General features: G+C 39.3%; 5 protein-coding genes, 1 long non-coding RNA gene, 1 other non-coding gene and 1 pseudogene across 8 annotated transcripts; 3 read left to right on the top strand and 5 right to left on the bottom strand.

Moving 5' to 3' along the window:
- Positions 1-22,591: 22,591 nt before the first annotated feature.
- On the bottom strand, positions 22,592-24,790 carry LOC113316988. 2 transcript variants are annotated; one of them, XR_003343167.1, is made up of 3 exons: positions 24,170-24,790; positions 23,070-23,404; positions 22,592-22,890 (listed from the first exon to the last, which is right to left on the bottom strand). It is a non-coding gene; the product is annotated as an uncharacterized LOC113316988 (long non-coding RNA). The 2 variants fall into 2 exon arrangements; XR_003343168.1 differs by lacking the exon at positions 24,170-24,790 and adding an exon at positions 23,820-23,858.
- A 2,915-nt stretch (positions 24,791-27,705) lies between these two features.
- Positions 27,706-30,781, top strand: LOC113316352 (oligopeptide transporter 3-like). The gene is made up of 6 exons (XM_026564551.1): positions 27,706-28,191; positions 28,425-28,522; positions 28,732-29,301; positions 29,497-29,758; positions 29,882-30,064; positions 30,167-30,781. The coding sequence occupies exons 1-6, from the start codon at positions 27,706-27,708 to the stop codon at positions 30,779-30,781; spliced, it is 2,214 nt and encodes a 737-aa protein (XP_026420336.1).
- TRNAC-GCA lies at positions 28,593-28,664 on the bottom strand. Its single transcript has one exon. It is a non-coding gene; the product is annotated as a tRNA-Cys (tRNA).
- Positions 30,782-32,123: 1,342 nt separating the features above from the next.
- On the bottom strand, positions 32,124-35,509 carry LOC113316351 (disease resistance protein SUMM2-like). The gene is made up of 3 exons (XM_026564550.1): positions 34,357-35,509; positions 32,835-34,205; positions 32,124-32,206 (listed from the first exon to the last, which is right to left on the bottom strand). Exons 1-3 carry the CDS (start codon positions 35,507-35,509, stop codon positions 32,124-32,126), a joined length of 2,607 nt encoding a protein of 868 aa, XP_026420335.1.
- A 7,291-nt stretch (positions 35,510-42,800) lies between these two features.
- LOC113316808 lies at positions 42,801-45,464 on the top strand. The gene is made up of 3 exons (XM_026564959.1): positions 42,801-42,915; positions 43,442-44,152; positions 44,259-45,464. Exon 3 carries the CDS (start codon positions 44,336-44,338, stop codon positions 45,326-45,328), a length of 993 nt encoding a protein of 330 aa, XP_026420744.1. The 5' UTR covers positions 42,801-42,915; positions 43,442-44,152; positions 44,259-44,335; the 3' UTR covers positions 45,329-45,464.
- Positions 45,465-58,180: 12,716 nt separating this feature from the next.
- On the top strand, positions 58,181-60,133 carry LOC113316350 (superoxide dismutase [Mn], mitochondrial-like). Its single transcript, XM_026564549.1, has 5 exons — positions 58,181-58,546; positions 58,625-58,750; positions 58,991-59,047; positions 59,698-59,775; positions 59,970-60,133. The coding sequence occupies exons 1-5, from the start codon at positions 58,181-58,183 to the stop codon at positions 60,060-60,062; spliced, it is 720 nt and encodes a 239-aa protein (XP_026420334.1). The 3' UTR covers positions 60,063-60,133.
- Positions 60,134-65,440: 5,307 nt separating this feature from the next.
- LOC113316349 lies at positions 65,441-65,890 on the bottom strand (annotated as a pseudogene).
- A 3,402-nt stretch (positions 65,891-69,292) lies between these two features.
- On the bottom strand, positions 69,293-70,239 carry LOC113316348 (cytochrome P450 76A1-like). Its single transcript, XM_026564548.1, has 2 exons — positions 69,964-70,239; positions 69,293-69,889 (listed from the first exon to the last, which is right to left on the bottom strand). The coding sequence occupies exons 1-2, from the start codon at positions 70,237-70,239 to the stop codon at positions 69,293-69,295; spliced, it is 873 nt and encodes a 290-aa protein (XP_026420333.1).
- Positions 70,240-72,089: the final 1,850 nt, after the last annotated feature.

Below are 72,089 nucleotides of genomic sequence, written 5' to 3'. Positions count from 1 at the left end.
ACTGGTGGCAGGAAAAACCAAAGCCTCATCAAAGGAGACACCGAGGACTACCCTGGTCATGACCCGAAGTAAGCATAAAGGAGAGAAAGCTAAGACAGCTAATCAGAGGCAGGATGCTGCGGAAATCACCTCACCTATGAACACTAACTCCATTGCAGCCGCGGCTCTCAAAGCAGCAGCTACGAAGAGCAATGCAACTGTTGCGGCCCTCCAGGCTGCAGAAGCTAACAAAAATTTGGTTACAAACCAATTCCATCAACAAAGAAAAGGGGTGGCAGAATCTATGACACATCAGCCCGCACACCCGCCAGCCTTCGGAATGCCGTCAACAAACGGTCAGAATCAAACTATACCAGTGGTTTTAGCACCGCGGGTGGAAACTCAACCCAGGGGACCAAACTTGGAGATACCAACAATCGAAGATGATCCTCTACCACCCTTAATACACACAGTAGATGAAGGGGGAACCATGGCGGTAGGGGTACAAGCAGGAACTCCCAATCAGGGGTCTAACCAGTCCCATCGACTGATGGTAGAGCTCGAAGAATTGATGCCATAGCTCTGCTGGCCAGAGAGAATCAAGACTTAAAAGATCGGATCTCCCAAAGCACGAAGACCAGCCAACAACTGGACGAAGCAAATTCTAAGGAACCAGAGCCTAATAGAGACCGAAGAATCATCCTAGCAAACGCCGCTAGGGGAATCAGTGCATCTGATCCTGATTATTCCGCCGAAGACTCATATTATTATGACAGTGAAGACCGGAGAAATAAACACTCAACTGAGCACGAGAACGTGGGACATTACCGCGCGATGGAAGAGCTGCATAATGAGATAATGGCTGAGATCAGGTAGTCAAAAGCCAGACAAGGCGGAGGAAGGCTTGAAGAAGTGATGAAAGAGGCTAACTCCACGCCCCTAACTCATCTCCTGGCAAATACCCCCATTCCTCTGAAGTGCCCTGTCCCAACTTTTGAATGTTATGACGGATCCAGTGATCCCGCGACACATATCCGGTATTATAATCGTATCTTAGCCCGTCGGAGTCAAAACGACGCCGTCCTCTGTAGGTATTTCCTATCAAGTCTGAAGGGGTCGGCTTTGTCTTGGTTTGACAACCTACCACCTGATTCCATCAACTCTTACGATCAACTCGCAGAGAAATTCATGGAAGCGTACCTAAGACAGAAGGAGATCTTCGAATAATTATTGAGAAGTATGCTCGTCTTGAAGAAATACAATGTGAGAACCCGAGGGCACAAACGCAAAGGTCTCACCGTACCAATTCCGCAGAACAAACCAGCGGGGCCAAAAGGAATAGGTCAGTGGAACGACCGCACGAAGATAGGAAGGAACGAAGAGATGATCGACAAAAAGACGATCGAAAATTCGAAGATCAGGTGTATACGAAGCTCAATGCTAGCTACGCACGGATCTTGCGAGAGACCAAAGGAAGGGAAAATTAGGAGTGGCCATGGTCTAAGGAAAAATATCCCCCAAGGACCGAGAAGTCAAAAGATAACTGTGAGTATCATTGCTTCAATGGTCACCAGACCGAGAAATGCAAAAACCTCAAAATAATGATCCAAAAGTTGATTGATGCTGGCGAACTCAAGCAATACATACGAAAGAAAGTCACCGAGGATAGATCCAAACGAACCAAGCAAGTCCAACTTCTAGAGGGAAACCGTACAATCAACACCATTCGTGTTCCAAAGCCGTAGGACCCTCACTTACAGCGCAGATAGGAAAGAGGCTAAGAAAGAAATTCGAAGATCACTGCGAGTTATATAAGATTGATGGAGTAGAGGTGGACGAGAACGAAGAGTGGATGGACGCACCTATCATCTTCGATACTGAAGATATCGAAGAATATATGAAAGACCATAACGATCCCTTGGTCCTCACACTAGCAGTGGCCGGATGTAACCTCAAAAAGATCCTCATCGACGGGGGAATCTCAGTTAACGTTCTATTCTAAGACACCTTCAAACGGATGAAGCTCAATGATGAGTAGCTGATGTCTTCTTATTACACCATCTACGGATTCAACGGAGCACCCACAAAGCCATTGGGAGACATCGTGTTACAGGTACACGCCGGTCCCATGAAAGTAGAAACACAGTTCAGCGTGGTAGACGCCCCATCCCCCTATAACGCCATTATTGGCCGAAAATGGGTATACAAACTCAAGGGAGGGGCAGCAACTTACTACCAGTATCTCAGATTCCCTATACCCAAGGGAGTGATGGAAATCAAGGGAGATCGAGTCTCTGCAAAGGAGTGCCAGGCCACTCAGGATCGTATCAACAACGAACAAGAAGAGCAGCGAAAAACCCGAAGGACCAAAAATAAAGAAGCTGCGAAAGAAAAGGCCATAGACCTGTTCCTCAATGAAACCGCAGGGAAGGGCTTGACAAAATGATAATGTCTTAACACAGAGGCAAGTACTTCAGCAGCCAGAAGGACAGAAACATACCAAATAGCAATTAAAGAACGTCCCAGTCCTTGGGGACCCGAAGCCGGTTCACACCAGTGGAGCCCGTTCAACATAGGAACGGAAGAAAACCGAAGATGATCAAAGTAGGGACCATAATGGACGAAAGAAAGAGAAGATTCCTTAACCAAATACTTAAAGAATACGCGGATGTATTCGCCTGGAAGTTAGGAGACATGCCGGGGATTGATCCAAAAATAATCCAACACGAGCTGCGCATCAAACCAGGCACGCCACCTTTCAGGCAGAAAATAAGAAAAGTTGCACCGAGTATATAAGGCAGTAGAGAAAGAATGGAAACTACTAGAAGCAGGCTTCATCAAGGAAGTCAAATACCCACATGGATCTCGAACATGGTCATCGTTCCTAAGAAAAAGGAGGGTTAGGATATGCATCGACTTTACTAACCTCAACAAGGCATGTCCAAAAGACAGCTATCCCTACCGAGCATAGATCAACTGGTTGAAGCAGTGGAAGGGTACGAAGAGCTGTCATTCATGGATGGATATTCTGGTTACAACCAAGTAGCCCTGGCAGAAGAAGATCAACACAACACACACACATTCTACACCCCGCATGGCCTTTATTGCTACACTAGAATGCCCTTTGGACTTCGAAACGCAGGGGCAACTTACCAGAGAATGGTCGATGCTATCTTCACCATGGATTGGTAGTACCTAGAAGTCTACGTTGATGACATGCTCGTCAAAAGTAGGCTGCGCAAAGATCACCACCAGGACCTGAGAGATATTTTTGAAGCAATGAGGAAACATCACATGAAAGTAAATCCAGAAAAATGCACCTTCGGTGTCACCTCAGGGAAATTCTCGGATATCTGGTAACAAAAAGGGGCATTGAGGTAGACCCCGCAAGATTCAGGCCATAGTGGAAATGCCATCTCCGAAGAATTTAAAAGAAGTGCAAAAGCTCAATGGGTCCTTAGCAGCCTTGGGCAGATTTATTGCCCGATCCTCGGACAAATGCAAACATTTTTTCAATATTCTCAAAAAAGGGAGTAAGTTTGAATGGACCGCAGAATGCGAAGAAGCCTTCCAAAAATCAAGGAATACCTGGCTTCAATTCCAATCCTACAGAAGCCTGATCCTGATGAGGTTTTGGCATTGTACATAGCAGCGACAGAAGACGCAGTTAGCGCAGTGTTCAAAACCAATACGAAGATAGAACAACCTATCTATTATGTCAGCAAGACCCTCAATTCTGCGGAAAGGAATTACACGAAGATCGAACAACTCATCCTGGCATTAGTATGGGCTACTCAAAAGCTGAGAACCTATTTCCTAACTCACTTCATCCGCGTCCCATGCAAAGCACCATGGAAGCAGTCCTCAAAAGCGCGGGAAAAGTAGGTAGAATAGCCAAGTGGAACACCCACCTGGACCAATTCAACATCATTCATGAAATTCAACATCCCAAAAATCCCAAGTATTGGCGGATTTCTTAGCAGACCTCCCCCTGGACAACGATGAAGAGATTAGGGGCATACCAGAAGCCGACGAGGAAAGCAAGGATCCAGTTGATGTCCTCGAACCCAGTCAAAGACGATGGGAAGTCTTCGTTGATGGTTCCAAAAATAAGGAAGGGGCAGGAATAGGCATTGTCATCACCACCCCAACTGGAGAAAGGATCGTACAGCACTCAGGTTAGAATTCAAAGAGCATACTAACAACATCGTCGAATACGAGGCAGTCGTACATGCCCTCCGCTTGATAATAGAGATGGGGGTAACTGATGTAAGACTGACAAGTGATTCGCAGCTTGTCATACGAAATAGGGTCGAATACAATGTGTACGACGACACCCTCTCAGCTTACATGGCCTTGGTCCAAACATTGGCATCACAAATTCCGAACATCAAGTTCCGGCACTTATGCAGAAGATCTCAGGCACGCGGATGCCCTAGCATATATATCATCCATGCTGAAGGACAAGAATCGAAGCTATCAAAATAACAAGGGTATACGAGCCTTCGATTGCATCAAAATTTTCCCTTGCTACAAATCAAGATACAGTGGAAGAAAATATCGAAGATCAGATGGGAGAAGACATCCATAACGATTTTGACGAAGAAGATATCCTGTCAAGAGCAAATCAAGACGAAGATTTCAACAACGAAAATGATTGGAGAATGATGATCCATGCGTTTCTCAAGGATGTAAACTTACCCGCGGATCATAAACAAACCAGGAAAATACTCTCCAAAGTAGGAAGATATGATCTTCGGGATGGGGTCCTGTACAAGAAATCTTTCCTCGGACCGTTACTACGTTTCTTATCCAGGAAAGAGGGGCATCGAATTCTAAATGACATCCATTATGGTGACGCAGGGAATCATAGCGGCATGAGATCACTAGCCGACAAAGAAAAAATGCAAGGATATTACTGGCCCACAATGATACAAGATGCTGCAAGAATGTCCCGACGATGTGAAGAATGTCAGCGTTTCGCCAAAAAGATACACGCACCAGCAACAACGTTGAATTCTGTGGATAGTCCGTGGCCATTTGCAAAATGGGGCATAGATATCGTTGGGCCTTTCATCGAAGGATCAGGGAAAAGACGATTTTTGATAGTAGCCACGGACTACTTCAGTAAATGGGTGGAAGCCAAAGCCTTAGCCAGGATCAGAGACGTGGACGTGTTTACTTTCATATTCCAAAACAATTTGCAGGTTCGGCATACCAGCGGAAATCGTGTCCGATAATGGTAAACAATTACAGGGGAAAATAGACATGCTCTTCGACACTTTCAAAATAAGGAAAACAAGTCCACCCCCATATACCCTCAAAGCAACGGACAAGCGGAAGCTACTAACAAGACCCTCCCTTATCCTCAAAAAGCAATTAGACGAACACAAGGGGCGATGGTGTGAACAGCTACACAATGTATTATGGGCATACAGGACAACACGAAGATCTGCCACTGGGGAGTCCCCATTTCTCCTCACTTATGGAGCTGAAGCAGTCATCCCAACAGAGATCCTCATGCCAACCACAAAGACCGAAGCATGGGAGAAAAATCTCACAACAGACATGATGTTAGAGAGACTGGACGACCTGGAAGAAAGGAGGGAAGCAGCATTGCAAAAGATGGAAAATTATCAACGGAGATTAGCGAGAGAGTACAACAAAAAGGTTAAGCTTCGAAATTTTGTAGAAGGGCAGTATGTGCTAAGAACAATCCCGCAGTATCAACGAGAGAAGAAATGGGGAAAGTTAGCACCTACATGGGGAGGACCTTTTATAATACACGACATTGCGGGAAACGGTTCCTACTATCTTCGCAATCTGAAAGGCGAGGTCCTCCGGCACCCTTGGAATGCTAAATGGCTCAAACCGTACTACCCATAGGAGCAGCGCAGCTTTGCATCTGCGTGAAGAATACCAGAAGAAAAGGCAGCGTAACCGCTTTACATGTTTCTATCTCTGGACGAGGAGTAGCAGGCCTCAACCTATCAATCAAACAAACTTTTTGGGAAATCTTCAAGCAAACGAAATGGTCAAAAGGCCCGCTGGGTGAACGCATGTACATTACATAATAAATTAACAATATTGGGGAAAGTAGTTAATCTACAATCTCTCAGGGCTCCCCTATCAGTGTCTATGAGTGTAAGACCAGGGGGAAGGCACCCAGCAAAAGAGATACCCAACCAATTTTAAGGCAGCGGGTCGACGGAATGGGTGCATGTAAATTTTCAAATATGCATCCCATATCCTAGAACGCTACCTCGGCCCCCACCGTTTGGGAATCCTCTGGCCCAGGATTCGCCAGCGGGGTGACAGGTCTCAAGACGATCACGAAGGTATTTACCTTCGATGTTGCACCCAAACACTCTCAACTTTTTATGAAGCAATTTATTTCTAGTTCAACGCTTCACATACTTAAAATAAAAATGAATTGATAACCCAGGTATGCCAAAAGGATGATCCATTTCATAAAGAGTTGATTACAAGTTCAGCAAATAAGATAAAGCAAGAAACAAAAAAAAATGATCCGAAATTATATAATCAACAAGGATCAACTTTCTATGACTAATAAAAGAAATCTACTTGGACGATACAACTCCATCAACAGGGTTGTCTTTGCGAGATGAAGGTACGCTACCACCTGAAGAAGGCCCAGAAGAACCAGGCAAGGGCGCGGGAAGGGGACGACGCGGATAATTCTTGACAAGACCATGTTCGACTTTAAGATCAAGTTCAATCTTGTCTAGGACTTTGTTGGTCTCTTCAGCCAACTGACATCGAGCTTTATAAGTGATAACAGCGGTCCGCTGGTTGGCCTGAGACAACAATGCAGATAGGCGTTCCGCCTCTTTGGAGGCAATCTCTGCTGCTTCCTCACGAGACGCGGCCAACCCTTTGAAATAGTTGGCTTGTCCTTCCTGCTGCACTAAGGCAGATTGAGCTTTTTTAAGCTCATCATTTGCTGCGTGAAGCTGTCCCTCGAGTGCTGAAAACAAGAAATACCAAGGGGTTAAAACGAAGAAATAACAGAATCACACTCGATAAAACGAGGTTATACCTTCGACATTAGCCGAAGCCTCTTCATACTCATTAACAACTGCGTCCCGAGCCTCATCAAGAAAGTCATATTCGTCGGATAGTTTCTTATAATCCGTTTGAAGGTTCGTAAGAGCAAATTGACTCGCGTCTAAGTCTACCTGCTTCATTGAATCCAAGTGACGAAGATGGTTGACTTCATCATTCATCTCCCCCATCCTTTTATGGAGTCGATACACATTCACTTCAAGATCTCTTTCAGACTCCACTTGGCGAGCAACATCAGCTCGAGACGCTGCTAGGGCTTTACTAAGAGCACCAACCTCAGCCCTAGCATTATCTCTTTCCTCGGAAGATGCAGCATACTATCCCTAACCCCGGGGCCTAAGAAAGAACGAGCCTGTTGTAACTCTCCTTCCAAAAAGCGCACTCTAGCCTCTAAGTCCGAAGCATGTCCTCGAGCTCACGCAGGTTGTCACGCGTCCATAGCAGCGTACCATTAAACAGACGACGGTCATGATTGTACTTATTTTGCATATCAACCATCAGTGTTCGCTTTTCACGCCACTCAGCTGCTAAGGCGTTGTGCTCATCAGCACGAGCATTCCACTTTACGGCTTCGCTTTTCAACTTACCCACCAACTCTGCAATGCGGGATTTCTGTCGTTCCCTTTCTTTCCGAAGCCATATCAGCTCGGGGACTCCACCCACTGAAGATAGGGTGGGGAGACTCAGACAGAACACCAAAGTACAAATAGGGAATCACGAGGAGTGAAAGATCGTAAAATACGAACCTGTGAGGGACGATACATTTCTACGAGTCTGCTCCAATTCGTTGCGGACTATAGCAAGTTCCGAACGAGACTCTCCTCAGCATTACCCAGCCCTCTTTTCCTTCAGGCGACCCCTCAGTTCATTATTTCCACTTCGCCGCATAGTTCTCTTCTCTATGACGAAGCTTAGCCTCCAACTTTAAAGACTTTGCTTTAAGAATTGGTATAGAACATGGTTACAATGTTCGCTCCTCATCATCTATGTCACAAACAACAAACATTATTATACCCAAGGGATCGGATATCACGAAGAATACAATGTTCGGATATCATGAGAAAGTACAAGGATTTACCTCTAAGACACGCTGCTGGGGAAAACCGTATTGGTACCCATCAGCTATGGCCATCATATCAGCAACAGAGGAGGGAGTCAACCACTAGGTTAGCTTCTGAAGCTCTCAGATTCTTCTCCCACATCTCAGCAACGCGGTTCAGAAGACAATTGCATCATCTGACGAGTATAAGCGTCGAATTCTTCTCACCAGACCACTGGGGCAGGGTTGGGACGAACATCAGATTTTTCTTCTTAAGCCAAGCCAAAATGGCATCTTCGCCTTCAGGCATTAGCGAGTAAGGGAAATCCTCTGAAGGAGATCAACCGCAGACTTCCCTTTGGCTGTTATCTCCTCACCCCGCAAGTCTCGACATCACCACCTCAGCATGACCACCTGCGTTTTCAGCCTGCTGACCAGTGGTACCTTCTTTACCAAGATCCCAAGCACATCCCAATCATCATTTGGGGAAAGCAATGAGAAGTCTTCGGCAAGACCCATGGAGCATTCACATCAAAGGATTCCCCCCGGAATATATCCTACCAAAAGAAAATTCAGGGGAAATAACGGGCAGAGTACCCACACCACAATATTATCGCCAACAGGGGCAGATCCACCCCCGCCAGTACCACCCGGTAATATTACCCTCAGACTCACCATCACCACCCGCGGCAATTCTTCTTCACCATCACCACCCGCGGAAACTTCTTCTTCACCATTACCACCTCGTCATCAGGGGAGAAGTATCGTACGCTCTTCTCCATCGGACATTTCTTCATCCTCACATACCCTTCGTTTACAGGACTCGTAACCTCCTCATAAACCTCAGCCTCACCGGTCACAGTAGAAGATTGTTTGGGTCCAAGTTTCTTCTTCTTCGACACCTACAAACCAGTACACACCCCACAAAGGCTCATTTTTCCCTCACTTAAAAATTTTTTCAACAAGGAAAAAGGGGCAAATAGAATAGAGAATATAAGAAGAAACTATACCTTGGCAGCAGCAGCACTCTTCGGTGGATGGGTAGCACCAGAACCCTCCTCCTCATCTCCATCAACGACATCAAGAGCGTAAGGAAAATTCATGCCCGAAATTCGGACGCCAAGGACAGAAATCTCCATAACGAGCAGGAGGAGTTTCACGAGGCTTGCTGTTTTAGAAGGACGCCAACCGCGCGGACCAGGAATCCAACCATAAGCCCAAGGACCAACTATCAATACAGTAGCATGCCATTCATAATCATGATCACGCTTAATCCTTTCACGAGCAGGAAAGAGTTTCCGTTTAGCAGATCCCTCAGTACCAGGAATACTTCAGCTTGGCATCACTCACCTCACTCAAAAGACGAATTTCACCCGAGGAAGCAATGTTACGAAGACTAACACTCCACGGCTTACGGTTTCTACTGTTGACATAATCCCCAAAGGAACTGTTAAAATTTGAGGAGTGTACCACTCTCTCTCAGCAGGATTTGGAACATAGCAGGTCATCATAGTCTCTCCCTTGCTCCGCAGGTAACATTCCTTCAGTGCACGAAGATAATTCCCAGACAGTTGTGACACGGAACGATTATGAGTGTTTGTGGAAGAACCTTCGCGACTAGCCAGCACATCATAATAAAAGGAGTCACCCGACTTATACAGGGGAACATGAGACCCGCCTCGAAGGCTCCAACCGTAGTCAACAGATGAAACTCATCAAACTGATACTTAGAGAGGAGTCGTAAGTGATATCATCGTCAGGGGCATAGAAGCGAACCTCAAAGCTTGAAGCATGTTTTTCCTTGAACATCTCAAGATCAATATGCTTGAAAGTGACCTTCTTCTTACCAACTGAAATGCTACGTATCACGGGGACAGCTTCTCGCTCGCGGAATCTGAATGGACTCAATTCCGAAGCTTTCCTTTTGAAGGAAGATTTTTAGACGGATCAGCTTCGACATAGTACCCTTGGAGTACTTCCCTTTGAAAGAAATCGTTGGAGGAGGCGGCAAAGAACTTTGCAGGGGCACTGAAGGAGGAGCCATTGAACGAAGGGGCGGAACATCCAATGTTTCATTACGAGGAGGAGGAGCCCGCGTACTCCTAGAATCATCACGAGGAGGAGCCTGTGTACTTCTAGAATCTTCACGAGGACGAGAAGGAGCGCGATTAACAACATACCTAGACCCCGAAGGACCCTTCGGCAGATCCCCCTTCTTAGTAGGCAAAGCCTTCGCACCAGAGGAATATGAAACCCTATGACCACGAGGATCCGATTGCGAAGATTTATAAGAGACTTCCCTTAGTGGAGATCTTTCATAATCTCTACGCGGAGGGGATCTTGGCGGACTAGACGGCAGGGTCTGGTAAGGAGCCCGCGGACGATCAGACATAGCTACAAGGAAACATAAAAACAGTTTAGAGGAGAATACGAGGAGATCACTACAGATCAAAAAACCCATAAACTGATTTTCATCCGGATTAACATCAAAAGCCCTAAAAACTGAAAATAACCAGAAATACCCCATCAGACTCCAGAGATGATACTTAGATACAGACTTACAGACTTTGTAACAAATAACAGGGGCAAACATACATGCTTCGACATATGCTTTCTTTATCACAAAGCCAAAAGTACAACAGCAGAAGACAAACGGGTAGATATAACAACAGAAAATAGATGAATCAATGATGAGCAGCTTATGAAAAACCCCATACCTGTATAAAAGAGGATGGCAATCACCAACACAGTCGAAGATAGAAAGATCAGATATATCAAAAGCAAGTTATCTTTGATACAGGGGCAGCAGCAGTCGAGAGCGAAAAAGTCAGAAAATTGAATGTTGTTATCTTCCTCACAAGGACGACGATAATAAATGACTAAAGAACAAGAATAGAAAACAAAAAACACATGAAGAGGATGAAAACTGACAAGAAAAGGATGAACACTGACAAGAAGATGATGAAAATTTTTTGGGCAAATTAATAAAGTGGCCAGCTTCCTACCATATAATTTATAAACCGGACAAAATTTCAAATTCTTCTATAAAGTGGCCTTTCTGTTAGATATAACACCTGGTCCCACCAAAACAGTCCACCAAGCTGACTTAGTCAATTCTCAGGCTTAAAATTACCACCATATCCCCGTCCTTATAACCTTGCGATTCAGACACTCCTTTTCATCTTCTTCTTCTTCTCGTTTACGTCTCTCCCTCCACGATCCTTCTCTTTGAAACTAGGGTTAAAAATTCAAGTTATTAATGAAAAATAAGTAATCAGTGATGAAGGTGACTATGCGTGATGTAAGTGATATTTGGAAATTTTGAAGTTTTAGGGTTTCGTTGGATGCAGGAAGGTGAAATACAAATCGGGGATGAAGAAATACGAATCCTGGTAAGATTTTTAGAACCCAAGCATTAATTAACTTAGTATTTGACGAAAACTCATGTTTAGATGGTGAAATCGATTGGTTTCAGTTGATTTGAATTCTAGGGTTTGGGGCTCTTTCCCCTTTTTTCTTTGTTTAATCAATTGGAAGGTTGGTTGAAGATCTGATGTTCAGTGTGAGATATGGGTGTGCCGGAATTGAGAATTACAGAGAGATGATATGACTTCAATGAGAAGAGCAATAGCAGAAATAAGAAATGGTGTTGTTAGTTTGATGGTTATATGAGCAACTGATATCAGATAGGTCTGTTGAACTCAACAAGGAAGAGATGAAGAGACTCAGTTATGTATGGGCTTGTGTTGAAGATATTTGTATTGCAGAGTAGCTATGATGTTGTTGTTCTAGTGGAGTTGCACCTAGAGTTGTAGTTGTAGGTGGTTTCTGGGTTGGAAGGAGTTGTAGAAATTGAGATGGTGGTTAAGTTACAGATGCAGTTGTATGGGTTCAGCTACAGATGAGCATTTGATGTCAACATGGGGTATGGTATCTACGGTTTATGAAGATATTGGAGGTGAGGACTTATTGCAGCTGCTATTGAAGAGGTGATGTTGCAGGTACACTAGTGTTGCTGAGTATGGAGAAGGTTGAATACTGAATGACCTATGAGTTTGTGTTTGTTGCTATCGATGCAGAGGAAGGAATTAGGCTTAAATGTCGTGAAAATGAGAAGAGGTAATAAGATGAGATGATATTGCAGCTGAAATATGCAGGTAAGGGTGTAATTGCTGCAGTGAATAGGCTGAATGGGTTGCAGAGCTGAGTACATTACGTCAATTAACAAAGGATTGTTTCAGTTTCTTAATGTGGTGGTTTCAGTGTTTGTGTATCATCAATTTTGTCGGTTGTCGATGAAATATGAAATTACAGCGATGAAGAAGATACCACAGAGCTTACCGAGCACAATAAACTAATTCCTACTTCAGCAGCGCGACACACACAAGGTGTTTGTGAAAAGGACTGACAGTGTAGTTCCTTAAAAAATCAAGTTTCGTTGTCACCATTTTTTGAACCAAGTCTATTTCGTTGGCTAACCATGGTTCTTGAGGTTATTTGAGAAGAATTAGGTACCATGAACACCAATAATTATACCATCACGATGATCATCATCAACATTATAAGGTCTTATCTAATAACTGGTTTAATTTTTTGATTTGTAATTTGGAGATCATGAATATATACTTGTTTTCATATAAATTTGTTAATGAATCACTGTAATCTTAGGAACTGAATCAGACGGGAAGAAGATGAACTTGATAACTCGACCAAGTGATACGATTTGAGGGACTTAAGTGTCTTTTGAATGGGCTGGATGACTGACACATAGGCAATAACTGCCGTTACCCGTTTTTTGAAAAAAAACAAATATCGGCCACTTTATATAAAGATTCAAAATAACGGCCACTTTCTTAAATATAGTTCAAAAAGGTGGTCACTTTATTAAAAAGCCCAAGTTTTTTTTCACATTCACTTTCCTATTTATAAAGCTAGAGAAGACAATAAATGTCCCTCGTACCAAGGAGAAATTATGGGGGAAGTTAATGCAAAAGTGGGAAACGTGCCCGTATTTATGGGGGAAGTTATTTCAGGAGAGATAAAACGTATATGACGATCTTTCTTCTTCTAAACTGCAAAATACGCCCAGGTCAGAAGAAAAAGGGCAAATTGTATGTACACATTTCATCATCCACCAAGTGTACAGGAAGAGATGCGTGGAAAGCATGCAAAGTGAGACATCAAAACATGATAACAAGCAGTCATAACCTAGAAGAACATCTCATCATAAAATATCATCGGTCAGCAGATCTGACGGTCAGGGACTGAGGATCACAGAGGTATGATGGCAAAGAGGAGCACCAGGTGCTCCCCTTGGGTGTTAGTACATCCTATCTCGAGGAATATCCAAGATCAACGACTGAGAGAGAGTTTGACTGACGCGGATGTGACCAGACTAAGAGACACTTGTCTGATAGGAGCGGACGTCCAACTGCCCGCATTAAATACCAAGAGATATACACGTGTCAATCATCTTGTGGAATAAGCGAGGATAGGTATTCGTATTCAAGCTTAGACCGCAGCATATGCCGAAGATCTCTGCATAATGGGGGCAAAAGGCACAAGAAGATAAGGTTGCAACGGCATCTCAGAAGTAGGACCCACGTTCCAAGCATATGCTCCCCTTGGATGTAGGCCTTAGTGCCGAACCACGTAAATCTTTGTCTTATTTACATTTCAGCACTTTACATTCAGCGTTGTGCTTCATGTGCTTTACATTTATACTTGATTCTCTGTTTACTCCTTTATACGAACATTACTTATGATAATATTCGACTAGACAATGACAAGCTCGAAGACTTTGAGTCGATGAATCGATATAATCATTTCCTTTACACATACAACGTACAATTTTAGAGTTAGAGTGTATGCGAATATTGTTTGTGAACACGTGAATGACTTCGTGATTTATGTGTTCACACAAACAAAACTAACTCAGTTATAAGTATATAGATGCATTAACTCAGTTATAAGTATATAGATGCATTAATGTCTGTCAGTAGCAAGCAGAAATCGAGATGGTGTAGAAAACTCACAATCTATTTAATACCGACCCCAATTCAATCCATGAAACTGTTAGTATCTCTACCAGATTCAACTTCTTTAAAGAGCAATAAAGCAAACTCTTTTCCACAATCTTTTTTATAGAAACCTTGGTCAAAAGTTCTCATTGCAACATTTTCAAGAGGAGTTTATTCAGAAAGATTTGAACAACTTGTGAATAATTTTGACTTTTGAGTTTGATGGAGGTCAGTTTCCCTATAATCGGGTAACAAGTTTGGGTAACGATGAGATTCAGTTCTTTGGAAAAAAGGCTAGAGCCTAGATCTAAACTATTTTTCATTTTACTTTCATTGTACTGCTCATACATCAAAGGCTAGAGATCTCTTGTAGTTTTCTGTTTGTAAAATTTTTTTTCAAAAAAATAAATGAAAATCTTGTTGGAGATGCGTGCTCCAAATTCAAACTCAAGACTTGTCAAGATTTTTTGTTTCTTTTCATGTGACAAAATGAACTTTGATACGTTGACCGAAGCCTTACACCGTGAAATGCACCGTAAAGGCAATGAACGGTCCCGATGCACGTGCTTAGTATCGGGATAGGGGCGGACAGAAATGATCCCCACCATCCCCTCTCACACGGTGCGCCTCACGGTTTAAATTCACGGTACGTTAATCATTTCTGTAACAAAATATTATAGAAATTTAGTACAAGGTAGTAGGAACCAGTGTATCCAACAAAGACCAAATGAGAAGAAGGTAGTAGGAACCAGTTAATAGAAATTTAGTACAAGATAGTAGGAACCAGTGTATCCAACAAAGACCAAATGAGAAGAAGGTGTATGTCACATAATTATAGTAATTCTTGAAATTGTATTGATTTTGAGACTATGGGTGGTTTATTAGTGGATGAACAATAAGTAAATATTGATTTGAGATGCTTCGAGTACACTTAAACTATAAATGCGTTGATGCATTCAAACAAAGAAGTCACCTATAAAATGTAGGTGCATCACCAAGGTGTGAGAACAAAAACTCAGTTATAAGTAACCTCGCTTGATTGGGGTATACCTAATTTTAAGTGGACTCTTTTTAAAAATTTTAGGAGAGATAAGTTACAAAAATATCCTTACCTTTTATAATCCTATTACCCTAAATCAGTTTTATTATTTTCATTTCATCTTCCTGCTTCTCTTCTTCTTCTCCTCCACAACCATACCGGCTCTCTTCTTCTTCTCCATCAAAACTCGAAACTCGTCGATTAATTCATCGAAATCGTCGATTCGAAAACTCCGATTAATTTTCAACAATGGATCCGCCAAGAGGTAAAGCTAGTCGTATGAAAGACGCTAATTGAAAAACCAATGAGTATAACCCTGAAATTGCAAGTTTGGTTCAAAAGAAAGTGAAGAAAAAAATGGTTGAAGAAGAAGAATTCGTAGCCGCTGAAACACGAGAAATGGTGCGATTAAGAAAGTAAAGGCATACTTAAACTCACTCTAGTATTTCAATTTCATGTTTGCATGTCAAATTAGGTTAGAAAAATCGAAGTTGTAAATTGGCAGTTGCGACGACGGCAAGGTATTATGTTATCGACCTTGCCGACTGTTCATATTTAGGGTTTGGCCAGCAGGCTCTTAGGTTGAAGATCTTTCCGACTGTTGAATACCTGTAACTGGTACTTGCAGTGTCGGCAAGTTATTCAACCTAGTAGCGTGCCGGCGTTAGTTTTTTTCAGGCGGTGTGTTATAGTTTTTTACCCTGCTGGATGTTTTGAAAATAGTTTGTGTCTCCTGATTCCTTGAATTTTAAAGTCGGAATGATATTTGGATAAAACCAATCCGGCTGTTTATTGGCCGGTAGTGTGTTGGTAATGGACCTTGCCGACTGGTTTTGTGGAAAATCCTTGTATCTACTGTTCATATTTATTATTAGCCGGCATGTTATGTGAATATTACCCTGTCGGCCTCTGTTTAGCCGGCATGCATTATTTAGTCAACCCTCACGACTTTTGTGCAGCCGTCAAGGTTATATTTGTCGACCCTGTCGACTTATGTATTTTTTTTAATCGTTCTTGTTCAAGTTGCAAAAGGCAAAGCATAAAACTCTGGAAGCTCTTAGTCCTCCTTCAAGACCTCCTCGTGTCGGTGAAAAACTCTTGACTTCAACACATAGAGGGACACACGTTGTGCCGGGAACGCTCAAGATCCGTGTACCGAATGATTCTGAACCACCATCGGAACCCAGTGATTCATACGAGGCTCTAGATGAAGACCAATCAATTCCATCTGGTAGAAGAGGTGATGATGATGATGTTAATGAAAGCACTCCGGCTGCTGGAGGAGGTAACAATGATTATGATGATGGTGATCAAGAAATGCCTAAATTGGAGGTGATGATGATGATGGTAATGGTAATGGAGATAAAGATAAGGATATCGAAGATGAAATTGTTGAAGAGGCAATGGAAGAAGAAGAAAAAGAAGAAGAAGAAGAAGAAGAAGAAGAAGAAGAAGGAGATGGAGAACAAACTCTAGCTATTTTGCAACAAACCGAAGCTTCAACTTCAACTGAAACCGGAAAGAAGAAGAGGGTGATCACTAAACCAGCTGATTCCCACATGCCTCCCCCTCACTTGATGCTTACACTGAAAAAAGGTGAGCCTCCAAGAAGGACCTCAGCAGATGGTGGAAATGTTCTTTTTGGATACAACGACTCATGGGCATGTACGATCCACAATACTATCGTAAGTAATCTCATTTCGTCTTTGTTTTTTATTTAAGTGTATAATTATCTTAAATTTGCGTCAAGTGTTTGTATTTCTTTTCATTTTGTTTTTTTGGTATTTAGGATCACAAGAATGCCGTCCGTCTCATGAGGCGCCAAGCTTCATGTTCAGTGACTAAGACTTGGAATCTTGAGGATGAATGCGAGGAGGTGAAAGTGATTGTCAAGAACTCCGGGTTGTGGCCTGCGGTGGTGAGTTCGAATATTGAGCTTGATAAAATTACCGTATCTGCATTCTGTGAGAGGTTCTACGGAGATACTGATACAATGTTATTCCCATTTGGTGAGATGGCGATAACTCCCGATGATGCTCATAAAATTCTAGGCCTCGAGGTTGAGGGAAAAGCAGTCAGTGAAGGCTTCAATAATAAGTTTTCTTTTAAGGATATTCAAAAATTGATCCATAAATTGTTCGGTTGGAATAAGATTGAGACGGAGTCTATACTTGAGAAGAAGGATGGTAATATAAGCAAGAAGTTTAATCTGAAGAAGTTGAGGGACACATTATGTGACACCAATAAAATCTTTGATAAGGAAGGAAGGGTGAACCCGGTGCGAACCAATGTTAGTGCGTCAGGTTATTTGCTATACGTCTTGGGAAAATGTATCTTCCCCCACATTTCCGGAACTTGGTCGACGCCAGTTATATGCAACTATTGGATCCCTTAGATAAGATGCATGAGTATTCTTAGGTTACTGCGATGGTCGACTTCTTGAAAAATGAGTTGACAAAGGGTTCTAGGGCACTCACTGTGCAAGTTAACGGAAACATATGTCTCTTCCAGGTAATTTTATTGTCTAAATCATTTATATTTGCAAAATTCTCGTAAGATAAGATTCTTACAAAACTTTATTTTTTGCATAGGTTTGGATATATGAGCACTTCCATTCTTTGTTGAAAGCCAACTCCTACATCAAAGTGGATGCGAATGTTGCGGTTGATAAGCCAAGAGCGTAAAGGTACAGTTTTAAGGATACTCAGGATAAGGAAATGTCACAAAATCTTATCAAAATCCGAATCAGCATCGAAAAATTGACTGCGGAGGAGGTGATATTTGAGCCGTATCGAGATGCTAGAAATCAAGTTTTAATCCAAAGGAGAGATGAAGTTGCATTATATTATGGACCCTTGTTGTTGATCACCACTGGATATTCAATGTACGATCCACATTGGGTAATGCGACAATTGGGTTACGTCCAAGAAGAACCTCATTTCGATGAAGATAATCCGTTCTTTACTGTGTCAAGGGCTGACTGCACCACGTCCCAAAAAATTATTAACGTCTCTTACGCTCCATCTCCAGCTCAAAAACATTGGGACGGTAGACGTGGTCGTAACATCGATGTGAATCTTTATGACGAGGTGGCCACCGGTCATGAAGCTAGTGAGAAATACATGACGTGGTACTTGGGTTGGGCTCTTCCTACTTTGATTAGGGAAATGACTGCTGAAGATTCGGCTCGTATGAGGAAGTCGGCATCGAAAGACCCAACAACAAGTCTTAAGTTCTTTATAAGTATTTTAGAGTTTCTCTTACTGTTTTAAGATTACATTATCAAATCATTCTATTAACTGTTTGTTGTTTATTTTAAAATAAAAGGGGCATTTGAAGAGCCTTGTGAGGGTGATGTGTTGCGCGAGAGAAAGAGGAGAGCCTTTGTCGATTGAGGAACAAGACAATCACATTGAATTTGCTAGCAATGTTGACAATGAGGATGCTACTGAAATTTTCAAGCAAGCTGATGCTGAAGTAAAGAGGGAAGAAAAAGACCGGAGGGAAGCACAAGCCAAGATGAATGCTGACAAAAAGAGGACTCGTAGTGGTCGTGGTAGTGAAGGTAGTAGTAGTGGTGTTCCTAAACGGGGTCGGGGTCGTGGTCGTGGTGGTGAATGAATGCAGTCTCTACTTTATTTCTTTATGTTGTGTTGGACAAATGTTAAGGTTAACGGTTGGACAAATGTTTATTTTCAAGGTTTATGGGATATGTTTTCGTATTTTGGACAACAAGTGTTGGATTTCTAGTTGTTGAATGAATGGTTTGTTTAGCTATGTAAAGTTTCAATACTTATGTCGGAATATTTTTTTAAGTTACATTGCCGACCACACCTGGGCCGCTAAGGTTTTTAACTGTCAGACTGCCGGCCCTGACACCAGAAATTATCTGCACACTAGGGCCGGCAAGGTTAAAAAATATGTTCCTTGCCGACCAAATCAAGGCCGACACGCTAGGGACCAAATATCGTTCCGACGGTTAAACATAAAATTGCATGTTCTCCTGATGCCTAAAAGTCATAAGGTCGGCATGGTAAGAAATCTACCCTGCCGGCCGTAGCATAGCCGACATGCAAATGTCAAAATATATTTCCGGAGGATACACAGAAAATTGCATGAACTCCTGATGCCTAAAATTTATAAGGTCGGCATGGTAAGAAATTTTTTACCTTGCCGGCCTTATCATAGCCAGCATGCAAATGTCAAAATGCATTGTCGGCGGATACACAAAAGAAAATATTCTACTGATGCCTAAAAGTCATAAGGTCGGCATGGTAACAAAATTTTCACCCTGCCGACTAGTTTTAGTTGGCATACTGGGAAAAACAAACCTCGCCGATGAATTCAAAATTTAAATTTTTTGCAAGTACAATTTCATTGATTGACTTGTACTTGGGCACTATAACGGCCAAATTTGGCCATCATCCTATAAATAAACTACTTATCTCTACAAAATAACACACAACTATTTGCATATACTCTTCAAAGCTCATATCATCGTACATTCCATCTAACTCACCCTATAGCTCTCTACATACAACAATGGCTTCATTTGATTCAAACGAAGATTTGAAAATCACCAAAGCGTGGTACGCGGAAACTCGAGTTAGACATGAGTCCTCCGTAAGGGTGGATGCCGTAACCTTTTGGGCTAGGGTACATAACAAATTTAGGCAAGAGTTTTGGAATGCGAATGGAAGAAGTGTGCAACAAGTGCATGATAGGCACTTAGTCATTGAAGCGATCCTCGCTTTTTTAGCTCTCCAACCCTGGATTTTCAACGCTACCAACTTCAACTTGTCCATTGAACAATTTGTAAGTTTTTTTGTGGTTTCTTTTACGTGATCCATGTTGTTTGATCTTCCTACTAAACACCACTAACAAATTAAGTTTGTGTTTTGTTTTTGTTGCATGAAGCCGTGAAAGCGCGCTACTTGAGGAAAAGGGGGAAGCATTCGCATTCGATGCAAGCTATGAATTCATGGTCTCCAAAATCCCGGAGTATGCCCCGGACTTCATGCATCCCGGAGATGAATGGGATTCCTCCAATGAATATTCATGGTTTTAGTGTAGGTTTTGTGGGTAGATCTCTAAGTAAACCCTCACGATACTATAACTCGTCTATTAGGGTCGCCTAGGGGTTCAAAGGCTTGATGCACATGCTAAGTGCATTCGTTTTTCAATCGACAAGGAGTTGTATTTTATGTTTCAATCAATGTAGTGACCAAAATTACATGAATTAAGTGAATTACATCTTCCCGTATTATGTTTTCTGTTTGGTATAAGTACAAGTCGGCAAGGTTATAAATTCTTAGCATGCCGACTACAGGTAAGCCGGCAGTGTTATAAGTTATGTGCCTGCCGGCTATATGTGGTAGGAAATATTTGCATGCCGAGCTTAAGATTGCTGGCCGAAGATAGTCGTTATTCAAAGACCATTCCGACCTAAAAAGGATCGGCATTTTCTTCATCCAAGGACCATGCCGGCTGTATTTGGTCGGCATGTTATTCAAACGTCGACCTTGCCGACCTTTCACATTTTCAAAATCAAATTTTCTGATTGAAATCGAACTCATAAGATGGATTAAAGGTTTAATCTACTAAATTCATAATTTCAAAATTTTAATATAAACTCAATTAATTAACCTAATGAGAATTTTTAGTGTCAATTAAACAAGGGCACATTAGCCATTTAGAAAATACAAGGTTAAGGGATTGCTTCTTTTATTCATAATGTCTTGGGTTTCGTCTCATTAAGTATCCCCCATTAATATGGGTATATCCCAATTAAGTCAGGATAAGTAAGTACAGATGCATTAATGTTCTTTTAGAACGACTTTTTGGGGACCACGGTTTTATTTTGGGTAAAGGAATTAGAAGTAATTTTAGGTCACCCCATATCTAGTTATTTATTTAATACATAATCTACCCTCTTAATTAATTTTAGGTTATGATTAGTGAATGATTTAGTTAAAAATAATTAGTGATATTAAATTAAAAGATGGGTTTATTATTAGTTGAGTAGAATTATTGAGAGAATAGAGTTAGAGAAGATGAAGGAGAAAAACATGGAAAATAATAAAAAAAATCCAATTCACTAAGTTGAGTATTCAAATGATGAAAACTCATCTGATTCTTCATCTCCATCCTCTCCTAGAATATTTGTTAATCTTCAAAATGATCCGAATTTGAACTGGATTTTGAACAGTTCGGTTACTTTATATGAAGAACAAGTAACCGAACTCATCTGAAGCTGTAGTTCGGTTGACCCGTGAGATGAACAAGTAACCGAACTCATCTGAAAGTGTACTTCGGTTACTTGTTCCAAACACGCAGGTTACCGAACTCTCAAATAATAGAATTTCTAGGAGTTACAGCGTTATGTTCGGTTGGTTCTCAACTAACCGAACTTTGGTGTACAAAGTTCGGTTGGTTCGCAAACTGCATGCACTTTTGATCTAACCGAACTTTACGTAATATAAGAGTATATAAGTTTACAAAGTTCGGTTCTTTCGCAAAGTTGAACCTAATAGCTAACCAACCGAACTCTGAGTTCGGTTTCTCACTAGTCCAGAAGGGGCTATAAATGACAATTGAAGTCTGTTATAAAACATGATTTATCACGGTTTTCATCTGTTATTTATTTGGTGTGACTTTTTATAAATGACAAACAGCGAACGTTATTAAGTATGACAAATAAAATTTGTGATTAAATGTCACGTAGTAAATCTGTTATTAAGTATCATGGTTATTGTGTGTAAAATACAATAACATTTTATGTTTGTCATAAACAATAATATTTTCATTTAAATAATTTTAATTACAAATAAAATCATTAAAATTATTATTATTATAAATAAATATTTACGTCATTTTTTAGATTTCTTTTCCCGCTAGACTCATGTTCAGTTAAATTTGAAATTTGATTTTGATTTTCATCCAGCTGAATCGGGATCTGAAACTAGTCCAATTAATCATCTAAATCTGAAAATTAAGAAAAAAAAAAAGACGGATTCATTTAAAAGTAAATATACTTGACTTTATCTGAAATATGAATTCAAGTTTACATTAAGAGCCCAAACTCACATATACAGAAACAGATAAATTCATCCTACATTAACAACCCGAAATTTCATCTAAAACAACATTAATACTGAATTCACTTTATCTAAGTTTTTGGCCACCTACTGAAACACGTCCAAGTATTCCATCTCTATCGCATTTGCCATAGTTCCATCATTCAACTCGTCATAATAATCATTGCTTTGTGGATCTCCCTTTCTAAAATCAACAAAAACACTTGCAGCTGCTCTTTTCCTAACGATCTTCAAAAAACAATAGATATACGAAGGTATGGGGATCCTAATATATATATATATAACAAGATTCCAAGTCACATTTAAATACTTAATGATGTGAATCAGTTACACAGAAACCAATACCTGACACATTCGCATATGTGGCATATATTAAAATCATAATATCTACAGATCAAATACAAATTCAATTGTATGTAAACTACTTAATGAGTTATGCAAGAAGATTGGGTGGAGTGAATTTAATCCTAGCAAAACCTCAGAATGGCTCTACTTATCAGAAACAATGTGCATTTTTTCAGGATGCATATATACCTGGGAGTCGCACATCTTCAGTTTAACTTGTTGAAATCTTGATTCGTCTCTGCTTTCTGCTGGATGCATTTGAATTGCAGCTATCTTTAGAGAAGACTGCAGAGTAAAAGTAAATCATCATTTTTTCTATTAAAGAAATAGTAGCTATAAAAGCATACAATGAACCAGGGGATCAAATGTACATGCATACAGATAATTATACAGCTTTACATGCTTTAAAACTGAAGAAAAAAGGAAACAAATGAAGTTTGAACTACAAAATTAACATTACAAACCTTATGTAGTTGAGGATGAACAAACTTCTTCTCAAGCATTAATAAATATACTTCCTAAGGCACAAACCCTGTCCAACAAGGAGGATTCAGTGATGGTAGGACACCAGCATGTTATACTTGTCTCAGCAGCTACCTGAAGCCATTGTCCTCCCAGGCAACAACAATATATTGGTTGACAGCCATTATTCCACTTAGTCCAGCAGCGTGCAATCCCTTACTTGTTGTAAACCACTTTGATGTTGCACTATTTTGAGGAAGGGGCCACCAAGACCAGTGATGTTGAACTGAGCCCGAGGAGAAGACAGAACAAGCACAGAGGAAGTTCGGCCATCTAGCTGAAAATGTTGGAACCAAAAAAGGTTTAATCAGTAAGGATCCTCTAGTTGTAATTCAGCTTTGGACTAAAACTTCAACCATAAATATAAAGGAAGACCAGCTCAATGAACCTATGAATAACATGGACATGAGCATGTATTAAAAGATAGACAACAACATTTATGCGTTAGTGGTGGATTATAAAGAACTGTGATATTGCAATCAATAAGGAGTAACATTCTATAAACCATATTCCTATTTCCTTGGTTTCTATTATTCTAAATTAGTGGGAAAGACCAAAAACAGAAAATAAAAAACAAACAAAAGCTTATAAATTTTTCTGATAAGGAGTAACCTCTTACTTTTCATATATTTCCCCTGTTTCACTCTAAAACCTATGCACACAAGTAGAGCAAGAAAACATGCAATGTCTACCTCAACTACGACAGAAGGAGATGAAGCTGCAGGACCAAAACTCAGAGATGTTGAAGCTAGAATTCAACATCAACTGATCATTATCACCATGAAAGCAATGATGTTTATAACTATCATGGGCATCATAAAACCCGCAGCAACAAACATATAAGTCAACATGAACATACCTCTACCAACTTCAACTTTGAGAAGGAGAAATAATCTTACAAACCCATATCTGAACTACAATTCTCAACATCACTACAATCTCAACTCAAACTCTAACATAACTGTGTACAATCACCATCATCAAAGTTTCTTTCGAAAGCAGTATAAACTCCGTGCAGACCATGATCAAGTAAAGCACATACCTCAGTAATCACCCAACTAATAATCGACGAACTACCTAGCACATGCGTTCGAATCGATCCTGCAAACAAAAACATTAAACCTTCCCAATTTCCGGAAACTGACTGATACCCAATTTGAAGAATTGAAGTACATACCCTAACGACTAAAATTGAGACGGATGTTGTCACTAAAAAATAAAAATTTAAGAATCGGAGTAGAAACCCTAGAAATCCAAATTGAAATGAACCTTGTGACCGGAATCTGAAGAATCGAAGTAAAAACCCTAACAATTTCTGAAAACTGACCAACAATCTAATCAGTAGTAGCTAGGGTTCTTAACATGTAAAATTATCCGAAGTCTTCATCTTCTTAGTGCTAATGTAATGCATAACAAAACCATAAAAAGAGAATAGAACATTACAGAAACCAGATCGACATTGTGAGTGAAGCAAGCTGTATGCAAGAGAAGGAGAATAAAATAATCTCGATCGTTTAATATGCTACAGATCGAAGAAAATGGATACAGATTGAATAGAATGATTCAAAGCTCGAGATGATATCATGGTTGCTGGAAGGATTTTTCTTTGAGAGAAACGTCTAGGGTTCTCAATGTTTTTGATAAAATAAAAATGAAGGCCAACGGAAAGAGATTATCCGGGGTGATAAGGACAAGGATACATCTCCAGTCTAGCTGAAACTAAACAGAGATGGGCTAGAAGAAATAAACTCGGAAACCAATTGTTCTTCTTTTTCGGCAAGTTAGACGCTGGCTAACCATTGTTTCATACTTGAAACACGGTGCTATACGTGGCTAATCACTTCTGGGCGCATAATAAAACTATTGATGAGTGTATAAAAATCTAAAATATTTGTCAGACTTATTCGGTGATTTAATGGTTGATCATTAAATCACACATCTTATAAGTTATCACGGTTCAAAATGACGGTTTATTTTCGTTAGATGGTGGGCCCGATTATTTTCATGTTATATGACAGTATTTGTATGTGAAATCTTATTTACGTGATTAATCCGTTATTTAAATGCGTCATTTCTAAACCCTTCTGGACTAGTGTCTGCGATAAAATTGTGAAGTTACCGAACTTAACAAACAAAAAAAATGTGAAGTTCCAGCGTCTATTGGCTAAGTTCGGCTACTTTGTAGTTTTAAAAGTTTTTGCGAACAAACCGAACTCTACTGGCTAAGTTCGGTTATTTTGGAACTCAACATAGTGGCCACAACAACACAGTTCGGTTAGACTGGATTTGTTTTTTTTTTTTTGATTCTAAGGATGGAGTTCGGTTACTTTGTAGTTTTTAAATTTTTTACGAAACAACCGAACAGAGAGTTCGGTGACTTAGTTTTAAATCCAATAGAACCGAATTGTTCTTCGTGTTCTTCATTTTCAAGAAGTTTGGTTACTAAACTAGGGTTTTTTGGAAAATCGGCCTAACCGAACATGGCTCTGTAACTCCTATTAAAACCCTATTTTGATGATTTCTATTCGATTGAAGCAATCAAAATCAAATTAAAGTGAAGGGTTTGTTGGAAAATACCTCCGGAGTGGTTCCATGGCAGAATCAGGTTGCGACTGGCGTCTTTTATACTCGATAAAATTATTATGTAACCGAACTTAATTGTGATTGCATTGATGTTGTTACATTTCTTAAATAGGCGGTGGCGGTGGTGGTGAGAGGAGGTGGTGGTGGTAATCGGTGGTTGGTGGTGTGATAATCGGAGGTGGTGGTGGTAATCGACGGTGGTGGGCGGTGGTGGTGGTAATCGGTGGTTAGTGGTGGTGGTAATCGGCGGTGGTGGGCGGTGATGGTGGGAGGAGGTGGTGGTTATATATATAGGTGGTTATTAAGTTGATTTTAAATTAAATTAGGTTAAGAATAGGTTAGTCATTTCAACATTTCATGACACCCCTTATCACTATAGGGAAGGTGGCCTAATAAAATCATGATCCCCTCAAAAAAATCATGATCCCTAGAAAATCATTCTTCTTTTATGATGAGGAGAAATTGAGATGGTGGAGAAAACCAAGCAACCATTTTATATGGAGCCCAACTCTATCATATCTATTGGAAATTGGACTGACTGCCACACCTCAATTACGGCGTCACTGATTAAAAAATTAGTATGCATCACAAATAAATCCAGTATAAGCTTTCATAAATGATAAAATCCGATATAAACTTTCTTGGTGAAGGATTATTATTTGTTTGTATTTATATTTTTAGAGAAAGTGCTAATGAATATGTTCAAATTACTTGATTTTTGAATTATTGATGGTTGAATTTGTATGCTTTAACTTGTTACTCTCTCCGTACTTATTATATAGGCGGGATTTTCATTTTTCCTTGTACCACTATATAGGCGGAGTGCAAATTTCAAAACGATATTTTACTTCTACTACTCTTATTTATTTGTTTGAGAATCATCATAATTGGGTATATGTCTCTAACATGAAAATACAATTAAGGGCAAAGCAGAAAAAAACATGGATACTTGTGAAATCAAAAAACAATTCTTAATCTAAGAGAATTGGTCCCTCACCTATATATGTTGTGGGGAGGGAGTATAATTCTTTTTTAATAATCACTTGTACTGTATCTGATAAACAGTCCAAATCTAAGAATAACAAGTTGATTGATTGTTGATTCACATTTTCTAGAGGCTACAACAAATATTCAGTTAGGTAACAATACTTGACATAATTAGCTAGGTGGAGGTTCTACCTGATTAGGTCGGTGGTGTTACAGACATTAATGTTACATAATTGTATACTTGAAACCACTCTTTAATATCAGACAACGTTGATGTCCACCGGTCTATAAACTGAAGTATACAATAGTATACTTGGCAATCTTGTAGGTTATTATAGCATTTCCAATTGGAATGTGGTATGCTTTCCACATTGATCGAAGGTGTTCCCTGGACATCCTATAGCAATGTAAAAGTAGAATCAAGTCTACTTGTGCCTCAGGTGCATTTAACACACGTCAGCTTGTGTTCGTCCATCAGGCGGGGTTATTCTGCTTGTGTTTGCTCCTAAAGTCTTAACTTAGTTACGTTAGAAACCCTATTTATGTAAAGTAATCCCTATTTTTGTACCAACCTATTATTATCCACCGTTATTTTTTTCTTCAAACATCTTTAGAGAAAATACAAATATATTTTCTGCCATAAATAAATAAAATGAGTGCATTAAGATTCGCATATTTCTTATGGCAAAAATATAAACGTTAGAAACCCTATTTATGTAAAGTAATCCCTATTTTCGTACCAACCTATCATCCACCGTTAATTTTTCTTCAAATATCTTTAGAGAAAATATACAATATATTTCCTGCCATTAATAAAATGAGTGCATTAAGATTCGTATATTTCTTATGGCAAAAATATAATTCTGAACTTGTCAAAATATATAATACTTGTACGAACTTTTTACTTAAAACCTGTTAACTTGTTATATATAAAGACTAGACAAGGTGAGATAGATTTACGCAGTAAGAGAGACTAGGGTTCTCAAAACTCAAAACCAAAAATCCACCATGGAGTCATCAAAAGAGAGAACCCATTACGTTCAAGAATCATCAGATGATCATTCACCGATAGAAGAAGTTAGACTAGTAGTACCAGAAACAGATGACCCATCAATACCCGTAATGACGTTTAGGGTATGGTTTTTAGGTACACTTTCGTGTACCATACTCATATTTTTAAACACATTCTTCACTTATCGTGCTCAACCATTAACAATATCAGCCATCTTGATGCAAATAATAGTATTGCCCATTGGTAAATTTATGGCATCGGTACTTCCAAAAAGGAATATAATAATTCTCGGCAAAAGTTTTAGTTTAAATCCTGGACCTTTTAATATGAAAGAGCATGTTATTATCACAATCTTTGCAAACTGTGGTGTTTCTAGTGGAGGTGGTGATGCTTATTCTATTGGTGCTATTACTGTCATGAAAGCTTATTATAAACAAAGCTTGAACTTCCTTTGCGCTCTTCTTATTGTCTTGACTACTCAGGTACGTAATAAATTTTCATTCCTTTGGTTCCGTGCATATTGTCTTATCAATGCATTTTTCTTTTCTGATCTTGTGGTTCAGAAACCCCTTTGGTCGGGGTAGAAACCTCTTAGAAAGCTTTCTGGTGACTTTTCTTTTTTGATCTTGTGGTTCAAAAACCCCTTTGGTCGGGGTAGAAAACGTTTTGGTGACTTTAGGTGGTTCTGGATGTATGATTAGTGGAATTTTTGCAGATATTGGGGTATGGATGGGCAGGGATGTTGAAGAGGTTTTTGGTTGATCCAGCTGAAATGTGGTGGCCATCAAACCTTGCTCAAGTTTCTTTGTTCAGGTAATCCATTCCAATCACGTTCAAACAAAACAAATTGATATGGAACTTGCTTAAAAAAGATTCACAAAAAAGGGCCCAACCGGGTTCGAACCGGTGACCTCTTGATCTGCAGTCAAATGCTCTACCACTGAGCTATGGACCCTTGTTGTCCACTTACTACATATTATTACCTAGAATCTTTACTAACTATAATTTTTACTAAATCACAGAGCTCTCCATGAGAAGGAAACCAATTCCAGGGGCCTAACAAGAATGAAATTCTTCCTCATTTTCATGGGGGCAAGTTTCGCTTACTACGCTTTCCCTGGTTATCTTTTCACAATGTTGACATTCTTTTCTTGGGTATGCTGGATATGGCCCCATAGCATTACTGCTCATCAGGTTTTTTCTGGTAAAAATGGACTTGGTATAGGTGCTTTCACTCTTGATTGGGCAGGAATTTCAGCTTACCATGGTAGTCCACTTGTTACACCATGGGTTTCAATACTCAACATTGCAGTTGGATTCATCATGTTCGTTTACATAATCATTCCTCTCTGTTATTGGAAATATAATACTTTTGATTACAGAAGGTTTCCAATGTTTTCGAATAAACTTTTCACTCATACTGGTCAAATCTACGATACCAGCAAGATCCTGACACCACAATATGATCTTAATATTGCGGCTTATGAAAATTATGGCAAGTTATATCTCGGCCCATTATTTGCTCTTTCTATTGCGTCCGGATTCGCAAGATTTTCAGCTACTATCGTTCATGTTGCTCTCTTTCATGGAAGGTATATATATTTTACGTAGTTTCTTTTTGATCATTATTGAACACTTTCAGAATCTTATAAGTTTATACTCTGATGTTCTCTTGCCAGTGTAATTCAACATGAGTATTGCCCCAATATTCTGCTACAATACAAACTTCGCATTTCACATCAAATTAATTGTTGGTATTATATCGTGACTGACTTCGAATCTTGCAGTGACATTTGGAAACAGACTAAATCAGCATGGAACAAGGTGAATGTGAAATTAGACATACATGCAAAACTAATGAAGGCTTACGAAGAAGTTCCTCAGTGGTGGTATCTCATTCTCTTGGGAGGAAGCATTGGTTTGTCTTTCTTAATGTCGTTCATTTGGCCAAAAGATATTCAGCTTCCTTGGTGGGGGATGCTTTTCGCATTTGTATTGGCTTTTGTCGTTACCTTACCCATTGGAGTCATCCAAGCAACTACTAACCAAGTATTCACTTTCAATCTCTTTAAAATTTTCCCTTCTTCCATTTAGTTTCCTGTATAAATAATTAGACATCAGTATAATCAATTCTTGCCCTAACTAGTGGATGTTTCTGTGCTCATGTTGCAGCAACCTGGATACGACATAATAGCCCAATTTATGTTTGGTTATATCCTACCAGGAAAACCCATTGCTAGTCTTCTTTTCAAAATATATGGCCGTATCAGTACTGTTCATGCACTCTCGTTTTTGTCGGATCTGAAACTTGGTCACTACATGAAAATCCCACCTAAGTGTATGTACACCGCGCAGGTATGAAACTCAAAACATCTCAGAAAGAAGGCAATGTTACATTTTTTGCAAAATATGAAAGGTACACAGTATACTTACTAAAGATGTCTTTATATGATGAAGCTTGCTGGAACAATTATAGCTGGTGTAGTCAACCTTGGTGTTTGTTGGTGGATGCTTGATAATATCGAAAACATATGTGTAGATGATGCTCAACATCCCGATAATCCATGGACTTGTCCAAAATACAAAGTCACCTTCAATGCTTCTGTTATATGGGGTCTGATCGGACCAAACAGATTATTCGGAGCTGGTGGAATGTATCAAAACTTGGTGTGGTTGTACCTCGTTGGAGCTATTTTGCCAGTACCAATTTGGGTGATGAGCAAAATCTTCCCCGAGAAGAAATGGATTCCATTGATCAATATACCGCTGATATCGTATGGATTCGCTGGCATGCCTCCAGCAACTCCTACAAATATTGCTTGTTGGCTAATCACAGGGATGATATTCAACTACTTTGTGTTCAAGTACAGGAAAGGGTGGTGGAAGAAATACAATTACGTTTTGTCGGCAGCATTGGATACTGGAACAGCCTTCATGGGTGTGCTACTGTTCTTCGCACTACAAAATGAGAAAGTGAATTTAAAGTGGTGGGGGACCGAGCTTGATCACTGTCCCTTAGCTACTTGCCCAACCGAACCTGGTATTGTGGTTAAAGGGTGCCCAGTTTTTTAGTCAGTAGGTTAGTATTTGTTTGAATGATCAATGAGCTCAAAGTGTGTCCAGAGTTTGATATTGGCTTTAAATTTGAATTTTGTTAGGGAAGTGATAATTGTCAGTTAGATTTGAGGTTTGCCTGTATTTATTGATTGTTTTCAAGTAATTTTTAATAAAATTAGCAGTTCATAGCATAGTTTAGCCATGACAGTTCCACACGAATATTGGTTTCGTATTTCGTAAACATGCTTCAGATCTGAACATTGGTCATTAACCTAACTTCTTTTTAAACTTGCATGCAAAGAACAGCATTATTCCTTTGGCAAAACTTGGTGTGGTTGTACCTAGCCTTCTCTATGCTTGTTAACCTAACTTCTTTTTAAACTGTCTCTAGCTTTCTCTATGCTCGACTCCATTGTTTTCTACCCCGATGAAGAAGACTCTTTGGTTTGGCTGGGAGACAGCTCGGGTAATTTCTCTGTCAAATCAGCCTACAATCTATCTATTTCTGATTCTACTTCTGCTACTTTCCCTCATAAGCATGTCTGGTCTAAGAGCTTGGCCTCACAATGTTAGTTTTTTCCTTTGGCAATGCGTGTTGGATAGACTGCCAACCTTAGATAATCTACAAAAAAGAGGTTCTGTTCTTGTTACTCCTAGTGGGAACCCTCGTATTAATGTTTGTTGTTTGTGCAAACAAGGTGCTGAGTCTAATGCTCACTTATTCTTAACTTGCTCTTTCACAACTCAAATCTGGAGATATTTCTGCCTCGAGTCTGGTAGATCTGTCAATCTAACATGCACCACCTTGGACATTACTAAGAATTGGTCAACAACTTGTTTATCTCTTTGTGGTAAGGAGGTGTGGATTCGCTTATATGCTGCTATTGGGTCACTTGGCTGGAGCGTAACAACTGTACTTTCAACTCTAAGGAAAGAAAGGTTGAGGACATCATTAATGACATTAAGTTAAAAGTCTTTCAGTGGGAAAGTTATACCCCTTGTATGTCAGGTATTTCAACTACTGACGTGATTGTAAATTGGAGGGAGTTGTTCTTTAGACCTCCCTGATCCTTGTTTTTCATTGTTTTTGGGTTTGTCCTTCCTGCTAGTCTTCTAGCTTTGTATCCTTGTTTTTTTGTTTGCTGGTTAGCTGCTGTTTTTGGCTGCTAATCTTCTCAATATATCTTTTCTTTATCGAGCAAAAAAAAAAGAAAGAACAGCATTATTCCAGTCTTGTAGTTAAGAGCTCGAATTTCAAAAAATAAAAATAAGCCAACAACACCACAGCGTCAAGTCAAAAGCCAATAGAAGTAATCGAAAATGCACTTGATGCTCCTTATGCTGCAGCCGGAGTGAGTTAATCTCCCTTAACTTCATCATGTTCGGCTGCAGCATAAGGAGCATAAATGATTCTTTTTGATTCAGCATAGGAACCAAATGCTATCAAAATTCAAACATATGATTATGAACTCCTCCACAGTGAAAAGGCGTTAATTAGTTTCGAATTTTGCAAAATACAAGTACGCAAAGACAAAGCTGGTATAAGTTATCAGGATGTGCTTGCCCGAGGTTGTAAAACAATCATCCATGTTGATAAATATAAGAAAAATGAAACCATTGAAATTGCTCCTTTTGTTGCGCCCAAACATGATAAAGTTAAGGGAGACGTACAGACACACTCCTTGCAGATCATTTGATTGTAGAAAAAAATTTGTTATCCACGAAACTGGATGCTTGTCAAAGAAAGGATTTTAAATTGGCAAAATTAGATGCATTTGACCCGTTATAGTCATGCACGACTGTAAGAAGTCCCGGAAGTCTTCAGAAATTTGCAAGAATTTGAAATGCAGACTCAAAAAAATTCTGCAACAGACTAGAGTTTCCCCAAATAGATTACAGCAAACCTACAAAGTGATCAAATACGTTTTTAACCGAGAAAACACCCGACAAAATACAGAGAATGAAGTGTTCGGAATGACACCATTGTTGTTAAATGGTAGCTTCATCAGTTGTGGACATTCCATCACTATAACGTACTCCAAAACCAAGAATTGCACACTATGCTTACATATCTTCTTTAGGTTCCTGAGCCCATGCAACTTCAAATGCTTTAGTCTTGAAAACACGTTACTTAACATGTCTTCTCCTGCAAACCTATCAGATATTACCTCTTCCAATTCTTGTAGACAAAACAGTTCAAGCTTCTCAAGATTTTGAGCATAAATCAACCATGATACATCCTTCACTTTAGGATAATACATAATACTTACATCTTTAAGGATCAAAAAGCAGAATCCCTGACCTTCGAGGCACATCCCACACAATCTTTGACAATTCCATATGCTATCAATATAAAGTTTCTCCAAAGTCATAAGCAAAGTAACATTATCTTCCATACCTACGCAACTCATGATTCTCAGCTCTTCTAACTCATCACACATTTTGAGATGTAGTGATTTTAAACTAACCATGCTTGCCAGGCTAACTATTGATGATATTGGTGATGATGGTAAAGACATCGGTGACAAAACGAGAGTTGTAATACCCTCACATCTGTTGACTAGCAGCAATTTTGTGGACAATTGCAATTTGTGGATACTTACCAATTTTTGAAGTGCAACAACCGTCTCTAGATTGATTCCGAGATAATCCAATGCTTTTAAGCATTCCAAGTCGCTCAGACTTGGTCCACCTAATTCTTCCCAGTTGTATATCTGTGAATTAAATAAGTCCAACATCTTTAATTTTGTAAGACAACCCAAAGTTTGTGGACTTAGTTCAATTCTAGAAATATTTCTACGGTCGACACATGATAGATCAAGGTACTCTAATTCCGTTAGCGAGAAAATGCTTGGTGGTAGCTTCTCCCTGATTTTCCCACCGGACATATCTAAAACTTTAAGCATGGGCATGCATTGGAAAAAGTCATCAGATATAGTACGCACGTTACTGCTTTGAAGCAACAAAGTTGAGAGATACAAGCAATTTGGTGCTCCACTAAGTTGTTTGATAGAGATATTTCCTATTAGAGATATCTTCTCTGCCTTCTTCCATTCACGGAGCTTTAGCTTGCTTCCTGCTTGAACTGCTAAATGCTTACCTTTTCTTTCCCAGATATCTGAGGCTATCCAAATTGCCAAATCATGAACTACATCGTGCATCTTCACCGAATCTTCCATACAACAGTTACAGGGACCATTTTCTAGCAAACGCGCACTTTTAAGACTATCAATTACATCATGACCTTCGGTATAAGCTTCATCCATATCATCAACTTCATCTAAGAATCCTTCTCCTAACCAAAGTCTAATTAGTTTATCCTTACCTATCAAATAGTCTTCTGGGTATAAGGAGCAACATAAGAAACAAGACTTCAACTTTTCATTTTGCAAATTATCATAACTAAACTTCAAAATAACCAGCACTTCATCAACCATGCCTGCAAAAGAAAATTGTCAACACATAAACTAAATTTTAGTATGTTTCCAGATTTCTCAACCAAAATTCAGTAATAGCAGCAAACACTAAAATTATGAGGAGATAGTTTCAAATTTAGATGGTTATAGCCTAAGTATATTGACAAGACATACCGGAAAACTCAGATGCTGATTTCTTCAAAACATTGTGTGCATGTTTCCACTCTTGAAGAGTTAATTTTGTAGCCATGGTTCGACCAATAGCGATCAGTGCTAGCGGAAGACCAAGACATTCTTTGGCAACTTTCTTAGAAAGATTGGATACATCAGTATGGAAACTTAGCGCTCTTTGACCGACATTTTGTTGAAAAAGACGCCAAGAATCATTCCAATCTAAGCAATTTACTTTGATGATTTCATCAGCTTTCATGCACCCACACACCGACTCGCATCTGGTTGAGAATACAACTCTAGATTTGGTTAGCTCTTGAGATTGAATTCCAATTATTTGTAAATCAACTCTTTTCCATATATCATCTAAGAACAACACAAACTTTTTGTTCTTCAACACTTGGGTCAGATCTTTGGCTCTATCATCTATAGTTTCTTCTGACCAAGACAACCCAAGTGACTTGCCGATCTGATTTTGAATATTTTTTACATCGAAATCTTTCGACACCACAGCCCAAATGACTGAATCAAAAGGATGGTTTCTTTTAAGAAACTCATTGTTCAGATTCATTATAAGAGTAGTCTTTCCAACACCACCCATTCCATGTAAGCCTATAACTCTCACAGGACTTGTCTCATCAACCAATAAACTCCATACATGCTCAAGCTTTTGGTCCATTCCAAGAGTTTTATTGGTGCATATCTCTCGAATAGGATCGGGTTGAGATTCTTCAACAACGGCATTGAAGTTACCTTCCTCCAACAATTTCTCTACTGCATTTATCTTTTCCACTACCAATTTCCCAAGTCTGTAACCACTGCAACAATTCTTTCGACCCCAACAACAAAAATAGCTGCCGCCTCCATTATAAGCACTTTCTACTTCTCGTAAAATATTTTCTACTTGTTGTTCCAAAGCTTCTACACGAGGAAGCCAACCGCCGACTTCATGGGTACGTTTCACTGGTTTTGTTGGGTTTGATTCTGCAATATCAACCCTCTCCTTCACATCATCCCTTCGTTCTCTTAATTTGATAATTAAATTTTTAAGAGATTTCACGTTTTGTTTTATTTCACAGGGATAATACTTTCCATGGACAGCAGAACAATTCCATAGACAAGAGATTATGTCGACGACGGGACCAACAATCTCCATACAGTGTAATGTGTTTAGATGGAGTAGAGGTTCTACTAAATTGAGGAAGCCTCAAAATGCTGTTTGAGAGGAAGGAAATCACTGCAGTAGCTCTTGAAATGTTCCTAGAAATTTGATAATCCTGCAAATTCCTGCACAATGGAAAAAAAAATGAGATCAATTAGTAAAAATATCTCAATCATTAATAATCACTGAAATGTCCAAAAAAATATCAGTCATTCATAATCACAGAAATGTCCAAACACTTGCTTTCAAAAATCAAAAGAAATGAAAACCCAGAATCAAATCCTTGTTTTCCCACTTGATACAAATAATAAAGATCATACTAGATCAGGATACGTAAACAAAGAAGCATAGCTTAAAATAGCACCTATAAAATCACATCTAATGATCTTGTTCGTATTTTATTTTATTCATTCTCAATCATTTGAACCTTAACAGCAACTAAATCCAACACTCAAGAAAGCCTAAAATAACAAAGTAGAGATCTAACTAAAATAAAACTCAGATCATATGAAAAAACACCAGAATTAAGTGTAAACAAATCAAAAAAGTAGAGTAACCAGTTTCAATAAAAATCAGAAATCTATCAAAATTCTTTTGAAGATAACAGATGATGATACAAAGTGGAAATGGCAGAAACAAAAACTAGCTAGTCATTTGCATTCTTTCAGAACATGCCTAATAAAACCGCTAATTTTTTCTTCAAAAATGGTGGTGATGATCAAAATAAAAATTTGTTCACAGTCGTATGAAACCATTAAAAACCCATATCAGAAATGAAGAGAGGAAGAACAAAAATGTAGGAACAGAGAAAGAAAACTTACTTTTAATCCTGAAAGAAGCAAATTAGACTTTAGTACTAGTAGTTGTGCTGGTAGCAGTAATTGAGACCTATGTGGTACATTAATTTCTTTTAGTAGTAAAATCATCGATTGAATACACAATCTAGCTGTATCTATTAGGAAAGTTATATATGGGCTCGAGACTGTTGGGTTGAGACCCATCTTCTCAGTCTCCAGATTGAGACCCGTCTTCATAGTCCAATGCTTAAACTGTTATGGACAGTCCATTGTAAGGTCGGACTCTAGGGTCTAAAACTAGGGTTGTGTATCTTGTATAAGAGGCAGATTGAATGAATGAAAGAGGGACGAACTATTTTGATATATGTGTTTTACAAAATCTAACATGGCATCAAGAGCCAGAGTTGATTAACACGAATAAGAAAACCCTAGAACAGTAAACATGGCGGATGATACAGAATCATCTAAAACAGGAAAAGAGGTAGAAAACAATATGCAAAAGAAGAAACCAGAATATCATCTGGGATCAAGTGATGGACCAGGGATTATCATCACACCTATTGTATTAAAGGGAGCAAACTATGATGAATGGGCTAGAGCAGTGAGAAGATCATTGATAGCCAAACGGAAATTTGGTTTTGTTGATGGAACCGTCAAAGAACCAACAGAACCTGAGGAGTTAGAGGAGTGGATTGTAGTGCATTCAATGCTGGTTTCTTGGATCAGCAATACATTGGAGACAAATATTAGATCAACGTTGGGGGATTATGATGATGCGAGCATGTTATGGACGCACTTGAAGAGGAGATTTTGTGTTGTAAGTGGAACTCGGATCTGCCAGTTGAAAGCTTCCTTAAGCGAATGCAAACAGAAGATGACTGAGGAGGTTGCAGTGTACTATGGGAGATTGAACAAGATATGGGATGAGATGGTGACACATGAAGATACCAAAGTGTAGCTGTGTCCTGTGCACGTGTAACATTGCAACACAGGTTAGTACGTTGAGAGAAGAAGATTTCTTACACTATTTTTTGATTGGTTTGGATACCATGTATAGCTCCCTGCGTGAACAATTACTGGCAAGAGAACCACTGCCATCTATAGATGTGGCTTATCAAGCTGTGGTTAATTAGGAACGTCTAAAATTGGGGGAAGGAGTTGTGGCGTCTCAGACACAGGACAATGTTATGGCGTTCAAGGTTCAGTCAGACCAGCATCCATACAATAATATGTATGATCCTAACAAATTTTGCAAGCATTGTAGCCGAGAAGGGCACTCACAGGAAGGGTGTTTTCAGCTGATTGGATACCCGGAATGGTGGGGTGACAGACAAAGAGGTGGAAGAGGATATGGTCGAGGAGGCCGAACTGGTGGTAGAGCAGGTGGTAGAGGACGTGCTGGTGCCGGGTTTGTGAACAGCAGAGGATGTAGAGGACAAGACAATATACGTACGCATAATTTGAACATCTCGGCAGCAACAACATCATCTCATCCCGCCACTGGATCTTCAGGAGATGCATCAGGACTGACAGGCGTGACTGCAAGTCAAGTTCAGCAGGTTCTTGAATATTTAAATTCAAGAAAAATCAGTTCCCAGCTCCAAGGTAAGACAAATCAAACATCCTGGATTATAGACACATGAGCTACAAATCATATCACGTGTAAAAGAGATGATATGATAAATGTGAAAGATATTAGAGCATGTTTGGTGGGACTGCCGGACGGAAAATATGCTCACTCTGAGAAAATAGGAACAGTTATTCTTCCTGGTGGTTTGAGATTGGACAATGTGCTTTATGTGCCACAGATAACTTGTAACTTGATTTCTGTTACACAACTCATTGATGAGGTAGTATGTAATGTTCAATGTACTAACAATTTATGTCTTATACAGGTTTGGTTGACGAGGTGGACTATATATGTTCTGTGGTGTGCCTCCAGTTAAAGTGCTTACGGTGAATGAGGATACGTATGAGCTGTGGCATCAGCGATTGGGACATCCATCAGAGAAAGTGTTACAACGGTTACCAGGTATGGGTAGATTATTGAAGAAAAATAATGATGCGTGTGATATTTGTCCACGTGCAAAACATCGTAGAAGTAGTTTTGCTAGTAGTTTGAGCAAATCCAGTTGTAGTTTTGATTTGGTTCATATAGATTTGTGGGGTCCTTATAAGACGTGCTCGTCGTCTGGAGGACAATATTTTCTGACAATAGTAGATGATTTTTCAAGAGGTGTGTGGATTTATTTAATTCAAAGCAAAACTGAGGTTGCAACGATATTTCTTAACTTTATTGCGCTTGTGAAACGTCAATTTGGTAAAGAAATCAAAATTGTTAGAAGTGATAATGGAACTGAATTTAATGCATTGCGTGGCTATTTTAAAACTAATGGAATAGTTTTTGAGACATCCTGTGTAGGAACACCTCAACAAAATGGAAGAGTTGAGAGAAAACATCAGCACATAATGAATGTGGCAAGAGCTTTGAGGTTTCAAGCAAATTTACCGATCAGATTTTGGGGAGAATGTGCCTTGACAGCAGCGTATTTGATTAATCGAACGCCTACACCGGTTCTAAATAACAAAACTCCATATGAAGTTCTATTTGGGAAACCGGCACCATATAGTCAGTTGAAAGTATTTGGTTGCTTGTGTTATGTACATGATCAAAGTAGTAAAGGGGATAAGTTTGCAAGTCGAGGAAGAAGGTGCTTCTTTCTGGATTATCCTTTTGGGAAGAAGGCGTGGCAAGTATATGACTTAGACAAAAGACAATTTTTAGTTTCAAGGGATGTAGAGTTTCATGAACATCAGTTTCCTTACATATATAGGGTACCTGATCAGTCAACTGAGATAGTTCAGGATAATAATGACGTGTGTTGGAGTGATGATGAAGAAATAGTGCAGCAAGAGAACCCAGAAGATATTACTGAGAACCCAACTTACATTACTGAGGACCCGGAAGACAGTACTGCGAACCCAGAATATGTTACTGGGAACCAGGAAGGTATTACTGCGAACCCAGAAAACATTACTGAGAACCCGGAAGACATTACTGAGAACCCGATGATACTGAGAACCCAGAATATATTACTGAGAACCCTGTGGTCTCGAAGGAAGTGACGGAAGCTAGTATGGGTAAAGGAAGGAGACAGAAGATTCCGTCTAGTCGGCTCAAAGGTTTTGTAACGCACACTGTACGACAAAATAGTCCATCCATGCTCACTCTCCACAATCATCCTCAGGTACGCCGTATCCTTTGACGTATTATGTTAGTTGTGATAAATTCTCTACAGTTCATAAAAGTTTCTTGCAGCAATTACTGCTGGGTCTGCGCCTAAAAATTTCAAAGAAGCCATGAAGCATCCAGGATGGCGTAAGGCAATGGCAGAAGAAATACGAGCTTTGGAAGAACAAGGAACATGGGAATTAGAAGAATTACCGCCGGGAAAGAAAGCTCTTGGTAGTAAATGGATTTACACAGAGAAGTATGATGAGAATGGACAGTTGGTGCGGCTCAAAGCTAGACTGGTGATCTTTGGGAATCATCAAGTAGAAGGGTTGGATTACAATGAGACATTTGCACCAGTGGCGAAAATGACGACAGTGCGACTTTCCTAGCTGTGGCAGCAATTAAGAATTGGGAAGTGCATCAGATGGATGTACATAATGCATTTCTTCATGGAGACTTGGAAGAAGAAGTGTATATGAAAATACCACCTGGATTTTCTCAAGGTAAGTCTAATATGGTGTGTAGGATGAAAAAATCTTTATATGGTTTAAAGCAGGCTCCTCGTGTTGGTTTGCAAAATTGTCTGCAGCTTTGAAGAATTATGGGTTTCGGCAATCATATTCCGATTATTCTCTTTTTATCATGACTAAGGGAAAAACCCAACTTAATGTTTTGGTATATGTGGATGATTTGATTGTTGCGGGTAATGATTTAGTTGCGCTTGATCAATTCAAACTTTACTTGGGACAATGTTTCAAGATGAAAGATTTGGGAAAGTTGAAGTATTTTCTGGGTTTGGAGGTGGCACGAAGTGCACAAGGTTTTTATATGTGTCAACGCAAATATGCGTTGGATATCATCATGGAAGCAGGTTTATTAGGTGCAAAACCTGCAAAATTTCCAATGGAAACTAATCATCGTCTTTCTTTGGACAAAGGAGATTTGTTCACGGATGTGGAAAAATATCGAAGACTGATTGGGCGTTTAATCTATTTGTCCGTGACTAGGCCAGACCTAGCATATTCTGTTCATATTTTGTCTCAATTCATGCAACTGCCGAGAATAGCACATTGGGAAGCGGCTCTTCGTGTGGTTCGATATTTGAAGAAGAATCCTGGGCAGGGAATTCTGTTGCGCTCTGATAGTGGTCTTAATTTGAAAGGATGGTGTGACTCAGATGGGGCTGGTTGTCCCTTAACTAGACGCTCGTTGACGGGTTGGTTTGTTCTTCTTGGGTATTCTCCAATATCCTGGAAAACTAAGAAGCAACATACTGTTTCTCGTTCGTCAGCTGAAGAGGAATATAGATCTATGGCGGCGGCGACGTGTGAATTAAAATGGTTGAAAAAATTACTGTGTGATTTGGGAGTTCATCATCCACATGGAATGCGACTTCTCTGTGATAGTCAATCGACTTTGTATATTGCTCAGAATCCAGTTTTTCATGAACGAACAAAGCATATTGAAGTTGATTGTCATCTGGTTAGAGATGCTATCATGCAGAAGCTTATTACGCCTTCTTACACTCCTACAACAGTGCAATTGGCGGATATTTTTACTAAGTCTTTAGGGAAAGCACAGTTTCAGTTTCTTATTTCCAAGATGGACATGTGTGATCTCCATGCTCCGTCTTGAGGGAGGGTATTAGGAAAGTTATATATGGGCTCGAGACTGTTGGGTTGAGACCCATCTTCACAGTCTCCAGATTGAGACCCATCTTCTCAGTCTCCAGATTGAGACCCATCTTCATAGTCCAATGCTTAAACTGTTATGGACAGTCCATTGTAAGGTCGGACTCTAGGGTCTAAAACTAGGGTTGTGTATCTTATATAAGAGGCAGATTGAATGAATGAAAGAGTGACAAACTATTTTGATATATGTGTTTTACAAAATCTAACAGTATCTTTCTTTCTTTCTTACTTCTTCTGCTGCTGATGTAATGGGCAGTCATCCCAGATGTGTATATCGAGTACATGGAGATGCATGGGCTATAATTACTACTAATTAATGCGTAGAGTTCGTGGACGGTTTGGATTGAGTTATCAGTCAAAAAAGAAAGCTTGAAAATGTGAGAATTAATTTGATTACACTACTCAGAGTTCAGAATTGACTCTTAGCAAGAACCATTATCACGAGAGGGACAAAAAGCTGACAGAAGTCACTTTCATCGATGTCGGCTCAGCTCATTACTCCACTCCACCTGCAAAGAGCTCCTTAGATAAAGAATTGAAAAAATAAAACATGTAAAAGGAAATGAAAAGGTATTGCATTGAAATCTATAATGTACCAGTTCACTGATTGCATATTCACATTGCCGAGGCTTCCTTTACCATGGTAGACATGCGTATCAGTATGACAAATGCTGTCCCGCACGATTTTGCGGGATGGCTTTCTGTAAAAGCGGCTTATTTAACGTTAGATGATTAAATCAATTATTAGATTCACATTTAGAAAATGACCCACCATTTTATAATAGAACACACCATTTTCTCTAAAGAGTTTAAGGCTGTTACATCTGAATTTTAGCATGATCTAACGAAAAAGAAACCGCTTGAGTGGGATAGCTTCCCGCAAGGTCATGCAAGATAGCTCTGCTCTATCATTATATGTATTCTTTCTAACTTGGCAAAAATTTAATGATGTACCGGAAAGCCTGAGTTTACCATTTTTTTTCTTTTTCTTTTTTAAGCAGCTTAAGTTTACTTAGCAAAATTAGTAGTAACAGGAGGAGTCTCTACCTGGTTTGATACACCCCAACAACTTTTCATAAAATAAATGTTCTTGATGTCAATTTAAGAACAGAAATATGAAACCGGAGCATGTCAGGGTCAGGTCAGATATTATTTTTTCTTTTGGGTCAGATGCGCAACCAAGTCTTAAGGACCTGACTCCTGAGTATGATTATTTAGATACTTTAAATTTTGATGGATATGACATGTAGAAGTTAAATTTAGGGATATTTTGACTTTCGTCACAACAAAATGACCAGATTTTCGTTTGTGTCACCCCAAAATTTTAATTAGAATTTGGATCACGAGACCGGCGTTGACAGTTACAAAAGTCAGTTAAACACGGAAATGACCAAAACAAATTTTAAGTTTGATTTATTTACTAACCAAGTCATCAAACGTTCTGTTAGACATGTGTGTGGCTAAAAGAGATACACGGCTTATCTTTTTCCTTTAGCCAAAATCGTTTTAGTTCTAGGGTTTTTCTTCTCTTTCTCTCCTAGACTGATTGCAGAGACGATTATTACGATTTTTGTCAGAAAATATAATTTGTATCGTGTTACTATAGAAATGGTTGATTTCAGTTAGTTTATCGCCGATCTACAAGATTTCGTGGTTAAAGTTGGTGTTTCAGTTGAGGTAAGTCTAAATAAATCCCTAATTGCTTAAATTTAATCTGGGGGTTTTCGTTTTTGTTGCTTTTAATGATATTACGAGTGATATTCTTTGCAGAAAAAGTACTTTAATGGGTCAATTTTGTTTTCTCCTTTGTGTTTTAGGGTTTTGTTGTGTTCCAGGATTTTTTTAGGTTCTCTTTTTGATTCATTCTTTACTTTTGTCGACCGGTACTTTATGTTAAAAATTGGTATATAGTTTTGTTAATTTAGTGATGGGTGGGTGAGAGTACTGTGGTCATGTTGATGACTTACAGAGTATATAATTGTGTGTCTGGAAAGTTGGCATGTGTGGTTGAGATATTTGAACCCAGTTACTGTGAATGTTTTCAATTATTGTCTGCTGAAAATAGATGGCTTATTTGAAGCAATTTTTACTGTACTGCAGGGTAATGGTAAATGTGGAATAGAGTGACTCATATATTGTGACAATGAATGATTTAGAATGATTATTCTAATTGCTTTTGGTGGTTGTGTATATTTAAATGTAGGTACAATGAATGATTTACTTACATACTATCCCACTAAAGGTGGTTATGTTGTCGGAAAAAGTTCAAGGGCTGAGCATCCTAACATCGAGAAGATGCCTGACTATAGACCTGAAGAAGACTTGGATTTTCTGCCCATTTTGGACCCAAAGAAAACTTCTACAAAGGCCACTCAAGTTGAGTCAAGCACATATGAAAGTCAAGTATCTACTATTGTTGACCCCAATGAAGTGATGTCACATCTAGATGATGAAGATATATTTGCATGTGTGTACCTTGACAGCAACTCAGAAAATGAGACAATAAATGTGGATGACTTTCCTAATGAACCAGATGAGAGTGATGATGATGAACTTCTTTATCAACCTGAGATAGATGATGATGAAGAGATCAACCTAACTTGTCAGATTCAAGCAACACTAAACTCAACTGAAGAATTCAAGTAATATGTTGTAGAAACTGACAACATAGATGGAGATCACAAGTTGTCTGAAGGTCAAGAGTTTGTGGAGAAGTTGTTTGTTGGGCAGCAATGGTTGAGTAAAGAACATTGTAGGGACTATTTAAAGAATCTAGCACTTGACCTGAACCATTCCATTGTCCAAGTGATAAACAAGAAAAAGCAACAAGAATACAAATGCAAAGATGAGACTTGTCCATGGAGGGTTTACTGCTCTGTACTTTCTGATAAGCAAACATTTGAATGCAAAAAAGGTTAGTGATTTGTTTAATGTAAGATGTCCATTTATATATCCAAGTCATTTTAACTTGTATAACTTGTTTATTAACTAAATTTTATGTGTGTTGTTTGAATTTTCAGGTCATTTTGTCCACACTTATGAGGCAATTCATGGTATCAAGCATCCATCGGTTAATGCAAGATGGGTATCCAAGGTGATGCTTGAATCTTTCAAAGCACATCCAAACTACAAGCCCAGGGACTTCATGACTGAGGTAAAAAAGAATCACAAGGTTGAAATTTCATACTATACTGCTTGGCATGCTTATCATCTGTGTAATGAGAAAATCTTGGGTAGTTATGAGGAAGGGTATTCATTGCTGCCTGCATTATGTGACCAAATTCTGAAGGAAAATACCACAAACATTGCTAAGTTAACAACTGACCCTTTGACTAAGAAGTTTAAGTCCCTGTGTGTGGCATATAGGGTGTCATTAGATGGTTTTGTGAAGTCTGCAATACCTATTCTAGGACTAGATGGATGCCATTTATCTGGAAAATATGGTGGTACTTTGTTGGCCATTACATGTCTTGATGGAAACAATGGTATTTTTCCCATTTCTATATACTTGTGTGAGTCAGAGTGTAAGGAAGAATGGATAAATTTTCTAAGTATATTGGTTGAGGAATTGAAGGCACATCCCAAGGCTTTGAATTTTATTAGTGACAGGCAAAAGGGTTTGATTGAAGGTGTTTCTGTAAATTTCAGTGATGTAAATCACTTTCATAGGTACTGCTTTAAACATCTTTATAAGAACTTTAAGAAGCTCCATCCTGGCAAAAACCTTGAGTTTATGACATGGAGAGCAGCAAGGTCATTTAGTGAGGTAGGTCATAAAATTTGGATGGATAGACTCAAAGAGGCCAAGGAATCTGCACCAGCGTGGTTTGACAGAGAACCAGTTGAGACATGGGCAAGAGCTTACTTTGATAGGTCATCAAAGTATGAGCATGTGACATCAAATTTTTGTGAAGCTTTTAATTCATGGATTCTTGATTTAAGGAGGATGCCTGTATGTAAGTTGGTTCAGAAGTTTCATTTGCTTATGATGAGAATTTTCTATGATAGAGAGCAAGTGGGTAAGAAAACTTCTTTTATGAAAATAAAAGTTACACATGGCATGTGTTACTTTGATCTTCTTTTTTTATGAAAAGACTTCTTTTATTTACTCTTGGTTTAAGTTCATTACATCATTGCATCACATGATTACATAACTATTATAAGATAACAGTTACACAGATTATATCTAGCATTAGTTTAGTCGTGTTTCTGATAAACCCATTTGAAAGCACCGCAGACATTGCACTTTAGAAACTTATCACCTAGACGGTGTTGTTGTCTTGATGTAAATAGACTCATAATGTTGTTGCAGTGAGGAGTGAAGCATTTGTTTGACTTCCATGGGCATTCATATGCCAAATGAGTATCTTTGTGACAATGAAAACAACTCTTTACATTTAGTTTATCTTCTAACTCAGCACATAAGACCTTTTCTTGCTTGTCAGTCAAATGAGTTTTCTTTATTATACAACCTCCATTGTAAGCAGTAATGGCATCGACAATCCATTCATAGCAAGCACATGATGCACAACTCAGTATTTCCTTTGCACACTCTTTGCATAGTAGGTTGTGAAAGTTTGAGTATCTCTTTGGGCATACCAGGGCTGTATGACCTGTGTCATTGCATATCTGACATACCTACAATGAAATACGAAACTTAACTTGTGTATTCCATATGAAAGCAAGTTACAGGTGTGTGTGAAATTGATTATGGGTATAAATAAATAAGTCGCAAACGCCGACGAATAAGTCTTCCTATGATGTACGAAACTTAACTTGTGTATGTCACGGCTGTGTGTCGCAAACGCTGACAAATAAGTCTGCCTCTGATGTACGACCCACGGTTGTGAGTCGTTGTTACTGTTGGAAAACGACGGTCTTGGTTGGTCCGTTCTTCGTGTTCTTCATGTTCATCAGCAGCAGCAGCAGACACCGAGTTTGGGAAAACTCGAATTTCTTCTTCTCTGGCTCTCCTCAGCCCCCAGACTCTCGACACCTCCTCTCTATGATCTCATCCACCTATTTATACTCCTTAGACTCATTTAATCATGCCATAATTCTCAATATTCTTCATTGAACTCGGGCAGTAAAGAAAATATTTTGGGAATATTTTCTTCCCTGATTTAGCTTCTCACGCGTTTCCACAGATGCAAAATCTCCTCATTTATCTTTTTCAAGGTCCAAAGTGTTGCTAGAGTCATCATACATGAGCAGAACACGTTTAAATTCTCCAAAACTCATGTAATCCCGTGAACTGTCCCTCTCATGCACGTGCTTCCCTGATTTCTTCTCACGGATTTTTCAGCCAAATTTGATAGACCAAAAAACTTGTAATAGCTTTTTATATGTCCCAGGAACAATCCCATAAATTTTCATCCATTTAGTCTCCCTATAACACCTCCAAATCCTTGATTGAAATCTGACAGTGAATTAAAATATTTTCCCGCCAATATTCAGTTCAAACGAAGGGGATGAAAGTGCCCCTTAACCAGCTTCTTGGGTGCCAATAAAAAATGGGTGCTGTGGACAAATTTGGGATACATATAGCCCTGGGTGCTGAAGATGAATTTGGGCTACACATAACCATGGGTGCCCCTTATCCAAATCTTGGATCCGTATAACAAATGTTCTCTGGAGGTGTCCCGAGCAACTTTTGGAGCCGAATTTTCCAACAATGTTTATTTCCAAAAAATACCTATAAACACACATAACACCATAATAAGTACGAAATCGGGTACTAACAATATGAAACATTGAGGACAAATTAGACACATAAATGCGTCTATCAGTATGGCCCACCCTTCTTTCGTCTTTTCCATGAATACCATCAGTTCTTTTTGCTTTTTTGACTCCATCATGCTCTTCCTTCTTTTCTTCCTCCTTTTTAGTCTTTCCTCGTAGTTTTCAATATCCTTCTCGCCGCAATCCTTCACGTCTCCCTGATTTCCTTTTATCTCGCAAATTCCACTCGGCATTGGGAATCTTATTGCCTGGTGGTAAGTCGATGCGACCCCTTCTAGCCCACCCGCGAAAATCTTCACGCATATTTCACCCTTTGGTTTTGTTGCCACCCCATTTAATCTGTATAGATTGTACGCCGAAGGCATAACGTAAGAATCTTCATACCCTAAAGCTTTAAATGCATGATAAAAAAAGGACGTCCACTCAGCTTCCCATGTCCAATAAGACCTTGTTCATAGCCCAGATATTTCCCTTACCGCTTCGAACCTATTTTCCTCGTGAGTAACCAAGATGATTACCAATGAGTCCGTGTGCGATCCTTCCTCTGGTGCATCTCGTGCTGAGAACGAGATATCATTCCTTTGCCACTCCTCCAGAGGTTCCCTTTTCACCACAAGGATGATTTCATTTCCTTCATAGTCCCTTTTGTATACTCTTGAGAGCACATTGTCATGTAAATTTTGGATTTCTTCCTTCGAATGCACTATGAAGTTATAGCCGGACCTCCACGTTCCCTTGTTTATTTCGACCTGATGCCTCTCTGTCTGGATCCTATGGTAGTCGTGTTGGGGTGGTGGTGGAAGCCTCTGATCTGCCACGTAGTGTGCGATCTTTCCTTATTCAATGAGACGAAGTATGATTCTCCGGACATTCCTACAATTGTTCGTATGGTGGCCATGAAAGCGATGATATCGGCAAAACTCATCATTCCTCTTCCCATATTGTGTCTCCCTTCCCAGATTTGGTGGGGATGGGATCTCTTCGGTCAATATGACTTCCGCCCATACCCTTCTTACAATTGTATTGAGTCCTGGGAGTTTCAACTCGGTTCATGCTAACGCGTTAGATCCTTGCTTCGTCGTCTGCATCTTCTTTGCCTCATGACATCTTGCCTTATCTCCTCGTGGTCTTTGTTTTCTTTGCTGCGACTCCCCATGCCTTGGGTTTTGATCATATCACCTCAGTTTTTCGTCTAGTGTTGTTTCCAACTCTGGACGAGCCAGTGTGGTTGTCGCGTATTCCTTCGTCCATTGTGTTTTCCTACCCCTTTCTGACCTCCCTATTTCTATCCTCATACCTCGCAGCTCCTGTAAGATCTCCAGATCTAAAGTCCTCTTTTTGTACCATGAGTTAAAATGCCACATAATGGGCCAAATTGCTACTTAAATCACCCTTTAGCCCTCATTCAAGCCTGCCACCAGCTTACTCACTGAAGTAGCTACAAGCAAGTACAGTGCTCCGTGAAGTCAACACCGGTCAATGGTCAAAGGTCAATATCGGTCAATGGTCAAGGTCAACCATCGGTCAACGGTCGAAGTAAAGTTGTCAGTCGCACTTCCAGCCAATTTTCGTCAATATCGCCAGCGATACTTCCAACTAGTTCTCGGCCATCTCCCACGGCCATGTCCCCCGGCTATGTCCCCCGGGCATGTCCCCCGGGCATCTCTCCCGACCATGTTGCTCGGCCATGCCCACAGGCGGAATCCTCCATCCATACGGGAAGCCCATTATGCCTGTCAGTCATCAATCCAGTTTCTACCCATGCAGTCATCTATGCTGCCAGCTAGCGTACACTATACTGCCAGCCATTATTCATGCAGGATTCAACATAGTGGCTTGAATGAGCAGTTTCATGCAAAATTTAACATGGTGGCATGAATGAGCAGTTTCATGCATAATTAAAGATGGATCCATGCAGCAGTTTCATACATGCAATAATAATTCCAGCAGCTTCATGCAGAATTGAAGAGAGAGGCATAAATGAGCAGTTAATGCCATTTAAGTTATATTGAAATTATGTATACAATTGTATAAATAGTGAGGAGAAAAAATGAGTGAGGTGAGGGGAAAACTGGAGGATAGAGAGATAGCTAATACAGAAAAATACACAATGTAATTCTGATATCAATAAAATATCACCCCCAAGGGGATTCGTCCGTGGATGTAGGAAACCATGCCGAACCACGTTAAACCTGTGTCACTGTACATATTTGTTCTTCAATTCGTCTCCTAACCCAACATACACACGAAATCATCTATTCATCGTGTTTCGTTCCCAAAAGTAATTCTGGGTACAAACATTGGCGCCGACTAAGGGGAATACGAGAAAAGAGATCGTGTTTTCCCATTGAGAAAAGTTGTAAAGAAAATACTTCAAAATCGTCTCCTTTAAAAAGTAGTTTGAACGTCTTGAAAAATCACCGCTGCACTCTAGTTAATTGCAACTGCTGCAGTCTAGTTTGATCGTTGTTGCAGTCTAGATAATCGCAGCTGCTGCTGACCATATAAAATTATAGAAACTGCAGTCCAGTTAATCGTAACTGCTGCAATCCAGATTCGTTGTTTCAGATTTGCAGAAATTATCACCTTCGGAAACCAATAAAACTGCATCACTAAAAGACCGTTGAAACCGCTCCAAGGACGTTCGGTCCACGGTAAAAGATGACGTAAAAACATCGTCAAAATTGTTGTTGGATGTTCGATCCGCAACATGATTGGGTCCAGTTTTGATTTCATTTACTGCAGTACATCTAATCGCAGCTGCTGCAGTCCTGTTAAACCACGACCGGTGTCCAAGGCCGGCGGTCAAGCCGGCGACCAGATCCGTTCAACCACTTCAGGGTTTCATTTACCCCCTTAAGAAACCGTCACCCACGTTATGGTCTCCATCACCCACTTCAGTGTTAGTGAATCATGATGTCAGCATGGCGTCAGCAGCAGCAGCGTCAGCAAGAACAACCACATAAGAGTCGCCACGTCAGAAACTGCCACGTCAGCATCCCCGTCCAATTAGTGCCTGCCACGGCATCATACATACCACGTCAGCACTACACGTCACCCAAATCAGGCCAATAAATGGCTTCCACGTCAGCATAAGACCACACGTCAATAGGGCTGATGTGTCATATGCCACATCAACGTGATGTTGGCCAAGCAATGCCACGTCAGCAGAAATCCTCCACGCCATCGTTGACACGTCAGTAGTAAGGACCAATCATTGACTGCCACGTCAGCAGCGATGTGCAGTCATCATCTCACGTTCGTTGCTAGAATATTCCTTTAAACATAACGGCGTCAGCATATTTCGTCCCTGCTCCGCAGCAATTGCCGGCGGCAGACGGCCGGCAAATTCGATCTGATTCAGTGAAACTCGGAGCAACTTAATTTCGTAAACCTGGATTTTTCAGCCCACGTCAATTTGCCTAGCGGATTTATACGCCCCACTTGGGCTTGGTCTTAAATTTTGTTTCCTTGATATCTTCTTCATCCCACGTCCGAATTGGATGATTTTTGGCTCGTTGGTAAAATTTTTCAAATTAAAAAATAATAGTTTTTGTACAATCCGGTCTTGGAGCAAGCCGCTTACCGACCAATTTCATTTCTTCGATAACTTCTTCTCCGTGCGTCCAAAGGAAGTGATATTCGGCCCGTTGAGATCGTATGTCAATTTCCAACGTCACGAAGGAAAAATTTCATCGTTTAAAGAAAAATTATTTTTTGAGGCTGGAGCGGCGACATCAAAGAGGGGCGCATTTTAAACTACCATATGAAGCCATAACGAAATCCTCAAAGATTGATGTTGTGTTGATTTAAGTCCACAACATGAAATGCTCATGCTAGTTGTGTGGATTTTCAGATCTCAAGACACTTATGTTCGGTGGTCATCATAACTGCTACAGTCTAGTTGACCGAGCTATTGTAGTCCGTTTCTTCAGCAAATGCTGCGGTCCAGTTGAACGAACTGCCGCAGTCCTTTTTCGCATAATTATTATAGTCCAGTTTCACTAATAGCTGTTACAGCTCAGCTGATCGTAGCTGCGAAAATACTGTTCCATGGCAATTGTCTTCAATACCCAGTTTCGATTCAACTGGTGCATTCCAATCTCGGAGAAAAATCTAGTTGTTGAGTGGACGTCCTTACAGCCCTATGCACACAGTGTCGCAATACCACATCTCATCAGGTACGTATACAGTTTACATATCATTGCATCATTTCATATAATAATGCATACTTTTGTTCACTAGGACACCTATAATGTGGCGAGCATTTTCTCACAAGGAGATGCATACATTTCAATTCTGCGCGCATCTGGAATAGTGGGATTGTCCCCCTGTGTGAATTCCAGATAGCAGACACCTACAACTTCATTCCATGTACGAGCAAGATGTAGCAAGGTTGTGTACCATTGTGCGAGCATTGAGCAGCATGAAAATCATTATCTTGCGAGTTGCATATCACTTCAACGTGTGTGATCATCACTTGGGGGCGAGATATGTAACACCTCATGGTCCAAAAGATAACTCTTTTGGGGCGAGCTGCGTAACACTCCATACGCTTGGGGGCGAGTTACATAGCACCTAAATGCAATGCGGAATTCAGCTTCTGAAAATCGAAACAAAAGGTAACCCAAACTTCTTAATCCTCTAGCGAGTTATAGGATTAAGTGGGGGCGAGCATACACCCTAATATTTTGACGCAATTATTGCAATCAGTAATGTTAAACTTCTACAGCTAAGTTGATCGAACTGTTGTAATCCTGTTCTTAAGCAACAGCTGCACTCAGTTGGACGCAACTGATGCATTCTAATTTTGCTAATCCATTATGTACTCAGTTGGACTCAACTGATACAATATGGTTTTATTTGTAACTGCTACACTCAGGTTTATCGAACTGTTTTAACCCAGTTCCTTAGCAACTGTTGTAGTCTAGCTGATCGAAGCTACTGCAACCCAATAATGATCGTTGCTGCTACAGTCCAGCTGATCGAAGCTGTTGTGGTCCAGCTCTGTTCGTCGCTGCTGCATTTCAGCTGATCGAAGCTGCTGCAGTCCAGCTATGTTCGCATCTCCTTCAGCCTAGCTGATCGCAGCTGATGCAGTGCAGTCTTGCCCGTCGCTGCTGCAGTTCAGCTGATCGAAGCTACTGCAGTACAACTATGTTCGCAGTTCCTGCAGTCCAGCTGATCGCAGCTGCTGTAGTGTAACTTGGATCATCGCTGCTGCATTCCAGCTGATCGCAGCTACTGCAGTACAGCTATGTTCGCAGTTCCTGCAGTCCAGCTGATCGAAGCTGCTGTAGTGTAACTTTGCTCGTCGCTGCTGCATTTCAGCTGATCGCGACTGATGTAGTCCAGCTATATTCGCAGTTCCTGCAGTCCAGCTGATCGCAGCTGCTGTAATGTAACTTTGATCGTCGTTGCTGCATTCCAGCTGATCGCAGCTGCTGCAGTCCAGCAATGTCCTCAGTCCCTGCAGTCCAGCCGATCGCAGCTGCTGCAGTGAAACTTTTCTCGTTGCTGCTGCATTCCAGCTGATCGAAGCTGCTGCAGTCCATCTATGTTCGCAGATCCTGCATTCCAGCTGATCGAAGTTGTTGCATCCCAACTATGCTCGTGATTCCTGTAGTCCAGCTGACCACAGCTGATGCAGTCATGTTCGTAGCTCCTGCAGTCCAGCTGATCGCAGCTGCTGCAGACCAACTTCGCTCAATGTTGTTACTACCCAGTTTTGCTCATTACTACAGAGCACAGTTTTTTGTGGCCATCGCAGTCCAGATTACCTCAATCACTGCAATCCAGTTCCGGATTAACTATTCTGATCTAGTCAGCATCGCTGCTACTATTGAAGACATATAAAGATTGATGTCACATCCAGTGGCACAACCAAGACCATTGGAGGTCCAACAACACACAAAATCTGTTACCATCTCAACTACTAAAGGGTCACACCCCTTTGCTATGCAACTACCTCAGTTCTGTTTTACATCAACAGTTACAGCTCACTTTCAACACCATTCCTGTCAAGCATCACGCTTCCGTCGCAGTCCAGTTCAGACTTCAGTCTGTTTTCGCATACGACAATGGTTCATACTCAATTGTTTCACCCCGATCTTCCAATCCCAACAACCTCACTTGGGGGCGACTTGATTACGATTTCCTCAATCGACGAAGGCTTTTTTCTTTGCACTTCAACAACAACAATTTACCCTTGGGGGCGTCTTGATTTTCGCAAACAACAAGGGAATTTTGCCAATCACCTCAACATCAACAATCCACACTTGGGGGCGAGTTCTTCCATTGACTAAGGAAAACAAAATTTTCTTAGCCTCCAACGAGTTGGAGGTTAAGAGGGGGAGATGTTTGTACCATGAGTTAAAAGGCCACATAATGGGCCAAATTGCTACTTAAATTACCCTTTGGCCCTCATTCAATCCTTCCACCAGCTTACTCACTGAAGTAGCTACAAGCAAGTCCAGTGCTCCGTGAAGTCAACACCGGTCAATGGTCAAAGGTCAATACCGGTCAATGGTCAGGGTCAACCATCGGTCGACGGTCGAAGTAAAGTTGCTAGTCGCACTTCCAGCCAATTTTCGTCAATACCGCCAGCGATACTGCCAACTAGTTCCCGGGCATGTCCCCCGGCCATCTCCCCCGAGCATCTCCCCCGGCCATGTTGCTCGGCCATGCCCACAGGCGGAATCCTCCATCCAAACAGGCAGCCCATTATGCATGTCAGTCATCAATCCAGTCTCTACCAATGCAGTCTCTACCAATGCAGTCATCTATGCTGCTAGCCAGCGTACACTATACTGCCAGCCATTATTCATGCAGAATTCAACATAGTGGCTTGAATGAGCAGTTTCATGCAGAATTTAACATGGTGGCATGAATGAGCAGTTTCATGCAGAATTAAAGATGGATCCATGCAGCAGTTTCATACATGCAATAATAACTCCAGCAGCTTCATGCAAAATTGAAGAGGGAGGCATAAATGAGCATTTAATGCCATTTAAGTTATATTGAAATTATGTATACAATTGTATAAATAGTGATGAGCAAAAACGAGTGAGATGAGGGGAAAACTGGAGGATAGAGAGATAGCTAATACAGAAAAATACACAATGTAATTCTGATATCAATAAAATATCACCCCCAAGGGGATTCGTCCGTGGATGTAGGCAACCATGCCGAACCACGTTAAACCTGTGTCACTGTATATTTGTTCTTCAATTCGTCTCCTAACCCAACATACACACCAAATCATCTATTCATCGTGTTTCGTGCCCAAAAGTAATTCTGGGTACAAACATCCTCCCTCTTACTTCGTAAGCGCTTCCTTCGCTATTATTACGTTTATTTTCGTCCTCGCGCCTCATTTACTCTTCGTATTTCAGCTTTTCATTTTCACATCTCGCCTCCACCAACAATCTCCTCAGGTCTCTTTCCCGTTCATATCCTTGCCGCATCTTCCTTCTCTATGTTCTTCCTTCTTACTTTTTCCATCTTCCTCGTAATCTTCCCATGGATCGTTTCCTCGTTGCGGAATCTTCATTTGAGATGGAACTGTTATTGCCTCTGAACTGGTATCTTCTTCTTGCAATCTTCCCATCTTCAACTTATTGCCGCGTTCGTAATCCGGTCGCATCACCTGACCTCCTTACTGTACCGTTCCAGCTTGTTTTTATGATTTGTATCTTGCTCGTCCTTTCTCCCAATGGGGTACCTCATTCGGTTCTTCGAACGTCATGCTCTCATCAACAACATCCTTTCTCTTTTTCTCATGGATCGTTCCTCTTTTTGCGATAGCCCTAGCTTTCCTGTTTTAGACAGGTCCCTTCGTAAGTTTAGCATCTTCCTCCGCCTTTCCTTTCCGCCGACTTAGGATGCTTTCTCCATTTGATGCATTTGCTTTCATTTCTTCTCTCTGTGCCTCCAACCGCTCGCTCCTCCTTGTTTCTATCACGTGTCTCGCCCGGTCTGGTGTTTTAGCCATCAACTGATCCTTGGTTCAATCTCTTCCAACTAATTTCTTGCCTTCAATCTTCCGATGAAATACCCAAGGGCCACTCTCTCTCCTAGGTTTCTAGTTTTGACTACGAATGAATCGTTTAAGATCTACAAAGCCCTAATTTTAAAACAACTCGTCAAAATCTCTAACTTCTATAGTTTTAAACAATTTAAACCTTTTTCAAACTCTTAGATGAGGATGAATCCCCGATCTAAGTCCATGTTTTTGGACTCCAAAATGTAACTACTGGAAATCCAGTAGCACACCCAAGTAAGAGAAGAAACAGATCTAAGATATGATAAAGATTTTGGATAAAAAGTTCTTTATTGATTAACCATTCCAAGTCGTGAAGAATACAAGTTTTTGAGTGCAAGGATACCCTAATCTCTCACTCTAAGCAAAGCAATCCCTCAGCCAGAATCTGACTCCTCATACATTGCCCAAGGACCCCTATTTATAGACCAATTGACCATAATGGTGTACAACTCATTTTTCTTCGCCTGGATCTCGTGGAGGTGCTTTATACTTCGCCCAGATCATTTTCCATGAAGGTTTCCCCTTTCTTTCGCTGACATCTTTGGGTTTTTGTCGTGACAACTGTCTTTTTTCTTGCTCCATAATTTATTTACTTCGCAAGTTATCTTTCTAGTCAAGTAACCTTTACTTCGTCCATCTTTATTTCGTGGCGGGTGCCTTTCCGGATACTCCAACTGATTCTTCGCAACTTAGATCCTTCAAGTGAGTTACCTATCCTTAATATACTATCTCGCACATGGTTTTCATTTCATCAGTTATTCAATAATGACGATCCTGACTTGACAAGTCAGTGACGAGGATCTTCGAGAAATAGTGCAAGATCTTTCGGCAGGATTTCCTTAAATGATTCGTGTCTTCTCCTGCGTCCACGTGGCGAATCGTAACTTTGGTATTTACAAAAATTTTGAGCATCTTTGACTGATGCTGGGTATTTTGCAACCTTTTCAAAACATGCGTCTCAGGTTATCATGTGGGATTCTACCAAAAGGTTGAGATACAGATTTTTGCAAGATACAAGGGAATAACTGTCGGATCCATTTCCATCTTTTTGTTATCCTTACTGAACTCTCACATAGTAAAACTAAATTAACCAAAACGAAGAAAAGCAAAGTGGGCCTCCTAATACACACAAAAATTGTTCGGCACCTACATCGAGGATATGCAGTGGAATCTTATGGAACTTCTCTTTCTCCATATCAAATGGTCCTTTCTAAATTTACATCCTAACGTATACGCAATCCAACAAAGAGACCCGCGTTAACATAAGGATGCTAATGGGGTACCATTTTACATCCCCAAGAGGCAATTATTTTTTTGTCCTATATATATATTGGTATACCCCCAAATAAAATGATATTCTCATTAGCAGCCCTGTGTTAGCGATATTGGTATACCCCCAAATAAAATGATATTCTCATTAGCAGCCCTGTGTTAGCGAGTCGGATCAAACATTTTATCAACAAAATCATCCATCTTGACGCCATCAACCTTGCTCCATGAATTTGATTTAAGTGTATAAACATGAACCAGATACCTATTATTATTAACAGATTCCCCTATACGAACCACTTTCAAATCTTCAATCTGGTAATCAACCAAATCCATATTTCACAACCAAATTCAATTTGGTATCCTTTGATGCACCCGGTGAATAGGGAACGTCTTAATTCTTTGGAACATGGGTTCCACACCATACACTACAAGAAACTTAATATATTGCAGCACCCAGTGATTATGGCATAAACTCCTAATAGTGTCGCGATAACCTATGTAGCAAGAAGTCTACTGCTGCACCCAGTTTTTATTGCTGCAGCAAGAGATTATACTTTTTTACCACACTCTTTTCATATTGTTGCTACTATTGTGTGGCAAAAATTTCATTTTACATCAGTAAATTATAGCTTTTAGCTGCAACTGAAAAGTACTGTGACTAGAAATTAACTTTTGCAACACCTATATTAAAGATGCGACAATATATGGTATAGCAATAGGTAGATTTTTTGGTAGTAAGAACACATGAGTGAGACTCATCAATATGCCTTAACGCCCTCAAAAACCAAGACATTACAATATCCAAGAAACTCAATTCCCCACTCAATGGATTGATCTAGGCCCATTAAAATGCGGAGGAGATTATCCTCATTTGAGAATTCTATCAAGAAAAAAAATGTCTATTGGGAAAATGTTGAAACAGTGCGTCTAGACAGACCGAGATTCTGAACCACGCAAAAATCGGATTTACTTTTTCTCTCACAGTTTTTTTTTTATGAAAAATGGGTCATTTGTCCAAATATTTTTAAAACATGGTTCAAATGGACGAGTACAAATTGTTATGGGTAAAATGGACACCAAAAAATAGTAAGGATGAAACTGGATTCATCCTGGTTTAAACTCAAAAAATATCAAGGATGAAATTGGATGCATCCTTATGTAAATTAAAAATAAGAAAAAGTATTTGAAAATGGGTAGGATGAAATTGTTTACATCCTGACTACTTTTACATTTTTGTCCGGTATCAAAATCTAAATGTCCTTTTCACTCAAGAATTATTGATTTTGGTCTTTTTAACCAATTTTGTGTTTTTTTTATCGATTCCGTTGGACTCCACAGAGAACGGCAGGGAGTCCCGCCTGAGTTTAATTCAGTGTCCGGCGGTTTTTTTACACAGTTTTTTCCGTGGTTCGCTAAGAATTTTTGACGTTGAAAAGCATCTTTGATTGATTCCTCTACGTTTGAGTCCTATCAAACATTCTACCCGTACATTAACATTGCCCCATGTAATAGGCCACATGATCCATGTTTGATCATACGTTACGTGCACAATCTAAGACTGTCCTAACAATTGTTACAATTCCTCCGTAAACGTGAGAAATCAGTGCAGAACGTACAAAAATGACTCTGATACACGCACGCAGGGCGGCCACATCAACATAGCCCATGGGTTAACTGCCCCCTCTCCAATTGTCAGGGTTGATCCGCATGCATTCAATGCCTGTTTACCGTTTCATATAGGCTTCCCTACTTTGAACAAGTGTTACCATTTTTCATTCTACGTGTCGCCACTTCAAATTCCATAAAACCATGCAACTCTCTTGACTTTGACAAAAAAAATATATCTCATTTTCCGATTGAGTTTAGGACTAGAATTCGTAATCAATGGCTGCTATTCGAACCCTACTCATGAGAAAATCTCTTATTTTATTTTATTTTATCTTTACAGGGTTGAATCCTCAGAATCTGAGCTTAGGGTTTTGTAGGGAGTTTCAAACAGTCTCACTACCTGAGCTTCCATATGATTACAGTGCCCTTGAACCAGTAATTAGTGGAGAAATCATGCAACTTCATCACCAAAAACATCATCAAACTTATGTAACTAATTACAATAAGGCGCTTGAGCAATTACATGAAGCCATGGAGAAAGGAGATTCTCAAACTGTTGTTAAACTGCAAAGCTCAATCAAATTCAATGGTGGTGGTCACATCAATCATGCTATTTTCTGGAAAAATCTCATTCCCGTCAATGTAAGTTAGCAATCTTGCCTTCTTTATTTATCTCCTTTCTTTCAGTATCTGTAAATATGTCTTCGAAATGCATTGCAGGAAGGGGGTGGTGTGCCTCCGTTTGGGCCACTTGGCGCGGCTATTGACACTAATTTTGGATCTCTGGAAAGATTAGTTCAAATAATGAAGGCAGAAGGTGCTGCATTACAAGGGTCTGGCTGGGTGGTGAGTAATTTAGCTTTACAACATTTGGTTTAGTTGTCTCAAAAGAATGCTGTTTATACCATTTGCGGTGGCGCTTGAGCATTCAACCAGTGCCTGCTTTGTCCCCTCGATCGGCTGCCTAGTGCCGGTGCAAAGTGTGTGCGTGGTTGGCTGTTAATTTTCATTCGCCCATAAGGGCCATAACTACTGTTTGAGGCATTTATTTGTTTTCTTTCTATGTTTTTTTCTTGAATTTTGCAGTGGCTAGGTTTAGATAAAGAGCTGAAGAGGCTAGTGGTTCAGACCACAGCAAATCAGGCAAGTTTTTTACTAAGCTTCTGTTAAATATAGGGCATCCTTTTGACGGCATTAGCTTTTTACTATGGTTATGATCAATTTGGTAGTTCGTTTGTGTTGAATTTTTGACATTATGCCGATTTTTTTTTTGGCGCATCATCTGCTAGATTAGATACGATTTTTGCCATGAACGTGTTATTTTGGTGTTAAGATTACAAAGTAATAAGGTCTACATTAGAATTTGGAGCTTGGTGGGTGTTTTCAGTCTGAACTCCCCAGTGTTTGTTCACGCTTCCACTGTGTCCGTCTGGTAATTTAATTGACGAGAGTCATCATGCGGGAATATGATGTCCACATATCTGTTTTATAAAAGGTCATGAGTTTCATGCTTATGAAACTATGACTAGAAACTGAAAACTTTCTTGTCCTCTTATCTCTAGTATCACATGATGCATGTGGGAAGCTCTTAAAATGTTGAAAAATTGAATTAGCTAGTTAAATTCGTGGCCTTCCAGTAATCAGTTTGTGTCGCTAAGACACACAAGTTTACAATGAAATATGGAGTTTCTGTACGTAGCATCCTTCACCTGCCGGTTTAGCGTTGTTGTTTATAGAAATCCATCAATACAGGTGTTTCAATTAATAAATTATATTTTCGTCAACTGTTACAGGATCCACTGGTTACTAAAGGAGCAGCATTGGTACCTTTGCTAGGAATCGACGTTTGGGAGCATGCATATTATTTACAGGTGACATCGAGTTTTCTTTTTCTTTTATCACAACTCTCAAGTAGTTTTTACCTCAGTACCTCTTGTTGTTTGGTAAAATCACTACAAGTACGCCATCTGAAAGTATGAAATTTGATTTTTTCAACATAGGCAAGCTTATACTAGTTATTCCGTTCTTCTTTGTTAAGTTGTGTGAGTGTCTCTTTTTGTTGCAGTACAAAAATGTCAGATCAGACTATTTGAAGAACATATGGAAGGTTATCAACTGGAAATATGCTACTGAAATATACATGAAAGAACATTCCTAAGCAAGGCAAGAAACTACATGGCTCTGATGATGTCTAGAAGATAAAATCGAGGATACAAACAGTAGAAAAATAATGTGTTGTGGGATAATTTAGGAGAAAACTTACTTTTATAAGTAAATAAAAAGTGCTGATACTGGTTGTGCACTGTAGTTGTTGTTCATCATCTAAGCTCATAGTAACTAGTGTAATAAGTGTGTTTCACCTTGTCACGGTCAGTATATAAAGACTATAGTCCTATATATTATATTATACTAGTCATTTAGAAAGTGCATTCTCTCTTAATTTTACTTGATAAGGTATGCAAAGATTCTGAACACAAACACAAATCAACATGTGAGATTTTGTATATACAAATCAATACACGAGAGAGGTGATACTAACCAGTAATGTGCAATAGAAACACATAGAAGTTCAACGATCAGTATAATATACAAGTGTTTTGCCCTGTTAGTCATACTTTCCTGTTTTGGAATTTACAAGGACCCTGTGGGAGACGCAAAGTTTCACCCTTTTTTTTTTAAGTTTCTTTGCAGCAAAAATATCCATGAAGACATCAGGAGAATAGAGATGACGCAAGAGACTCGTGAAGCATGCATTGAAGCTTTTAATCTTCTCGTTTTACCCAAGGAAACTGCTCAGTTATCTGAGATGTTGCCTCGTGAGAAGGAGAAACAATGCAATTACAGAGTTTAAAAAGGGGGAAAATCATAGTGAAACAGCCAAACCACATGGGTTTTGACCATGGACTGGCCTAGCAAGGGGTTAACCCGGGCTATAGCCCTTTAGCTTGAAATTTTTTTTTGTATAAGTAATCTTTATACAATTAGTAATTAGCGGTCCCATATTAGTAATTAGCCCTCCCCTATTTATAATTAATCCTTGTAGTTTTAGCGCAATCAATTTTTAGTCCAAAAATCTTGTTTAAAGCATAAAATTTCATTATCGCATCCACATATTTTTTCATTTTTCTTCCATAAATCATAATTTTTTTTCTACAATCACTATTCATAATTAAAATTAATGGATATTAATCTTACATTTTTCTATATACCTAATATTTTAAAGACAAATTTTAGTAAACCCATTGTTTATTTAATATGTTCAAAAAAATTTGCCGCGGCCTTTGGTTGCATTGACAACTACTGATTTTCTAGTCCTACTCTATGAAAATTTCTAGGTCCGTCCCTGGTTTTGACGGTTAAATTAAGATGGGAGTAATAACTATATTTCAGGTAGGTACAAAAACCATGGGACATCAACAGCCTCCAACTAGGATTTTAATTTTGTAGCTACTAGTATAACACCAAAACTAGGATATTTTGGAATTAAAAAAAATAGCACACATGGCCATATTTACTTTATCATATTAACATATTCACTATAGAAATAATGGCATACATCCACATCCACTATCTTATCCTTTTTTTATCTTATATCTTCAATATCAAAAGACATATTTATCATATTAACGTATTTATAAATGTCACTTACGCATTACTCGAGCATCATCATCATTCATCAAAGAAGAAAAAGAAAAGAATCAATGCAGTAAATCATGGCCAATTCCTCATTAGCTTCTTCTTGTTAGTCTTAATTGCCATGCCAGTAGCATCTTCTGCAAGCAGTAAGACTACTACTTCCTTGCTAGTCTATTTTTTTTTTCAATCATAGGAGTATATTGTTACATATAATTAACTGATTAAATACTGAATATATCTTTCAGGATTGATACCGGAGGAGGGTCAGGAAGTTATAAATAACTGCCCAAAAGTTAGATGCCTAATTGTGTGCCCAAGACCAACAAAACCATGCCCACAAATTAGATGCGGTGGTGGTTCTTACAATCCATGCTGTGACTGCCAAGATGCTGTGCTCCTGCTAATTAAAGTGCCTGTTCAATCCTAGTCGTACTGCATGCCATAAAAATATCTAGGAATTACCAATAGGTACCAATATAGTGTTCTTAGTTAGTGACAGGTCCACCCATTAAAGCCCACTAATCAGAGGTCCATAATTAAAAGAAAACATGAAAATGGACCAAATTTTTTAAGCCCAGGTCCTGTACACGTGCGAGACCAAAGATGTGTATTTCAAAAATTCCTAAAATAACCTTCACCTAACAAATAACATTTTAAGTTTTCTATATTCTCGATCAAAAAAATTCAGATCGGTTTTCTTCTCTCCTTTCTCTTTCTTCTGTTGTTGTTGGTGCTGGTGAATTTAGACGTAGGGTTTCTGAAGGTCGCCCTCTTTTTGCAGGTATGTTATCTAATCTTTTATATAATGTTTTTTTTGTTTTCTGTTATGCTTTCAACTGAATCATAAAGATTAGATCGATTTCATGATTTTCGTAACTCGATTATATTGATGTTCTCTATGTTAGTGATTTCTGTGATTTACATTGTTTATATTTCTATTTGTGAATTGCTTTTTTTGTTTTTGTTTTTATAAATCTTCTTTGTGATTGTTCGATTCTGTTGTTTCTCATAGATTCTTAAAAAAGTGAGAGATCTATGCTTCCGATTTCATTATCTTTCTGTTTTCGCTTCAAAATCAGGTTTGTTTATACTTTCAGATCGTATTATCCAGCAGTACATATACGGAATACTCATAGAGCTCGGTCGTTTTTATTCTTTTTTTATGAATCTTGTTCATATTTATTCTGTTATTTGGTTAGATTATCATGTTTTTAATGATTTTAGCTATCGATTTTATTATTTTTCTGTTTTCGATTTGTTTGTACTTTCAGATCGTATTATCCATCAGTACATATATGGAATACTCATAGAAACTTCTCTTAGATTCTGGTTCTTTCATAGATCTCTCATTTTTTTAGTTTGATCCATCAGTACGTATGTGAAATACCGTATTATGTGCTTCGATTCTGTTGTTTCTCATAGATTCTTAATTATTCTTGTCATGAAGTTGATTTGTAGTTCATGAAACTGCAGTACATATATGACATACTCATAGAAACTTCTCTTAGATTTTGTTTCTTTCATAGATCTCTCACTTTTTTAGTTTGATCCATCAGTACATATGTGAAATACCGCATTATGTGCTTCGATTTTGTTGTTTCTCATAGATCCTTAATTATTATTTTTTTTATCAACTCTATATACAACTAAATGGTTAACCATTTCTTTATTTTTCCTTTGCAGGAAGAGTCGACCAAAGATGAGAAAAATGTTATTGAAAAATCGCCACAATAATAGGGATTTTCCGGTGTAGAATGATTGCTCTCACAGGTTTGGTTCAGTTAATATGTTAACTTAACTTTCTTATTTATCATCTGGAAAGTTGTTAATGCTGACTAAGTTGAACACATCAGATGAAACAATGGTTTTGATAAAGCTTAGGAAATGAGCATAAATTGGAGACATGGCGTAAAACTCAGGAATTGATTTAGATGTCTTTGAAAAGAATTCTTCTTCAGTGGAACATTAATTGATTTTTTCCATGACCATTGTCTTCTATATTGATATTAGCTGATTCAGGAGTTTGGGTTTTGCTATTTTATTATCCTATCGAGTATATATTTCCATGACAATAATAGAGCCTTGCAAGCAGATTAAATTTATTTATATGTGCACATATCTGAGTTGCATAACAAATGTGACATAGAGAACTTCGTTGTTGGAACAGATGTGTACTTTTCTCGGTAACACTCAAGGTTGGGGTTCCTTCATTGATCCACCGAATTGCAATCCCTGTGCTTGCTTAAACCATTTTTATTTTAGATGTTAAATTAATGTCTCCTGCGTTTCAGATTCGGCTCTTCTTAGATTTGATTAAGCTACTGTTGATAAAAAATTTCTCATTATGTGGTAACAATCGACAGGTAAAATCATTGATAACCTCCCATGGTAATTTGAATTTAATTACACCCCTTTTAAATTCTTTATGGCTATGATTGAGGAAAACTACTAATGTTAGCTTCGGGGTAAAGCGCAGCTTATGCTGTAAATGTCTTCTCATTGTTGATACTAATGTTTTTTTTTCTTTTTCTTAATGTATTAACTGTTTGTGTATTAGATGCTTTGGATTAATGGCAGGGGCATCAAGAATGCCAATTATGTGCTTCCAGTTTAGTTTTTTGGTTGTCGATTAATTTTAAGAAACTAGCAAAAACAAAAAACATAGTTGCACGACTTATTTCAGCAGAAGTAATATAGTTTTTCAGTTATATTATGATTGGATTTCTATGAGATTGCTGCTTTTGTTGACCAGACTTCGATGTATTTCTGCAGGATTTATTGGTGGAGACCGCGAAAGAGCAGGATGGCTCAGTCAGTAATATCACCGTGCAGCCCACAGTTTTTCAGGTTCATTAAATTCTGGATTTATTGGTGGAGACCATTTGTCGTGCATTATGAGTTTTATTTGCATTGGTTTGTATGGTTCCTCAAATTAGACTCTGTGTGTTTGGGCATAAGTTATGGCCTCTATGATGAACGTTTTAATTTTTGTGTGTCTGCAGGCATTGACACTAGCAGTACGTAAAGCGAGTCAATCTATATGCAGTTAAGAAGAAAACGATAATAGAAGATCCTTGCTTTGCCCCCAGAAGCATGGCAATACAGTCGAAGAAAAATTATAATCATCACAATGTATGTGATGTAACACGTTTTCTAATTTATTTATCATTGATTCTTACAGATTTGTACTCTACCTGGAAGCAGTGCAGCAAATATGTACTCGAATTTGTAAGCATTCAGATATATAATCGGATTTGTAAGCAGTACGACAGATATGTACTCAGATTTCTAAGCAGTGCGACAGATATGTACTCAAATTTGTAAGCAGTGTAGCAAATATGTACTCGAATTTTTAAGCAGTGTACCAGATATGTACTCAAATTTGTAAGCAGTGTAGACACACACGTTTGGTAGTAATGGGCATTATAGACATTTCCATGTTTTAATTAATTTTGGACCTCCGGATAAAAAAAAATCCGGTTAAACCCTACTATAAATAACTATATGAGCCTTCGGACCAAACAAGAAATTTTCCTAAAAATATTCACCTTGAATGCTCGGATGGTAGAGTGTTTTCTCCTTTTAATTGGGTGTTAGCTAGCTTTGTGTATTAGTTCCAGGTTGAATGTAATAAAATGTATGCAATTATGTGTTGTTTTTGGTGATTACGAATTACAAAATATGGAATGTGCACTACAAATCGAAGTGAATCACAAGTACCGAGAGAATTATCATAAGCTACTACTAATGACAAAATAAAAATCGGCAAAAGCCGCAATGAACTGAGGTTAACTAGACTTTGCAAAATAAAGTTTCTACACCCCGCCCCAGAAATATATACCATTGCTAAACAAACGAAGATGAAGAAAGATAAAACCACATACACTTAGCGCATTCATATTATTTCATCACAGCATATTTATGGGTCCAGGATCGGGCAGTCGTCTCATACTTGGCTCTGTCAGTCTTGTACAAGTGCGCAATATCAGGGACCAAGGGATCATCAGGATTTGGATCAGTAAGCAGTGAGCCAATGGACAACAGCACCTTCGATATTGTAAGGGCTGGACTCCATTGTTCTTTGAGAATGTCGAGGCAGATACTCCCGTTGCTATTGATGTTTGGATGGAAAACTTTCGTCATGAATGTAACCACTGGTGGCTTGAAAGGATAATCTGCTGAAAACTTAATGGACATGAGAAACACACCACCAGCAAAAGGGCTATCTGTTGGTCCCATTATGGTGCCTTTCCAATTAAACATATCCTCACCTGCAGGACCAGCGCTGCAAGAACTGGGTGGATTTCTTTCGAGATCTTTCAATTCCTTTAGAATTCTCTTTGATGCCATCGTACTACCAAGATCGAGGTTCGTCTCCTGTCTTTGTTTTAATCTCGTGTGATTATAGCAGAAGTTTGATTTGAAGATATTGCAAACCAAAGAACAGTATTTATAGATTAGTTTTTGCTGATGGGTATTTATAGATTTTAACGAAACAGTTTTGGAATAGTAAAGGGTTGGCTTCCATAGCGCGGAAAGGACGTCGGTCTGAAAGAACCCCAAAAAAGGAAAATTCATGTTTCCTTAACTTTGACATGGTTATGCGTATCCGTGTATTCGTTGGTATCCATATTCGATACAAATCACATTACATCACCGGCATTCTGGAATGTACCAGAAAATTTCAAAGCGGCCAAAGTGAAACGCGGTGTCATTGGTGGTCAATAATAGTACTATAACTGGCACAAAAATCAAAATCATAAAAGAAGTCGAATATCTAGGGGTGGTCCGAGATAATATCAGACGGCGGAAAACTTCTCGGATGGCATAAAAGCTGCCTCTATGTTTCAAGCAACACAAAAATTACACCAAAACTGATAGTATCACCTTAAAACAGTACTTTGGTCAAATTCGCTTTATGATAATGTATGTATACCGACCATGGAATGGTACACAAACGAGTCTGTCTTATCCTCTGCATTCGAAGAAACAAGATTTCCTTTATCCTATTTTTTGAATAGATAGTGTCAATTCGTAGCAGCATACGATATATATTTAGAGGCCAGGCGTAGCATTACTCGATCATCCCCATTATTTATCAACCAAGAAAAAGAAAAGCATTACTGTACGTATATCATGGCCAAAATCAGTTTGTTCCTTATACACTATCTTCTTTAATGCTATCTTCATTTCCAATAGTTGGTATGTGCCCATGATGAGTTTCACAATCTTGTTGTGTTCTTTACAACAGTAAGGACAACTTCTTTCTTTTACCATGGTTCCTTCTTCTTTTTGTTGCTATCCAGAGTTATTATCTTAGAGGAAGGAGGTGGTCGAGAGTGAGCTGCAACAACGACCGATTGTCAATAGTAGGAACCTGTTATCAAATGTTGGTTTATATGAAAGTGAAGTTTCTGTTTTGAACCGTATCACTTTTTCAGTAATGGGAAATTGCTCAAAATAAGCCCAAGTAATGGGCTTAAGCCACCCCTAAAGCTCAAAAACCACTCCCAAATTTAATTTCCAGCTCCGCCACTGCTGAGTAGGGGTGAGCATTCGGCCCGTAATCCGCGGATTTAACCGGGACCAACCGTTCATTTGCGGACGGATGCTCGGACCGTTCGTTAGTGGGTTGGATGTGGATGAAATTTTTAAAATCCAACGGATAACGGATCGGGCCCGGATGTAACCTTGAAAATCCGTTGGACATCCATATCCGTTAAATTAAGAGCATTGATATAGTTCAAGAAAATACTATGGATCATTTAGGAATTTTTAAGATGTTTGTTTGGGGTGTTGTACATGACATTTTTATATTTGTATACATATATAGGATATGTAGGTTTTTTAAGGAGTCATTTGTGTTAGCTTTATTTTCTTTACTATAAATTTTAACTAAAACAAATCCATTGAATTATCCGCATCCAATCCGTCCATCTGTGTATCCATTGGATGCAAATCCGTTGGATATGGATCGGGTGTGGATGCCACATTTGAAATCCATAGTGCAATGGATTGGATGCGGATGAGGAGAAAACCGGTCCATACCGGCCCATGCTCACCCCTACTGCTGAGTGCTGATTGTAGAATAGACCACATATATCTTGAGAAGTCATCTATAATAACAAATGGAACAGCTCTCTCTTGTCTTACACCCCTACTGCTGAGTAGGGGTGAGCATGGGCCTCTTCATCTTGTCTAACTTTACTCTCTCAATAATTCTATTTCTTTAACTTAATCATTTCACTAATGATTTCACTAATCATTACCCAAAATTAATCAGAAGGGTAGTTTAGGTATTAATATAAATATCTAGATAAGAGGTGATCTAGATTTACTTCTAAATGTCTTACTAAAAATAGAATCATGGTCCCAAAAAATCGTTCTTAAATGACATGGGGGAGTTGCCTATATCCCAGATGAAACCCTAATTAATTAGACACCATTCTTTTCAAACCTTACTGCTCACCACGGTGGCGGTAAGGTTTACACCGCAAGTATTGGTTACTGGTGAGGTTTACACTGCAGGAAATTTCATGTGGAACATAATCCCTTACGCCATATGTTGGGACCATCTGGAAGGAATGAAATAATCGCATCTTTAAGGATAAAAGAGAGAAGATTTATGGCTTCAGATGTACATCATTTCCATGCAGGTCCTTCACACTGGTGCAGTATTCCAGTAATCATGTATTGGAGTTTGGGACTAACCCAAGGTATACCATGTTAAAGTCTACGGGCATCCAACTCAAAACCAATTGGCAATGAGTGGAGAGATCTAAAGAACTATAAACCGCAGAATCAGTCAATAGCCTGATCTGATACCATGTTAAAGTCTACGGGCATCAAACTCAAAACCAATTAGCAATGTTTGGAGAGGCCCAAAAAATTATAAACCGCAGGATCTTAGATTGGCCAGACAATGTGGGACTAATATTCTCAACAAGGTGAACATATAAATAAAACTCCTCTAATAATATCAAAAGGAATTTAGGTTTAAATTAGAAGCAGGAACAGCCACATAAGGTGAAATGGTAACCCGTATATTTAAGAACAAACTAACATCCTAACTCCTCCGGAAAAAATCAAAAATAACTCTCTTAACACGATGCCTTAAAGCTTAACAGAGAAACTTGGGTTGGGACAATTTTAAAATCATAAAAAATATCCTTAAAACCCCTAAAATTAACATTTGTTAGGTATACTTATATTAAAAATAAATCCAATGCTCCAAATTCCATGGTTTGGCCAAGAAGATAGAATGTGTCCTCACTCGTTAAAAGAATCAATCACCACTACAAAATACAAAAGACCAAAATAAATTTAAAAGAAAATCAAAAAATTGAAACTGAAATATTTGGATAGCATAATCTAGAGAAATTAGGTCAAATGGACGAGTATCCAACAAACCTGATCGTGATGAACGAGTAAAATGATGGTATTGGTGAAATGGATGGGTGCCAGCTAGTTATTTTTGTAACAGACAATCATATCCTGGTGAACACATTTGAAAGACAACTAGATCTTTCTTTACAGACTTCACAAGACTCGTAGAAAAAAAACTTCTCTTTCTCCGCCATGGGAACCGTCTTCTTCATCCACAATCTTCATTTTCAACACCAACAAAAAAATCCACCCCACGGACATCATCTTCCTCTAATATTTTTCTCCATCACCAAAAACACAAACACCAACATCATTGACACTAACATCAATGATGTTACACCAGCTGAGTACGAATGTCTTACACCCCTACTGCTGAGTGCTCAATGGAACAGCTCTTCCCAGCGAAAATCTAACTTTGTCACTCATATCCATGGTTTCTGGAGTCAGACCTTTCTCCAGAACCCAATCGAAAGATTGAAAAAGTGAGCCAAGCATCACGTGAATCATTTGTTGAGCTAAAGGGAGCCCTGGACAGATACGTCGTCCTGCTCCAAAAGGTATATACTCAAAATTTTGCCCACGATAATCGATGGTGGAGTTTAAGAATCGTTCTGGCTTGAAGGATAATGGATCATCCCAACTACTTGGGTCCCTACCAATTCCCCAAATATTAACCAGCACTAGAGTTCCCTTCGGTATTGAGTATCCCATCACCTCTATGTCTTGCATCACGGTCCGTGGTATCGGGAATGCGCCAGGAGGATGAAACCTTAATGTCTCCTTGACTGTAGAACGAAGATATGGTAAATTCTCTATGTCACTCTCTTCCATCTTCTTTCCATGGCCTACAACTTGGGCAATCTCCGCTTTGGCTGTTTTCATCATCTCTGGATTGCGGATAAGTTCCGACATCGCCCACTCAACAGTTATGCTTATTGCTTTGTTTGCAGACATGAAAAATTCCTGCGCGCATTACATTACGAATTAAATACTTTTCTGATTGGTATATTATACGCTAGCATTAAATAATTCCTTACCACCATTAATGTTTGGATGTATTTAACAGAGATTTTTGATGGTTCATCCTTTCCGTTGCCTTCGTAATCTATCAACACATCTAAGAAATCTTGGTGCTTCTTCTGTTGGTGATATGAACTATTCATCCTCATCTGCAAGCGCTCCTCCACAAAGCCATTCGTAATAACACCAAGAAGTTTAGACAGATTGTTAGTCTTCTTTCTTAAACCTTGTAGGTCTAAAAAACTTAAGAGGGGGAAATAATCTGACACGTTGGGTTTGGCTATGATTTCCATGATTTCAGAAGTTAAGTTGAAGAAATTATTTATGATGGTCGACTTGGGATTCACAAGATTATCTTTAGAAAGGACGAGATTTCCACTCACGTTAAAATTAGCTGCAAAAACAAATCGTGTGATCTCAATAGGTTTTCCTGGGTTGGATTTGGCTCCATCACATATCCATTCGATCAACTGATCAACACATTTTTTTCTGATAGGTGTTGTGTCAACTATGCGCTTCTTGCAGAAAAGCTCGGTTGCGCATATCCTTCTCATCATGCGCCAATAGGGACCGTATTCGCTTAGTCCGATGGATCCCTTGTGGCCGTTTTCTTCTCTCACCAGCGTTTCATTTAAGTGGCGGTTGCAGAATGACTGATCATGTTTTTTAAACATTTCTGCTGCAGATTCCGTCGAAGATATGATTAGAGTGTTGATGCTACCTAAACGTAGCCAAACTAACGGCCCGTATTTTTGTTTGAGAAGATCTAAGTTTATGTGTGGTTTGAGACCCACATCTAATATGTTGCCAAGTACTGGCAAACCAGGAGGGCCAGGAGGTAGCCGGTTGTTGGTGGCTGATTTGAACATAAAGGATTGACAGGTTTTGAAGAGGAAGAAGAAAAGGAATACCAGCAGGATTGCATCTCCAGCTGCTAGGCTAAAGAAGGCCAACATTATTAGTTGGTCTGTGAGAGTATGAAAATTATCAACTCAGAGAACTTTGAAAGATGTGATCTTTCTGAGTGCATACTAGTAAGTATTTATATGTGATATTAGACGTCATGTACATTTATTTACATTTTGATTGACGACGTCATAAATATACAATTTTCTATATTGATGTGTCGCTATCGTATTTACTAGGGAAAGATTATTTATTATTTTCTTGAAAGAAAAATGTTCCATGTATAAGTAGAAAACTTGAAAACTTCATTGACTGATGAAAGACTTCTACCTTATCAGAACCAAATTCATATCTAGATTCTAGGTAATCGTACACAAAAACGATCTTGTTTCGTTCTATCCAAATGATTCAACAAATTGTAAACGGCAAGGTTCTCCAAATATTCATGTTCTTTCCCCTCCTTGTATTGGAGATGCTCCAACCATATTAACACATGAGTGTCCTTATGAATAACAAAAATGCTGGAACCAACCCCCACCCAAATATGCCATATGAACCGCTTTATAACAGTTGAATAACGTTCATTGATATATTTGTAAAACCAAGTACAACACGAAGAGTGGTGAATTTTAGGTTTCAATATGTATATATACTTTTTGGAAATCTGTCTGGCACACTAAACAGACGTATGTTCCACTGTTTAGTACATCAGACAACATTCCCCGTTTGTCCATAGCGGGGGCGAAAAATAGGGGATCAATTTCTACTAGAAAGGGTTGGATCCTTCATTTTCTCCTTTCCGGGTGAGATGTGAATCATGTTGTTGGAATGGTGGTTTGATTAGCAGTGGGGCTGATTTGCTCAAGGAAATGTGACTTGCAGTGCAACGATGCTACGTTGACGGCGGTTGCTACCGCCTAAAATCCCGCAAGAGAGAGACCTGAAACCCGCTGGAGTTGGGAGGGGGTGGGCATATGCGTCCCACTAAATTTTGTGAGGTGCGGGATTTTTGGCGGGATCCCGTCCGCGGTAAACTAAGCATTGTTGCTTGTAGTGCAAATAAATTAAAGAAAAAGACTGCCACGTACAAGCGTTGACTGTCTCTACCATAAACACACAAGAAAACCTTGTATAACTTGAGTCAAAAAGTTCGGTAACCGTTCTTTAATTGCTTGTGAAAATTAATAATCCCGTGGAAATTAACTTTTGGTCAAATAGTTTACGCATCTTGTCCAAA

This window comes from Papaver somniferum, chromosome 10 (genome assembly GCF_003573695.1).
Source record: "Papaver somniferum cultivar HN1 chromosome 10, ASM357369v1, whole genome shotgun sequence".
In the NCBI taxonomy this organism is placed as follows: Eukaryota; Viridiplantae; Streptophyta; class Magnoliopsida; order Ranunculales; family Papaveraceae; genus Papaver; species Papaver somniferum.
This window is presented reverse-complemented; position numbering and strand designations above follow the sequence as displayed.

Coding starts and splice junctions, on each gene's coding strand:
- LOC113316352 (XM_026564551.1), top strand. CDS start 27,706: ATGGAGTCATCAAAAGAGAGAACCCATTACGTTCAAGAATCATCAGAT. Junction 29,302..29,496: donor GTTGCTCTCTTTCATGGAAG/GTATATATATTT, acceptor CGAATCTTGCAG/TGACATTTGGAAACAGACTA. Junction 29,759..29,881: donor TCCAAGCAACTACTAACCAA/GTATTCACTTTC, acceptor CTCATGTTGCAG/CAACCTGGATACGACATAAT.
- LOC113316351 (XM_026564550.1), bottom strand. CDS start 35,509: ATGGAGATTGTTGGTCCCGTCGTCGACATAATCTCTTGTCTATGGAAT. Junction 34,206..34,356: donor ATCAGCATCTGAGTTTTCCG/GTATGTCTTGTC, acceptor TTTCTTTTGCAG/GCATGGTTGATGAAGTGCTG. Junction 32,207..32,834: donor CAGGAACCTAAAGAAGATAT/GTAAGCATAGTG, acceptor GAATTTTGATAG/CATTTGGTTCCTATGCTGAA.
- LOC113316808 (XM_026564959.1), top strand. CDS start 44,336: ATGCTTGAATCTTTCAAAGCACATCCAAACTACAAGCCCAGGGACTTC.
- LOC113316350 (XM_026564549.1), top strand. CDS start 58,181: ATGGCTGCTATTCGAACCCTACTCATGAGAAAATCTCTTATTTTATTT. Junction 58,547..58,624: donor AAAATCTCATTCCCGTCAAT/GTAAGTTAGCAA, acceptor AATGCATTGCAG/GAAGGGGGTGGTGTGCCTCC. Junction 58,751..58,990: donor TACAAGGGTCTGGCTGGGTG/GTGAGTAATTTA, acceptor TGAATTTTGCAG/TGGCTAGGTTTAGATAAAGA.
- LOC113316348 (XM_026564548.1), bottom strand. CDS start 70,239: ATGGAAATCATAGCCAAACCCAACGTGTCAGATTATTTCCCCCTCTTA. Junction 69,890..69,963: donor ACATCCAAACATTAATGGTG/GTAAGGAATTAT, acceptor TAATGCGCGCAG/GAATTTTTCATGTCTGCAAA.